Consider the following 72,089-nt stretch of genomic DNA (forward strand, 5'->3'; position numbering starts at 1 on the left):
CAGGAGACTTTGTCTAACAAAGCAAAAGTGTTTAAATTTACAGGAGGCTAAGTTTCCTGGAAAACCAATTAACTAATTACAATGGAAATGTTTCTACTAATATATTCACTTCAACATTTTGAGGGCCTGTGATTCCAATCATTGTTTCTTTATGTAACCCAGGCAAGAATTTCATATATCGTTCATGGAATTATAAGCACTAATGTATTAAAGCTTCACAATGCTTACAGTATAATGTGTTTTCATTTACACCGACTCTTTAATCCTTCTAACAACACTATTAGAGAAACAGCACTGCAATGTCTATTGGATAGATGAGGGATCTCAGGTATAGAGAGGGTAAGCCTCAAGGAGAGTTGATAGTTGGTGTTGAGATTTCAATCTAAAAATTTACCTTTGGAACCTGTGCTCAGGAAGATGTTAACTAATCAACTAATTAGTGTATAGACAAAACTACACTAGATCAACTCTAGGCAAAGTTATGCAGTAGAAGATGACTTCAGTATGCTCTTCTAGTACTCTTCCCTTACATTCAGAAGTGCTTTCTCCATCTATTTACTTCTCTGCTACCATTATTACCTCCTCTAGCAAGAAAGAATGCAGTATTATCATTTATATATTGACTAAATCCATTCACATTGTTACACCTTCTTATAAGTGATTCATATTCATTCATTCATTCATTTGTACCACACATATATATTGAGGTCTTGTTTGTATCAGAAACAACTTCTTTCCATTTTCTTCTTCTTTTCTTTATTCCTCTCTTCTCATCTTGTCTTCACTCTTCTTTTCATTTCCTCCCCTCCCTCCCTCCCTCCCTCCCTTCCCTTCCTCTCCCTTCTCCTCCCTTCTTCCCTTCCTTCCTTCCTCCTTTTTTCCATCCTTCCCTTCCTCTGTTCTCTAAATCCCCTTCTTCTAAAGGAAAAGTCTCCTAAAGCCTGGATTGGCCTCCAGGTAACTTCTGTCTGTAACAGTTCAGAGGGAGGGAGAGCCTCTGAGCCACTGCCTCGCTCACTCCTCCAGGGTCAGGTAGTCCTAATCTTCCGGCATGTAGACCTCTCTGAAATTGTGCAGTTGCTCTAGAGTGTAGAGGCTCTGATTCACAGACTTAGGCAGACAAGCAAGCGTTTCATGCAGAGTGCACCAGAAACAATGATCTCCAGTCATGAGCTAGCCAAGCATTTGTCCGAAAATCTCCAGGGAAAGGCAACGGGCATTTCTGTTTTATGTGATGCAGTCTTCTTCGGATTTTGTCTTTAGTTTTGCTTTTTTACATTCACAATCCCAAATGCAAAGTTCATTGATTCTGTTGTATTTTACCAAAACTTTTATGGCAATGATTCAGAGCATGAATAAATTCATTTGCAATAATTCTAGGTTTGTAACATTTGTGGTTTTAATGAACCTAGTCTAAATTGTTGGTTTAATACAGAACAAAATCGGTTAAACATCATGCTTTCTGCTGGCTCTGTTGTAAAGGGTTTTTAAGCATTCTAATGCTTAAAGGACTTCTGTCAAACTTTTGGTGACCACTAGATAAAAAAAATCCCACACTTATTTGTCTTTCTTTCTTTCCAGAGCTGGCAGTGAAACAGGAATTGGAGAATACAGTTGGCAAAGCCAAACACACACAAATACAACATAACAAAATTTCAAAAGAACAGTTCCATGGGGTTTTCATTGAAAGCATTATCTTATCTCCTTTCAACAATCTAGTGTTTTGTTTTTTAGATCTCATCCCACAGGTTAGAAAATATCAGGCTGAGAAAAATGAAGAAAAAATACAATATTTTATGCCTATTGTAGATTGCCAAATCTCATACAGGAAAAAAAGCTAAAATAATAAAAAATTAAAATTGGAAGTTTTTGAAATGTTGAGTTTTTTTATGTTTATCTTATGCATTTAAACCCTCACATATTTCAGAACTATTGTTTCCTTAATACCAAACGGACAAAACAGCATGGTATTATTATTGTTGTTGTTAATATTATGACCTTTATACTGAGCTACATTCCTAGCCTATTATTATTATCATTATTTAAATTTTGAGACAGGGTCTCACTAAGTTCCCAGGCTCAGCTCAAACTTGGACTCCACCTGCTTCAGCTTCCCAGAGTGCTGTATCACCACACCTGGCTATGATATCATCATTTAAAAAGTGCCCACAAGCTGTAATAATAATAGGACATAAAATAGAACACAAATGACCAAAAACAGTGAATACCTGAAAAGACATACAATAATAATCTTTAAGGAAATTCAAATGAAAATCTTGGTCTTCTCATGCTACATGGTAGAAAGGGCTTAAATAAAAACACTAACAGTATTCACTGCTGATGAATGGATGTATGGAGCAAAACCAACTCAGACACATCACTTGTGAGAATGCTAAATGGCACATACAGTTTGACAACCTGTTACAGAGTTAAACATGTACCCACTACTATATGAGTAGTATAGTACTATAATAGCACTCCTGCTGTTGGCTTATCAGCAGTTAAACATTACATTTGCACAAAGCTCACGCATGAGTGTTTATAGTGATTCTACTTCTTACTGCCCCAAACTGAAAATAACTCCATGCTTTCCAATGGGTAAAGAAGCAAACACACTGTGGTGTACCTATGCGAGGGATGGCGAATCTTTTCGTGCTTTCAATGACAACAAACAGCCCACCGAGACACGTGTGCCAAAGGTTCGTCACCACTGACGTGGAAAAATAAAAAGGAGCACACTATGGACATGTGTAAGAACATGAGTGAATCTTAGCAATGACAAGTTGAGTGAAACAAGTCAGTCTCTAAAGGATACTTACTGTTTGGGTCCATTTACATGATGTTCTTGAAATGACAAAGTTGTGATGAAAAATAGAGAGCTTGCCAGGAGTTGAGGTAGAGGAGGCTAGGAGACAGTAAGCAGGAAAGAAAGGTGGAAGGAGATTTTGGGAGTACAGGATGATGTATCCCTTTTGTGGTGATAGTCAGGTAAATCCATTCATGTAGTAAAACGCAGGAGATTGTACACCAAACAGTAAGTAGATTAAACTGTTAAGATTTCAATTCTGGCTCCTGATTTTCTAGTCACAGAAAGAAAATTTGTTGGTTAAACACTTTATAAAGTAGATAATGGAGAAAATCACTGACACTCTGAGGAAGTTTGACTACTCTTTATCTTGGTACCAGATAGACCTTGACAGAGAGCAAGAGATTTCTGATAAAGATCAGGTTGATATGAACAATAGTGACTTTCACTGAAATGTTTCTTTTCATGTGCCTTAATATAGATCCTAAAACATAGTTGAGTAAAATTAACTTGAAGTGATAACTTCTTTTTATCTTTTAAAGATCTTTCTCATTTTACTTAATCCAGAGGCAGATGTTAGCACAGCCTTCAAAGAATTTTCCTTAGTAAATATTTACATAATATATGATATATGTATATATCACTTAGTTCTCAAACAATATTGCTTTAAAGACTACTTCTAATTATTACAAAGAAAACAGTGTGAAGTAAGAGTGGAAGCAGTCAGAGGTGTGAGCAGTAAGACGTAAGGACAAAGTCATTTTAGGGTATCTTTGTCATCTTATTGTAACCTCTGATGTGTGTGTAAGTGTAAGACATCAATTTTAAGCAACATTTCAAGTCACATGTTTTAAGTAAGAGTATAGTTTTCTATACAAATGCTTAATGAAATTTAAAAATTAAAATTATTTCTCATCATGAAATTTACTAATTGGTAAACAAAATAATAAAATATATTTACCGCATTAAACACCTTTTCTTGTGTTTTGATTTCATTGGATGGTAATAAAAACCTCTCTGGTTAATACTTGACATTTATCAAGTCATGAATGTCATTTAATGACATAAAAAGTGTGTATTTGTTTGTTGGCATGCTTGGAAAAATTCAATACTTCACTGACTTTGGTAGAAGAAGTACTGCTTTAGAGTATAAATTGAAAAAAATTACATAGTCCATATTAAATTTCTTCAATTCTCAAAGAGATAATGGGGAAATCTCAAGAAGTATATCAGATATATCATAGTACAATAGCAAAGCACTAGCACACATAATCTAGGAATTGTACAAAAATAATTAAACATTTCAAACATTCAAGGTGTCTCATTATTTAAAATACCTTACATTGTTTAGGTGCTCTTCTTTGACTGCATACATTATATATATATATATATATATATATATATATAATCTTATTTTACTTACTGGATTTGAAATTACTTGAATATTCTTATTTTTCAAAACTTCTACCGGAATTCTGGTTCTAATAAATTGGAGGTCTACCTATTCAGTGCTATTTTGTTTAAGAGTTATTTTTGCTAACATGGTGTTCCTTTTCTTTTTAAAGTTTATCACTTTTTGGGGAGTCCAACCAAATGTACTATTTGGAAATATGCATTAAGTGATTTTTTTGTTTTACTGATAATTTTTTATAGTCAGCAAATTCTCTGTCAGGGAATTGGACACATAACTCTCTCAAATTATGAATGGAGTTTTTGATCACCAGAAAGGATAATGTAGTCCTGAGGCCTAATGTCAATATATACATATATATGTTTGGAATATATATATATGGAAAACATTTAATGTGAAACAATGTGGGCCAGAAGAAAATAAAACAATAGCTGCCTCAGTACTTCAGGACAGTGACAATTAGGGATGAATGCCAATTAAGTTGTCACATTTAATGAACATAACAAACATATCCCAGAAATATACAAAGCACATCTTAACTAAGCTAGGAATCAAATCATGTTTATAATTTTATCAGAGGCAAATCTGATCAACTAAGTTTTATCTTACTTTTGTCTTATAACAAACCATTAGAGTTTCTTTATTTTCTTATGGAGAAAATCTTAAATCCTAAGGATGGTACAAAATTCCCTGCTTGCTTTTCTGCCACTTGAAATATGGTTTTTCATGTATGCTTGATAAAATCTTCATAAGCTCCTCAGAACTTGTCACTTACATCATTTCTGTACAACTTCTTTCTTCTAAAGCAGAGTTTGATGCCTAGCATCTTATGTCCAACTGTAAAAATAACTTTGACTTTGTCTTCAATCATGTTTTTACTTGCCGGTTGCCCTATTATTTAATTTTGGAGAAAATCTTTGAATCTTCTGACCTTATTAGTCTGCCTGGTATGTAGTTGGTGTTTAAATATTTGTTGACTAAATTAAATGTGTGTCCTTAGTAATGATAGGAGGGGGTTGTGTTCAAGATGGGGAAGAGGAAAGGTAAACCAAAACCAGCCTTCTCTCCGAGGATTAATTTGTAAAGTCTCAATACACAACTGTGAGAAAGATACTGCAGATGAGACTATTGACTGAGATTTATGAACTGTGCCCAGATAGCAGCAGGATTTTAAGGGTATATGGCTGTAAGTGTTCCATAATAACTTAGGAGAGAAAACAAAAGAATCGCGAGTCTTTAAGATGTCTGCACCCTTCCATTTGAGTCTTAATTTGTTCATTACACTTTTTTAAAAGCAAGTTATTCTGGAAGAACTGGTATGAAATTTCTCCATGACCTTGGAAAAGTCATTTAACATGGCCAGGCCTCAAAATGCTTATTCATGAAATGAAAGGGATTCAGCATCCACATTAAAAGAATATTTTGTTCTTCACTAACATCTTCACTAACATCACAAAAACCATGCTTTACAGGCTTAACACATACAATCTGACTTTGTTCCCTGACTTAATTGATGGATTGCTCAATAATCTCCCTACTCAATTCCTTTTCTCTCATCAGGTTGCTACGATATTTAAAATTCCCATCAGGGCCTCCTTGAGTTCAGATTACCTCTTCTGGGCCCTCTTTAAAATGCAAACATATCATCTAGAGGATCGACACATAAACTCATTAATACATATTCAATATGTACTCGTGATCTTTAGAACTTAAATCTGGTCAGGTCACCACTGGATTTAAAATCGTTTGGCAGCTTCCCAGTGGGCTTTGGATAAAGGCAAACTACTTCACACAGGATCTTAGGGTCAGCGCACTGCTTGGCTGCCAGCCTGTGCCCTTCTGCTCTCTTAGCTCTGGCCACTCTGCCATCTTTCTGCCTCCTGCAACTTCGGCCTGGGGCAGGAACCTTACACTTGCACTTCTCATCCTCTGAAGTCATTTTCTCTCGCCTATCAACCTAGTGCCTAAGTATCTTTTACCTCTCACTTCACTGCTGCCTCCTCAGGCTGGTGTGCCCCTGACCTTCATGGCCAAGTCAAACTCTCCTATTCAGACTCCAACAGCACTGCGTCCTCTAATTCCTGGGCTTCAGATCACGTCTATGATTCTCAGCAGTTCAATGTCTCCTCCTGCACCTCCTGGAGGGTAGGAATATTTTCCATTTTCCTTACTGTTCTATCCCTGTCAGGATGCTAATGCCCTCCATAAGTATTTGTTGAATGAATAAATAAAGCTTTAAAGGAATGAATGAATGAGTGAATAGGTAAATATTTCATCAATCTAATCAATGCTGAGGAAAAGCACAGAACTTTGTGAAATGATATCTGAGAGAGGTTAACAGCCAGCCTTTCCAGTGGACTTTCCAGATCCTCACTCCTCCCTCAGTCTCTTTCTTCTCGCACCTCCTCTCCCGCTCCTCTCCTTAATCATGGTCTGAGCTACAACAGCTGTCTCCTGATTCGCTGAACTCCAGCCCTGTGCTGCTGCTCTAAGGCATGGGCCACAGACCTTGTTTGCCCTGGACCTTTACTCCAAACTTGTACAGGGGTGACTTTCCTCAGAAGCCACCTCTTCAATTAGACCCACCTGGATTGAGAAAGCTCAAACCTCTCTTGCCCTCCCTACCCCTTGACAATAACACATCTTATCTACCTTGCTTTGCTTGTCTGTTACAGCCATATTATCTTCCAACATGTAATATAACTTACTAATTTTATTTCTTATTTATTTTGTGTTTTGTTTCTTAGGATGAAAGCCAAAGTGATTGCTTTGTTCCTTGATGAACGTTCCTTGATGAACTCAAATACCTGCCCTGCGTGTTGCCTGATGACATGTGGTAGGTGTTCAAAAAATATTTGGTGAATGAAAGAGAGGAGGGACATGGGGAGGAACACTGTTTGGATAAAGAGTACCATGAAAAATGCCAGGCAATAAACAATCCAGATGGAAGGCAGCAGGAGGGAGGCAGAGTTTTAAAAACAAAGTCATCTACTCCTCCATTTTGCATTAGGCTCAACCCTGCTTTTTAGTTAATGAACATTTATGGAGAAAGATTCTAATCTACTCCAAAATAATTTATATAATAGATAGGCTTATGTGCATGGCCATGCTTATGACAAATGAGAGATTTCTGCCTTTGAGTTCTGCTATGTAAACATGACAGATGGTTATATAAACATAGTACTTAAGAACTGTATTTGGCAAATGAACAAGAAATATTCTTACAATGACATTTTGCACTTTTCCTTAGGAGAGCCAGGGAATTGTACAAAGACACGAGGTCCTTTCCCCTCAAGTCAGTAAAACAGTCAACCAGGTCAACCAAATTTCCAAACTGATAAAAATTTCTTGCTCTACTACAGTTGGAAAACATTGGATAATTTGATGTTTTGGGCAAATATTTTTAAGCTTTGTTAGTATTGATAAGATATTTGATATTAATTTAACTCTTGAAAATTTGGAGATTCATGAAGTGCAAAAAAAATTAAAAAAAAGAAGAAAATATATAGTGGAAGTATCCTGAAAGCATTTTTAGTAATATAGTACTAAAATACACCCCTTGTTTGTGTGTTCTATTTCACAAGACCCCGGTGGATGCCTGAAATCATAAGTGGTGCCTAACTCTAACTTGTGTTTTTTCTAATACATACATAGGCGATAGGTGATAGTGATAAAGTTTAATGCCTTTTTTGGTTTTTTTTTTTTTTTTTTTTTGGTACCAGGGATTGAACTCGGGTCCTTGTGCTTAGGAGGCAGGTAGTGGAAACAGTGAGCTAAATCCCCGGCCCAAGATTAATGCCTTTTGCATTACAACTAAGCAATTATCATGCACCATGGACTGTAGTTGTGACTTTTGCAGTTTGAGGTGTGACAACAAAACCAGTGTGAATTTATTTTTCCTTTTTTCACAATGTCATGGATAAATCCATTCAAAACATAGATTTTAGCAATCTCAGAATAGAATAATTTCTCATTTTTGTTAAGAATTTTCCTTTTCACATGAAGCATGCACCTAATGGTTTCTCCTTGTTGCTGTACCCAAATTGTCAACATCACTACTTTGGGGTCTTTGTTAAGTAAAATAAGGATTACTGGAATATAAGTGCGGTGATATCATGATGTTGGTCTTGTAACTGGAAGGACTTTGAAGTAAGTAATAGGTGGGTAGCGTATACAAGTGGATATGTGGGACAAAGGGATATTTCATACCCTAGGCTGGATCAAGTGGAATAGTGTGAGATTTCATCACACTATTCAGAATGGCATGCAATTTAAAACTTACTAATTATTTATTGCTAGAATTTTCCATGTAATATTTTCAGACAGAGTAACTGAAACTGCAGGAAGTCAAACAGTGGATGAGGGTGGACCATTGTTCACCACATCTACTAGGGAAATGCTAAATTAGCTACTTGGTGGAAATCATAATGGAATTGTATTTAAAACTTGATTGTATCATACTTAGAAGTAATGGTATAATTTTAAGGTCAAATTTGAGGTCATAATGAAGATAATACAAACTTTATTATCAAGTGCAGCTTCCAGGAATTTATTTAGCTAGTTATACATAACAGCTTTCCTTTTACATCCCCACCCATCTTTCCCTATTGTTAGTCTTTTTAAGAAGATAGAAAAGAAAATAGAACAAATATTATGCTGTCCACCATCTGATCATCTCGATGAAATGATTTAGGCTACCTAAATGCTCTCTTCATTTGGTAGTTACAAAAAATGATGTGTGTTTCATTAAAATGTTTTACAACTTTGATTGGCATTCATAGCTCTTAATTTGTAAGCAGATTTTTAATTGATATCCAATGGTCTAGATTTTAAGTGTTTGGGCAATGACTTTTGTTACATAAAATTGTCTATTTAAAACATTAAAGGAAAAAAAAAAAGAAAGAACCAAATAAAAATGTGGGCAGGTAGAGATCATGACATTTGGCTTGAATTGGAATGACACAGACCTTGTTATTTAAAAAGCTAGAAATTCTGGGAAAACTTTATTCTTTCCATGAATTTTAAGAAGTATATAAACTTAACCCACTGAACACAGCTCTGAAATGGTTTTAATTCCCTTATTATCAATGAAGGTAGACCAGAGAATGAAGAGAGAATTTTACCTTGGGGAAAGGCACCACTGTGCATTTTTAGTACCTGTATAGCCCATTTCTGCTTCTATGCTTGAAAATTAACAGCATCTTATCAGGACTATTGCTTGTACTTGTGGCACTGTCTGCTTAGGATTAGGTCATTAAATATTGATGGAGATAATTGTTCCTGCACTTGAACATCAGAAAGATGGAACTGAAGTAGTTTAACTGACATTTGCCTTTATGCTTGGTAAATAGAAAGCTGGGTTTCAGAGTATAGAAGGATAAGTATTACCAGGTACTTAGCTCCATAGCCAAAGCATCATTGATCAGAAAGTATGGTTTGTAAAAATGTTATAGTAAAAGTTAAATGAAACAATTCAGCTAAGCATTGCTAGAATGGAATGTGATAGAGTTCTGCATTATGAACACACAAGCATGATTTCTTGCCATTTGTTGAATTATTTTTTATTTTACAGTGACATTCACACATGTTATGGGAAGAACAGCTGTCGAAGTTAGTGTACTTTATACTCTAGAAGATTTCTTGTAATTTTACCCAATAATGCTAGAAGCAGACTTGCTGATTGAATAAAAGTCTTGAGGACTTATTCTTTTCCATTACAGTTTGGCTTGTGTGTGTCTGTCTTCATGAGTAGATCCTGAGTTTTCTTGAAAGATTATGTGCTGTTCATCACCCCAACCTCAGTGCCTAGAATAGCACTTGATGTATCCTAGATAATAAGTGGAATTTATGTTTGCAGTGTCTTTCTTGCTTTTGACATGATTACCCAGTTGTAGAGATATTGCCTCTGGTGGAACTGAGCACTGTCAGATGAAAACGACTGTGCAGGGGACTCAGGAGGGAGATTAGGTCATTGGTGGGAACACAGACCATGGTGGCAGTGGATTTGTGTTTGGTTGTAACACCTACCACTTAGGGTCATGCCATTTTGAGCCAATTACTCAGAATTTCTAACCCTTGGGTTTTTCATTAGTAGAGTGGGGATAATATTCCCTACCTCATAGAAATGTTTTGCAAATCAATAATGTGGTTAAAAGATTTATCCATAATAGCCAGAACACCAATTGTTCTCAATCACAATTACTTTTTTATATCTTATAGAAAAATTATTTGAATGTTTTCACAAATTAGTCTAATGGGTTCATCTTCTAATTAGAATATATCATAGAACAGTGATATCCAGAATATGACAGAAAAGAAAGAAAAATGATAAACATGTCTTGGAATCACAATATGGGGAGATAATTTTGATGACTTTTAATACATTTTCTTCTAGTATTACTTTTACTTACTTTTATGTCTTTAATATTCTAAAGCTATGTTACAGTATTGACTTGCTAGGTAAACTGAGCAAATGTGAAATTAAACCACAAAATATTTTTTGGTTTAGTGAATGTTGTTATTATGAGTGAATTGTATCTCCCCAAATTCATATCTTGAAGCCTAACCCCCCATATCTTCAAATACTGTATTCAGAGATGGGGCTGGTAAAGAAGGAATTTAAGTTAGATGAAGTTGTTAAGTGGGCCTTAATCTCATCTGATGGGCATTCTCATAAGAAGAAGAGGTTAGCAGACCAGAAGAGAACCAAAGATGTGTGCATATCCCAAAAAGGATCACGGGAACACATGGTGAGAATGTGGCCATTTGCAAGCCAAAGAGAGAGTCCTTAGAAGAAATTAACCCTGATATTCATCTTAAGCTTGGTAAATAGAGCCCATGCCTTGGACTTCTAGCCACTAGAACTGAGAAAATAAATTTTTGTTGTTTAAGCTAATTAGTCTGTAATGTATGACAGCCCTAGAAAACTAAGATAGTTTGAACACTAAACCAAATCCACTTCTATTTTAATTTTATAGAAAGGGAATCAAAAAAGTAATTTTGAAATATTTACTTGATAAAATAATTCAAGACCAGGTTGGAACAATGACATGAAAAATATGAGAAATAGAATCTTAAATAAATGTACTAGAACTTAACAATTCTGGTAAGATTTGTTTTTCTGAAACTCTCATTGAGGAAGACTCTTTGCTTTATTCCAATAATAAAACTGATGCTCAAAACATTTTCGGTTCTACCTTCACAGTCAGCTTATTAGGAACTTCTAGAAGTTGGTGTGACTGTATTATAACTATTCTACTGTTTTTTCATTAAGCTTGGTTTCTTACACATTTTTCACTACTATTGCCACAAGTTTTGTTGTTTCTAAGCATAGAACCCACTTTCAAGAAATGATGACTTTATACCTTAAACTTTGGAAGCTGTTCCAGAGAAAACTTTGAGAAGCTTTTTAGTGCTTAGGATAGATGTCAATCCCAAGGACACCTTGATGTTTGACCTCCTGTGATCGGAAGCCCTTGTAACCACTGGCAGAATCTTCTGCAAAGTCTCCTGGGTGCTGCTCTCTTTTCCTTGGATGCATGCTCAGTGCATCTCTGCTGCTGTATTTCTCAAGGTTCTCCAACTTTGGCATCATTTGGTTTTTGCTTTTCAAATGTCTTAAAATATTTCCTTTGGTTGACCCTGGTTGGATGTGCTTTACTGTAGCTGACTGTCAGCTAAACTCCCACATGCAGACAATTGCTAAGCCTCCTTCTGCCCATTCTCTTTATGGTTCTCACATCCACATGCCGATCTCTTTGCATTTCACTTCCTTAGAGTTGGCTCTGTTGTTTCTGCTAGCTAACTTGCTTCTAGTTTCTGCAGTATCAGTGCAAGGGAAGAGAGATAAGTGGCCTGGTAGTAAGGACTCAGTGAGGACTTAGGGCTTGGCTCTTTGTGTCCGTTTCCCTGTTGCTTGTTATTGCTTATGATTCATTTGACGGCTCACTTCTCAGTGCCTCAACTTTCTACTGCTTACAATGGAAGTTTCAATGGTATCAACATTATTAGTCATTGTGAGATTCAATGAGGTGACACGTATGAATCTCTGAATGGAGAGCCTGACACACATAGACTACCAAGAAAAGTAAACTGTTGCAATCATAGAGCATCTGTTTCCAGGGAGTAGTAATGTGCCTCAGCCATGACTGACTTCCTCGCAAAAATATATGTATAGTTCAAATCTAGACACCTCTGAAAAACCAAGTTGTCGTTTAATTTGAGAAGTAACATTAAGGTCGATTTCATGTCCTTTAATCTTTGAGTGAAGCCAAAATGAGCAGCAGCAGCTGGTTTTTACCTAGGATAATGGCGCTGAAAATTATCACTGAACATTTCTCTTCCACTCTTTTTTTAAAAACTGGATTCTCTGAAGTCTTTACATGAACAGAAAGTTATTCAATATTTCTTTTGATCCCATTTTGATAATGGAAACATTCAGAGGCTGGGAGGAAGTTGCAGAAAGTAACTGAATGAATTTCAATAATTTAACTTGGTTCAGCTAAAAATGATTTAAGGTTGTGCGTTGGTCAGCATTCCCATTGCTGGCACTCACACCTTGAAGAAGGAAAGGTTTCATTTAGCTCACAGTTTCGGGGGATCCAGTACATTGTCAGCTGGCTCAAGGCAGAAATATGATAGTAGGGTAAAGCAGAGCAAAGATGTTTAGCTCACGTTGCCCAGGGAGCAGAGTAAGGAAATAGCACCAGAGAGGAAGGGGCTCAGGACTACATGTAGAACACAAGGTCACTCCCCCCATGAGCCATCCAGACCCCTCTAGGAGCACACGCTACTCATCTGCTAGGGATTTCTTTAACCAAACAAGTTGACATACCAGGTTTAACAGCCATGCATTAGTAGCTACACTTCCATTCATACTCTAACTCTTGGCTTTCCCAAGAACAAGAAAATATAAATCCAAAAGAAACACATTCATTAAGCCAGAAAGTACATCTGGCATCTGTGAGGTAGAGAATTACAAGTTCGTTTCCACTGGACCATTTGTAAAATGCCTTCTTCCTACTCTTCCCAGGAAGCAGCCACCATTTCTTGACACAGAGGAACACAAATGCTGTGGATAAAGCCTGTGAAAATGCTCAACATGTTTCTTTCACCAGCTCTTCCTAGTGGCATGCATCTGAGTCTCTCATTTTTAGTTACATGAGTTATTGACCAAGTTAAGAATGTTAAGTAATACATATTAAAGTCAAATATTAGAAGCTAGATGTCATTCTCTTCTAAAATATATTATAATTCCTCTCTTTTCATCTATACCAAATTTCTAGTGTCAAAGCCAGCAAACCTCTGCAGAATCAGAAGAGCTGCAATTTTACTTTGAACTTTCTTCTGTGTAGATAGAGATTCATTCACAACCAGATAAAGATATCTTTGTATCCTACTTATTGTAATAATAGACCGGATGGATTCTTGGTAAAACCTGAATATTTTTAAATGCTCTAGCTCTAAATTGCATGTTTTAAGCATATTGCTTTGAAATCCTGAAAAAATGCATACTGAATTTTGATGTGTTCTAAAACAGTCATGAAAATTAACATCTTCCCTCAGCCCAGGGCCAAATAGATTTTTTTTCAGGGCCAAATTAGAATCTGCCTACAATCTTCAGATAAAAAAGGGTAGCAAGCAGGAAACTTTTTAAAATCAGAAAAGGCAAAGAACATTACATGGCCATCTTTTTTGCTAATCTACATAGCCAGGGAAGGGAATAATCTTTTAATTTAGCCTTAACTCTCCAGAGTATATGGATGTTAATAGATCTTTTCCAGGACATAAACAGACATAAAAGTATTTCATATTCTATGTGCAACAAATTTTTTTAATGTAGAAATATAAGTTACTGGAAGTGAAACTTGCAGTATATGTTATCTAGGTACTTTTCAAAGATTTTGATCTCAGGGTTCACGTTGGAGTAATTTCTTATGTGAAATTGGGAGGCAAGAAGCTAGATCCATGAAGTGCTGAATACAGATTACCGTTTCTACTTGCTCTGAAATTCCATCGGTGAAATTAACAGCATAACACATAATGGAAATTAGATTGAGCACAATAATAAAGACACACTCCTTGTGGCACCTGGAAAGCAAAGCCAGCATAGAGCAGTCCAGGGAGAGAAAGCCTGAGAGCATAAATAAGTGAACTTGGAGTCACAATGGCACACAAATGTGGATATAGGTAGATAAGCTGGGGACCAATTCACCCTTCAAGAGACACTTAGGAGAACCTCTGCATACACCTGGGGCTGTGCTGGATGCCAGGGTCAGATGTGAATATGCCAATCTCTGTCATCAAAGAGCCCAAGGTCTGGTAGAAAGACCCTAACTGACTGGAGGAAACATGGTCTAGAAGAAGTGATAATAAAAATAACATCTTCAAAGGTTTTTTGAGCATTTAAGATGGCATCATCTTAGTTTAAAACCCATTAGCATTTCCAACTATACAACAGTGCAGGAAGTTAGGAGCATTTCTTCTTTCCATTTTGAAGTTAAGATCATGGAGACTAGCACAGGTAGGTAACATAACCTCCCTAAGGTCACGAAGCCACAAAGCTAGTCAGTGGTTCCACAACCAGGAAAAGTGACATGGAATGGAAACAGAGGCATCATCTTCACTTCTGCAATCCTACACACACCCTCTAAATACACTTTGGTGCTGCACCCATTTTCTGTATCTCTAACCACACCAGGGCCATATTTTTTGTCTTTCCTCATTCTTTCTTCCTGTCCATTTATGAAGAAGATGCTCAAAATCTACCTGATTCATGAGTCATTCTCTGAAAATTGTTACTGGAAAGAATCCTTCCCCACTTTAAACCCTCATTACTTTTATTCTTATTTGTTTATTCACTACATATTTTATAGAATATATTGTTGTTGCTTTTCTTGATTGTAGCAAATTAAAAAGTGCTTCTTCTCAGAGCTACACATGCAAGGCACACAGTAAATGCTTCTTGATAAGTAAATGGATAAATGGAAGCAAGGACATTCTTGTCATTCATGTGTCATTATTCCCTTGTAGCAATGTCTGATGGGGCATTGCTTCTGGTGGTTTCATTATTATTTCAGTTCTAATCAGAGATACCAGATGAAGTCTGCTGTATGGTCTCCTGTTGATTGAAACTCCTGGGACAGAACTGGCTTCCAACATAAAGTTCTGTGGGTCTTTAGCTAGATTACTTCTTGGTTTCTTCAGATCAGCTCATTTCACAGTTTTATATCTTTTTTAGTCTGGTGAATAGTATCTTACATGGAGAGGTGGGAAGGAATCAGCCAGCCAGCCAGCCAGGATGCTTCCCTTACAAAAATATTTTCTGATCTTTTATAAAGCTGCCAAAAGGAGAGTCATTCTTTTGCAGCATTCTTGTCAGATTACAGTTCTAATGTTCGGGAAGTAGGCTACATCTACAGCTAGAGAACCTTTGAGCAGGTGTAAGACTTCTCTCTTTTCCAGGGTCCCCAATAAACCTGTATGATGGACATTTTAACTCATAAATAAGAAGGGCTGAAACACTGCAGTATTTTCAGTTTCCTCAGAATTATTTTCCAGAGCATCTACCACTTAGTACATCGAGCTCTAACAGGCCTGGTAAAATACCCCAATTGTTCTTTGTAACACTTCCTTTATTTACTGTGCTGACAAAGTCAAATGACTCCACAAAGAAATCATGTTGGCTGTAATCCACTGCTCTCACTATCTTTGTACTTTCTAAGCTGCTTCAAATCTTTGAGGAGTGAGTCCTAGGGGAAACTAGAGTTCAGAATTCTTAATCTATTAAAGGAAGTTGCACAAAAAATATGAAATTATAATTATGTTATTTTTGGGATGGAGCTGGCTAAATGTGAGATTCTTTCTCTGGGAGTACCCACATTATGGATGTAATGTTCTGTAATAGAATCTCATCATTTTTTTAAATAGAAGGCCAATACTCTAGTTGTGCCAACTCTGAGGGAGTTCCTGTGAAGACGGATGCTCGTGATACAGTTTATCATCATAAACTTAGTACACATCCTTCATTCACAATGCATCTCTCAAGTAAAGCATAAAAAGTTTGAGAATCCTTATTCATTAACCTTTTTTATGTTAATGTGGCTGATGGGCATGCCCATTGGATTAAATGAGAAGAAAAGGGAGGTTTCTATGTTCCTGGTTCTATAAGATATGAAGATCTCTATGGGTTGTCCTAATCCATCCTCCCTACAGTAGGTAACTTATGCTTGCTAGTTATTGAGAGGAGAAACATATCCTTTATATCACCCCTTTTAAAATCTCTTTTAACAGGTAGATTCAACAACATTTTCCTCCTTTTCTGATTTTGGACTGCTGTTGTATTTGGAGGAGCTAAATATGAGGAATTAAATAAATTCAAGTGACTTCTAAAGGAGACCATAGAACTTGAGCACTGCCTAATCCCCTGGACTGCAGTGAAGATGGCCGATCGAAAGCAACTTGCTAACTTGATAAACAAATACTACCCAGAAAAACTGGCCCAGAAAATGACTCTTGAACTTTTTGGCAAGTTGAATGTGAGGGATCTGTGTGAGAGAGTAAAAGCAGAGACCAACTGGACAGCAGAGACCATGGAACAAGAGGTGGCTGAGGCTGGGGAGGCACTAGAGGGGGAGGCGGAGCTGAGTGCGGGAACAGAACACAAAATTAGAATAAAGGAAAAATTTCACATTTTGAATAAGAACACTTTGCTCAGAGAACCTTCGCATTTCCACCATAGACTTTCTGAAGAACACCAAAAGCTGTTGGTACATTTGATTGATGTGGAAGTCAAAACTGGTCAGCAAATACAGACAGTGGTGCTTCAGGGAGCTGCTGGAGTTGGGAAAATAGCATTGGTGAGAAAGGCAATGTTAGACTGGGCTGAGGGAAATCTCTATCAGCACAAGTTTACCTACATTTTTATCTCAGTGGGAAAGAAATTAGCCAGGTGAAGGAGAAAAGCTTTGCTTAGTTGATATCAAAGGACTGGCCTAACACTGAAATCCCCACTGAAAGGATCCTCTCCCAGCCAAGTAATCTCCTTTTCATTATTGATAGTTTTGATGAACTAAAGTTTTCCTTTGAGGACCCTGAATTTGCACTCTGTGATGACTGGACACAAGTACACCCCATGTCCTTCCTCATAAGTAGTTTTCTGAGGAAAGTGATGCTACCTGAGTCATCCTTGCTGGTGATGGTAAGAAGCACTGCTGCTAACAGACTAAAGTGTTTGTTGAATCAGCATTTGTTGAAGAGTCTGCTTTATGTAGACCTACAAGGAATGTCCACGGATGCAAGAAAAGAGTATATTTATCAGTTTTTTGAAGATAGGACCTGGTCCATAAACACATTCAATTTAATATGAAGCAATGAGATGCTTTTTTAATATGTGCCATGTCCCCCTGCTGTGCCGCCTCATCTGTGCTTGTCTGAAGCAGCAAATGGAGAAGAACGATGATGTAATGAAGACATGCCAAACAGCCACGGCTGTGTTCACATGCTATATCTCTAGCTTATTTGCACCAGTGTGGGGGGCCTTGCCCCCCCCCCCCCCCCCCGCTAGAACTCTTGAGTGCCTTTTACGGGCATGTCTGGGCCTGCTGCAAGTCTACCCGGCAACAAGGAAGTAGCCCCAGTACCCTCCCCTTGCTCCTTCCCTCTAGCCCTACGGTATATATGCTGTAGCAGCTTCCTCAATAAATGATACTTGATCAGAAACCTGTCTTGTCTCCATCTCTCTTGTCCCCTGTCCTTTGCCATTCTCACTCCCCCTCTAGGGTCTCCGTGGACTTACCCGTGGGATGGGACAAGTGGCGCCCAACGTGGGGGCCCGAGAACGGGGGATCCAGTGAAGAACGCTGCTCGGGGGCCCAATAAAATAGAAAAAAGAGGATTGCGTTTGACGTGAACCTGCCGTCTTTCCTGCACCTCGGTGAGTTGAGCAGCGATTATGGGACAGGAGATTAGCCAACATGAGTTGTTTGTAGAAGGTCTTAAAGAAACTTTACAGACACGAGGGGTAAAGGTTACAGTCAAACAGTTGTTAAAATTTTTTGATTATATTAGAGATCTCTGCCCTTGGTTTCCCGCCGAGGGTACCATTGACGAGAGGAGATGGAAAAGAGTAGGGGAGGTCCTTAAAGATTATTATGCTATTTGTGGACCAGGAAAGGTCCTGGTTACTGCATTTTCTTATTGGAATCTTATTAATGAAATTATCTCCCAAAAAACCAAAGATCCGCTGGTGGCTCAAGCCATTCAGGTCGGGGAGACAGCTCTCCGATCAGAGGAAGGGTCGATCACTCTCCCTCGGAGTGAGGAGTTTGTAAACACCCCCCGAGATGCCAAGATGGCGCCGAGGCCCGAGCCCCTGCCAGTCGGGACTTCCTCAAAGAATGAGGGAGAAGACTTGATGTCTTTTGATAGTGACGATGACTCAGACAAAAAAACCACAAAATGCAACTGATGAGGGTTTACAGGCGGGCTCTGCCTCTTCCAAGCCTTTTAAAGAAAAGCTTTGGCGCTCCTCAGCTTCCGCCTCCGCTCTTTCAGCCCCTGCCTCTGACCCCGCCCTGCCTGTAAAGGAGGAACGGGACTTGTACCCTTCCCTCCGCCACCTCAGACATCCCCCCTTGCCACAGAATGATCCAGGGGAGGCTGACTGAGCCAATCTTGAGGAGGAGGCAACCAGATATCGTAATCCTGACTGGCCACCCGTAGTTCAATGTCTGCCTCTTTATGTTCCAGTACCCAACACTCCCAATGCGCCTGCTTTGGCATGCCCTGCTGTTGATCCCCAAAAGGAACTCCGGGACAAGATAGAATTTCTAAAAGAACAAATAAGGTTAAAAAAGGAACACCAAGAACTTATTACCCAGCTTGAAGGCTTAAGAACAGGCAAAACCCATGAAAATGTCCGTAGAGAGGACAAATTTAAGCCACGACCCCCCATTAGAGGGGCGGCCCCTAGGGTGCCATCCGGATCAGGAGTACCCCTAGAACTTGAAAATGTGGAAGCCTTTCCCGTAACTGAAACTACTGACACGCAGGGACAGGCATGGAGACACCACAGTGGTTTCGATTTTAAGGTCATTAAAGAACTTAAAACGGCCGCTGCTCAATATGGGGCCACTGCACTTTACACAATGGCCATTTTAGAATTGGTGGCAGAAAATTGGCTCACCCCAATTGATTGGCAGACTCTGGCCCGCGCCACCCTTACAGGAGGTGATTATTTACTATGGAAATCTGAATATGTGGAAAATTGCCAAGATACTGCTAGACGCAATGCTCAGGCGGGTAATGGTTGGATACTCGATATGCTTCTGGGGGATGGGGCCTATGCCGCCAACGATCAACAGATGCAATTTGATGCGGGGTTGTATGCCCAGATTCAGACCACAGCCACTAGAGCCTGGAGAAAGCTCCCTTCTAAAGGAGATGTGAGTGCTTCTCTCACCAATATCTGACAGGGGCCTGATGAGCCCTTCGCGGATTTTGTTCACCGCCTGCTCACAGCAGCAGGTCTGATTTTTGGGAGCGCAAAAACCGGGACAGATTTTGTTAAACAGCTTGCTTTTGAAAATGCTAATGCTGCTTGCCAGGCCGCCATCCGCCCTTATAAAAAAAAACCTGATCTCTCAGGTTACATTCACCTTTGCTCAAAAATTGGGACCGCCTACCAACAGGGGCTTGCTATGGCTGCCGCCATGCAGGGTTACAGGGTCAAACAGTTTTTGTCGCGCCGCCCGGGTAACAAGTGTTTCCAGTGCGGGCAACGGGTCACTTTGCCAAGGAATGTCAGGCCCCTAGGGCGTCGGCCCCTACGGCCACACCTCCGGGGCCTTGCCCTTGATACAATAAAGGGAAACATTGGGCGAATAAATGCAAGTCCAGGATGGACGCTCAAGGCCGGCCCCTCCCACTTGCCCATAACCCGGACCAGGGAAATGGGAAAGGGGGTCAGCCCCGGGCCCCCGGACCCAAACAAATTTATGGGGCACTCAATTTTGCTCCAGCAAACAACAATCCATTTCAGACCTCTTCAGAACAACAATGGGAAGTGCCGGACTGGACCTCAGTTCCACCACCCACACAGTATTGACTCCAGAAATGGGGGTACAGGCCCTCCCGACAGAGGTCTTTGGACCCCTGCCTAAGGAGACCTTTGGGCTTGTAATAGACAGAAGCAGCAGCACTATGGATGGGCTGCTAATCTACCCGGGGGTGATTGATAGTGATTACTCCAGAGAGATTAAAGTTATGGTTTCTTCCCCCAAAGCCATTAACACCATTCAATCAGGCCAAAGATTTGCTCAATTATTACTCCTTCCCCTTCTCCCTACCTCTAATAAGGCTCTTAACAACGTCAGAGGCAGCCAGGGATTCGGCTCATCCGATGTCTACTGGTCGGAAATACTCTCAGCCCAGAAGCCTCTCATGACCTTATGGTTAGATGGGAGACAGTTTTCTGGATTGGTAGACACCGGTGCTGATGTAACTATCATCAAAGGAGAAGATTGGCCTCAGGCGTGGCCATTAAAAGACACCCTCACCCACCTCAAGGGTATAGGTCAGAGTCAAAACCCTAAACAAAGTGCCAAAGATCTGACCTGGAAAGACCAAGATGGCAATCAGGGCACCATTCAACCTTATATCATCTCAGGGTTACCCATTAATCTATGGGGGAGAGACCTATTATCACAAATGGGGATGATTATCTCTAGCCCTAATGAAGTCGTCGCTATGCAGATGTTTAAAAATGGGTACATTCCAGGAAAAGGGCTAGGTAAAAATTCTGCAGGTATTATACAGCCCATTGAGCCAGTCCTTCGACACCCCCCCCCCAGCAGGGTTAGGCCCTTTTCCATAGGGGTCATTGACACTCCTGCGGACCATGCTGAAAAGATCACCTGGCTCTCAGATGATCTGGTATGGGTCGATCAATGGCCCCTTTCCAAAGATAAGTTATTAGCGGCTCAGCAGCTGGTGCAGGAACAGCTTCACTCTGGCCATATCATCCCCAGCAATTCCCCATGGAATACTCCCATCTTTGTCATTAAAAAAAAGTCAGGAAAATGGAGGCTTTTACAAGATCTTAGAGCAGTCAATAAGACCATGGTACTTATGGGAGCTTTACAACCTGGTCTTCCCTCACCAGTAGCCATCCCCCTTGGATATTATAAAGTTGTCATTGATTTAAAGGACTGTTTTTTCACCATTCCCTTACACCCTGCTGATCAAAAACGCTTTGCATTTAGCCTTCCGGCGACCAATTTCTGTGCTCCAATACAACGCTTTCAATGGCTAGTACTGCCCCAAGGCATGGCCAATAGTCCCACCCTATGCCAGTCATTTGTGGCCGCAGCCCTCCAATCCACCCGAGACAACTGGCCTCAGATGTACATTGTCCATTATATGGATGATGTCCTAGTGGCGGGACAACAAGGAAGTGAGGTTTTAGCCTGTTATGTTGATCTCCGACAGGCCCTTGAGTCTCGTGGCCTCCAAATTGCCCCTGATAAAGTTCAGCTAAAAGACCCCTATACTTACCTCGGATTTCAGATGAAGGGACATAACATTTCCTCTCAAAAGCTTACCTTACGGGTGGACAATCTTAAAACCCTAAACGACTTCCAAAAATTGCTCGGAGATATAAATTGGCTCATGCCATATTTAAAACTTACTAAACATGACCTAAAACCTCTCTCTCTCCCACTGCTGTTTTCTGGCAAACCGCACCCCTTATGTGGGTTCATCTCCCGGTTTCCCCTAAACGGGTCTTCTATCCCTACAATATTGCAGTTACAGACCTGATTATCCTAGGCAGAGACCATGGAAAAATGTATTTTGGAAAAGAACCTGATATTATTATCCAACCCTACCCTAAAGATTGAATCGATTGGCTTATGCAGACTACCAACTCCTGTAGATTTATATTTGCCACCCTACAATCTGGGGAGGCTACTAAACATGTAATTGCCCACCTTCTAGTTGCCTTCTCAGTACTTGGATGTTGACAACAAATTAAAACAGACAATGGTCCAGGCTATACCAGCTCTGGTTTCTCAAAGTTTTGCAAACAATTAGATATAACACACATAACGGGAATCCCATATAATCCACAAGGACAAGACATTATAGAACGAGCCAACCTCACACTCAAAATTACATTAGATAAAATAAAAAAGGGGGAATGGTACCCTATCAAGGGGTCACCCAGAAACCTAATATCACATGCACTATTTATTCTTAACTTTTTAAATTTGGATGCTAAGGGATTATCCGCAGCTAACTGTTTCTGGCAACCAGAGACACAAAAACAATTTGCCTCTGTGATGTGGAGAGACCCCCTGGACCACTCATGGCATGGGCCTGACCCCGTACTCATCTGGGGCCGAGGGTCAGTGTGTGTTTACTCCAAGGAAATGAAGTCGGCCAGGTGGCTTCCAGAACGCTTAGTAAAACAAGTTGATAAGCGTGTTGATGATGCCGATGACCTAACATTGTCCAATTTCAACCAGTTAACAATGGCGCCTACAATTATAATCTAATAATCATAAAGAGAATAGTATAATTCAATTTGGCCAGTTGTATTTGAGTGCACCCTAATTTTATACACTGTCTTGTATGTTTGTCTATTGTCTGTTGTTTGTGTTCGTACAGTTGAGCTCAATATGTTCCTTCCTTTTCAAAGGATATTCGCCTATTGTTAAATTGACTTACAGATAAATATTATTAAATTAAAGACATGCCTTCCTTCACAGGTTGCTAATTCATCAAAGTGCCACTGAGATTTATTTTATGAAAGTAATGTGTATTGTCACCTACATGCAATAATCAAATTGCAATTGACAGTTGCAAAATAAAAAGATATATATTCTTAATTGTTTGTCAAAATGAATATAGATGGGGACTCCCTTTGATGAATATAGAAGTGGCCACCCAGAAAATGATTATTCTGGTCTTAATTCATTAAAGGGACCCCCTAGTAAATTTTATATTATAATCTTATGGGGGACACATCACAACAAATATTATCTAAATATGTTATAAATTGATTACATTGGTTATTTTTGATATTTAAGCACTGAATATGTTGTTACAAAATATTTACATTGGTTAAGTTTTAAATGTTATTGTAATATGTCCACATTGGTTATCTTCAAAAGCTTAATCAGGTTAGCCTAACTCTCTTATCTGCAGCCCAGCCTTGCTTACATTGCAGGACGAAATTTTGCTTACAAGTTAAAAAGATGACATCCCTGAATCTGTTGCATGGTCTGTTGCTGTTCCTGGCACCGACAACAAAAAGCGGATTTCAACCAGTTAATAAAAAACAACTGCTCATTGCCCTGTATGGTAACCCCTGTGACTGTGCTGGGGGTTCTGGCGGGGCTGCACCCACAAGTTACACTCGTAGTACTGATTGCGGCAACAAGATTGCCTACTTGGTTTATGAGGCCGTGCTAGCAGAAGGATATAACCAAAAATGGGATTGCGTCCCTAAGCCTAAAGTCATACCAACAGTCAATGGCGAACCAGGGCCATGCCCTGCCAATTGTGCCAAGACCACAGAGATGCATTCTACCTATTACACTGAAGCCCAACAATGTACACATTCCAATGGAAAAATATATCTAACTGCTGTTCTACAAAGAACTTACAGGGGCTCCATTGGAGGTGACTGGGACTTTTCCAGCCCCACTGGATATCCTAAATTTGGCCAAGCCTCCTGCAACGGCAGTCCCGGCAAAGATGCCTGCTGGCCGCCACAGGCCCCGATTCATGTATCTGATGGTGGCGGGCCTTCAGATCAGCTCAGGGAAGAGCGAGTACAAAAACAGCTCGAGACGATCATCCAAGAGATGTACCCCTCCCTAAATTATCATCCGCTGGCCCTTCCCAAACCTCGAGGCCCAGACCCTGACGTCCAAACCCTGAGTGTCTTAGAGGCCACTTATCAATTGATCAATACATCCAACCCAGCCTTTGCTGCGGATTGTTGGCTATGCTTGACCCTTGGCACACCCCTGCCCCTCACCTTGCCAGTTGTTGACCAAACTGACTATACCAACAGTTCTAGTTACAATTGCAGTTTTTCTCTGCCCTTCAGGGTCCAACCAGTACAGTTCAATGCTTCAGCTTGTTATCTAAGTTCGGGCCACAACGATAGCTTCCATATACCTGTCGGAGTCCAAAATTTCTCTCTCTGCTCTGTAATGCTTAATGGCTCTACCGCCATTTGCCTTGCCCCGGGTCACGTGCTCGTCTGTGGAGGGAGCTTGGCGTTCACCTCCCTCCCCACTGATTGGACTGGGCTGTGCGTGGTGGCGACTGTCCTCCCGGGCATCGCCCTCATTCCTGGAGATGAGCCGGTGCCCTTGCCCACCTTTGACTATATCGCTGGGCGACATAACAGGGCCGTTTCACTGGTCCCCCTGCTCTTGGGGCTGGGGGTGTCCAGTGCCCTTGCCACTGGCTCTGCTGGCATCAGAGTGGCATTACACTCTTATGCCAAATTATCCAACCAGTTGATTAATGATGTTCAAGCTCTCTCCAACACTCTTACAGATATACAAGATCAGATCGATTCTTTGGCTGAGGTGGTCCTTCAAAATAGAAGGGGCCTGGACCTCCTCACGGCAGAACAAGGAGGGATTTGCATAGCCCTAAATGAACATTGTTGTTTCTATGCCAATAAATCTGGGATCGTCAGGGAAAAAATTCACGAACTTCAGGAAGATCTAAACAGACGACAAGAATTTGCTCAAAATCCCCTCTGGACTGGCCTCAATGGTTTCCTCCCTTATCTTCTCCCTTTGCTGGGACCCTTATTGGGCCTACTCCTGTTCATTTCTTTGGGGCCCATAATATACAACAAAATCATGGCCTTCCTTAGAGCCCAGATAGAGGCAATAAAAACAGCACCCATACAGGTCTACTATCATAGATTGGCAATGGCTGACCAGGACAAGTGCTGGACCATTGATTAGGTCCTTGCCGTGGTGAAGTGTTCTCGCCCCACCTGGTGAGTGGGCTGGCAAACCAATGACAGGCAACTGAGCAAGCGTGCCATGCAATGAGTGAGCCCTCGTGCGCTGCCTAAGACAGGTGCCAGAGCCTTGATTCTCTGGTTAACCGATGACGGGTAAGGTGCATGGTGCAGACACGTATGTTGCTCTGACCCAAGACAGGCTCAGCCCCTGCAGGCTTGGCTCTCCTGACGCCTTTCTAAAATTATAATTTTAAAGGGAGGACCTGTGGGGGGCCTTGCCCCCCCCCGCTAGAACTCCTGAGTGCCTTTTACAGGCATGTCTGGGCCTGCTTCAAGTCTACCCGGCAACAAGGAAGTAGCCCCAATAGCCTCCCCTTGCTCCTTCCCTCTAGCCCTACGGTATATATGCTGTAGCAGCTTCCGCAATAAACGAGACTTGATCAGAAACCTGTCTTGTCTCCATCTCTCTTGTCCCCTGTCCTTTGCCATTCTCACTCCCCCTCTAGGGTCTCCGTTGACTTACCCACAGGACAGGACACACCAGTAGATGAATACTTTCCTAATCTACCCAATGAAGCCCCACTGAGAAGCCTATGATACTTAGGTGCCAAAGGAGTGTGGACTATGATACATGTGCTTTCCAGGAACGATCTCCAAAAACATGTGTCCACCACTTGTGATACCTCAGTTTTTCTAGACATTAATATTCTTCAAAAGGATACAGAGTATGAAAACTGTTATGGATTCACCCATCTACATATTCAGGAGTTTTGGTGAGCTATGTTCTATCTCCTGAAAAGTGATTTGGAACACAAAGAGCATTCCTCCCAGTCTTTAGAAGATTTGAACCTGTTACTTAAAAGTAGAAGTGATCAAGACCCTTATTTGACAGAGCTAAAATACTCTTTGTTTGGCCTTCTAAATGAAGATCTAGTAAAACAACTGGAAGGAACTTTGAAATGTAAAATGTCCCTGAAGATAAAATGGGAGGTACATCAGTGGGTAAAAGTACTAGCAAAGACAGTGATAAAAACAGCATGGTACTGGCAAAGAAACAGACCCAAGGATCAGTGGAATAGATTAGAAGATGCAGAAACAATTCCAGACATACTCAGTCACCTCATCTTTGACAAAGGAGCCAACCACCCTCATTGGAGGAAAGATAGCCTGTTCAATAAATAGTGTTGGAAAAACTGGATTTCAACCTGCCAAAGATTAAAACTAGACCCATACCTATCACTGTGCACTAAACTGAGATTGAAGTGGATTAAAGATCTAAATATTAAGAAAGAAACACTAAACTTGCTGGAAGATAAGTTAGGTAGAACTTTCAATGACATTGGTATAGGAAAAGATTTTATGAACAAATCTTCGGTAGCATGGGAGCTAACACAAAGAATCAACAAGTGAGATCTCATCATATTAAAAAGCTTCTGCATTGCAAGAGAAACCTCCAACAGAGCTAAGAGACAACCTACAATGTGGGAAGAAATTTTTAGCCACTGTACCTCAGAAAAAGGTCTACTATCAAGAATATATAAAGAAGTGAAAAAAATCAGACCCCCCAAATTCAAAGACCCAATTCAAAAATGGGCATATGAGATGAACAGACATTTCTCAGACAAAGAAGTAAAAACAGCAAGTAAATATATGATAAAATGTTCAACATCACTGTTCATTCAAGAGATGTAGATGAAAACAACACTGAGATTCCACCTCACCCCAGAAAGAATGGCTGCTATCAAGAAATCAACCAATAACAAATGCTGGCGGGGGTGTGGAGAGAAAGGAACCCTTCTCCATTGTTGGTGGGAGTGCAGACTGGTGCAACCACTATGGAAATCAGTGTGGAGATACTTCAAAGAACTAGGACTAGAGGTCCCATTTGACCCAGCTATTCCCCTGCTGGGTATCTTCCCCAAAGAATTAAAAGAATCACACCACAGCAATATATGTGCACCTATGTTTATAGCAGCAGTTTGTAATAGCTAAAGTTTGGAAACAGCCCGACTGCTCATTAACTGGAAACTGGATAAAGAAGATGTGGTTTTTTTATAAAATGGAGTACTACTCAGTCATAATGAATGAGAAACTAGAGACATTTATAACTAAATGGATGTATATTGAGGCCATAGTCTTAAGTGAAATAAACAGGACACACATGTGTAAATACCAAATAGTTTCTCTAGTGTGAGAAACTGAAAGTGTAAATTAGGATGAAAATGATTAAAATGAATAATTGATAATTTGAAATAGGAAAAGGTCCAAAGGTGTAGGGGTGGCGGGAGGGGAAGAGGAAAGGGAAGGGAAAGGAAAAATTATGAGAAAGAAAAAAAAAGGAAATAAAGTCTATGTAAATAGGGAAGGGTGCACAGGTAATGGGGAAAAAATAAGAACGAAGATACATCATGTTCAGGTACAAGCACCCAATGATAAATGTAAATGTATTGTATACTTAAAATGTACCAATTAATATATAAAAAAAGAATACTTTCATACCCTAATGCTTCCCCCACAATTCAGCCCAGAAGTTGAATACCTATTCCTGAAGGCTGCATTTGGCCTGTGTATTGGCTTTAAAATATCAAAAAAGGGTTTGTGAAATAGTTCAATGGTAGAGCACTTGCATGGCATACACAAAACTCTGTGTTCAATCCCTAGCACCACAATAAATAAATATCTTCCCAACACATAAAAAAAAAAGTACTAGTGAACCGTGACACCTCCATGGCTCGTATTATGGACTTGCTTCACTATCTGTATGAGACTCAAGATGAAGCATTTGTAGCCCAGGCAATGGGAAATTTCTCAAAGGTTGTCATTAATATGTCAAAGGAAATCAATTTGCCTGTATCTTCATTCAGCCTTAAGCACTGCCGATGTTTGCAGACCCTTAAACTCACTGTAACTATGGTAAACTCGAGCCCCGCAGCTGAAAATGGGCAAATAGATGGTTATCACATTACTCATTGCTGGAAAAATCTCTCTGTGCTTGATACAGATGAGCACTTGACGCATCTCAACTTGAGCCATAGCAACCTTGATGAGTTAATAACGAAGATTTTTGTCAAGAGCTAAGGCATCTAAACTGTAAACTATAAAAACTCCTGTTGAGGTGTGTTTCTTTCCCTCATGGCTATCAAGATATCTTTAGTTTCTTGACTTGCCAGCAGAATCTGATGTATCTTGATCTGAAAGGGAGTAAGATAGAGGATAATGGAATAAAATCATTATGTGAAGCCTTGAAATACCCAGAATGTAAACTACAAAACCTGAGGTTGGAGTCTTGCAACCTAACTGCAATTTATTGTGCAGACATATCTAAGGCTCTCATCAAAAGCCAGAACCTGGTATTTTTGAGCTTATCAACCAATAATCTACTGGATGAAGGAGTGAAGTTGTGTGAGGCCTTAGGACACCCAAAGTGTTACCTAGAGAGACCGTCATTAGAAAGCTGTGGCCTCACAAGCTAGTTGTGGGGATCTTTGCTTGGCTCTTATCAGCAATAAGAGACTGACTCATTTATGCTTGTCAAACCACAAAGGGGGGGATTGTGGAATAAAGCTTTTAAGTGCTGCCTTGAAACATTCAGAGTGTACTCTACAGAGCCTTGTGCTGAGGTGTTGCCATTTCACTCTCATTAGCAGTGAATATCTCTGAACTTCTCTTCTACACAACAATAGTTTGATATATCTGGATCTGGGATCAAATTGTCTTCAAGATCAGGGAGCAAATCTTCTGTGTAATGTCTTTCAGCAACCAAGCTGTAATCTTCAGGACTTGGAGTTGATAGGCTGTGTTCTCACTACTGCATGTTGTCCAGATCTGGCTTCTGCTGTTTTGAACAGCCTAAACCTGTTAAGCCTAGACCTTGGGTAGTATGACTTGTAGGATGAAGGAGTGAAAATTTTGTGTGAAACTTTGAGAAATCCAAACTGTAAAACTCACAGGCTTGGGCTGGAATGCTGTGGTTTGACTTCCCTGTGTTGTAAAGATCTCTCCTCTGCTCTTCTCAGCAAACAAAGGCTGGTAAAAATGAACCTAACACAGAATACCTTGGGCCATGAAGGAATTAGAACTTTATGTGAAGTCTTGAGGTGTCCAGAATGTCAGCTACAAGTTCTAGGGTTGTGGAAAGATACATTTGATAAGGAAGCCCAGAGGCTGCTGGAAGTGGTGAAAGTTAGCAATCCAAACTTGGCCATTGATGATTCTTATAATAATAAAGAATGGTGGTCCTGGTGGTGGTATTTACAATTTGAAGAACTTATATTAAAAAAAATCTCTTTTAACAATAGGCTTTACTGTGTATATATAAGGTATGCAACATAGTATTATGGGATGCCTACAGATATTAAAATCGTTACTGTAGTGACACATATTAACATATCCATCATACCAGAATATTTTCTGAAGATATTCTATTTGACTTAACTGGTAGTTCTTTATCTGACAATGCTTGGATTAATGCTAAAACACTAGATAATATCTTGAGGGAACAGAAAGAGGAACACACATTTTCTTTTCTCCTCTCTGTCACTCTTTCTGTCTTTTTCATAAGTGGCAGATGATTCAGTGAAGAGTGCATAGGGAAAATAACTTTTACCATTGTATATTATGCATATCCACTATATGACAAACAGCATGTAAACAGCCAAAGAGAAAAAAAAGTAAGTTATTGAGCCTGCCCAAAGTTTAATGAGATAAACAGAAGGAAAAGAGAATGCATGGGAAATTATATCAATGTGAAAAGTAGAGAGAAGATTAATCAGAAATCAGAATGAAAAAGTGAACATGTAGAAGGTAAGGAAGTTTTTACAGAATACTATAAAATTTAGAAAAGTTATCCTTTAATAAGTTAGAACAATTCCTACTATGGAAAATTAAATTTTTTGCCTTTTGAAAAATAAGTTTGCTGGTCTAATACATCATAGTAGGACATGTGTTGTTTGTTAACTTTTGTATTTGTTTTTATCGGATAATGAATGATACACATCTCCCTTGCAATTTGGAGTGTAAGGTTTCATGTATGTAGGATGTAACAGTGCAATAAAAATATTAACTCTTCTACATAGGGATCATCCTGGCAATGTTGGTCTCATTAGCTCAAAATAATAGATCCCAATTCTAGAAAGAGTGAAAAAGCAAACAAGGAAATAAAGATGAGCAAAATATCATCAATTTGTGATCTTTTTAACCATTAATGATAATCTGGATAGCTACAATAAACACCATAACATTTATATCAAATGATAGATAATCAGTAGTGAAAGTAAATCAGTTTTACAAGTTTTTTAATAAGGAAAAGAAAGATATTGAAAAGAAATATTTTCTGAAATATTCAAATCAAAGTTCTTTCAATTACAATGCAACAGAAAAGAGTTTTATAATTCATCTCTTACAAATAGTATGACATAATAAATTTGGAAGTTCAGTGTTGAGGAGAAGACTTTTGGGCCCCTGGACCACCAAACCCAGTGCTGAGGAGGTGAGCCACACAGGCGCCAGCAGTATACTGCCCCCCCCCGCCCCATTGAAATGAGAATATAAACATGTCTCAAAACCACACTTCCAGATCACCTAAAGCACCTGAAGCAACCCCAAGGGGAAATGAGATGGAACAATCGAATACTCAACAAACTGGATTCCCTGAACTGGCAAAAAAAGGGGATCTGGAAAAAATGAAATCAGAAATAATTTCTCAGATAACAGCAGAGATTGTGCCTGTAGTGCAAGACATGATTAATAAATCTAGAGTGGACACAGATAAAAAAATAGAGGAGGTGAGGAACATGATGGAATCCCAACACAAGAAACAAGTGGAATTCATAAAACAGATGCAAATGGATTTCCAGGATATTAAGAACTCCATTGAAAGTCTATGCAGAAGAATGAGCCAATGTGAGGACAGAATTTCAGATATAGAAGATAAGATTGCAATTAGTGACCAGGAAAAGAAAAATTGCTTAGAAATAGTAAGGCACCATGAGAAATCAATCCAGCAGCTGCTAGATGATGCAAAGAAGAATAACGTATGACTAATTGGAGTCAATGAAGAAACAGGAGAGAGTGCAGATGACATAAAAATCCTGTTCACAGAAGTGATGGCAGAAAACTTCCCCAGCAAGGGAAAAGAACTCAACATACAGATAAGTGAGACATATAGGACTCCAACTAGCTTTGATGAAAAAAAATCTACACATAGGTATATAATAGTTAAGATTCCAGACACCCAACAGAAGAACAAAATTCTACAAGCAGTGAGAGAAAAGAAACAAATCAGATACAAAGGAAATCCCATCAGAATCACAGCAGACTTTTCAACACAAACCTTCAAGGCAAGAAGAACTTGGAGTGACCTATTTCAAGCCCTAAAGGAAAACAGCCTCCAACCCAGATTGATATACCCTGCAAAACTATCTATCAAAATTAATGGAGAAATAAGATACTTCTATGACAAAGAAAATTTTAGGAATTTCATGAATACCAAACAAACACTCCAAAAAATTTTAGACAATATCCTAGGAAGAGACAACAAGGATCACAACCCCAGGAAGCCCTGCAGAATGAATCCATTGGGCCCAGTAAGAAAATAAATGTAAAGGGGGAGAAGTCAACAAAAAGAAAAAGTCATGACAATGATAAGGCAATACCTATCAGTTATAACCATCAATGTTAATGGTCTCAATTCACCAATCAAAAGAAATAGATTGGCAGAATGGGTCAAGAAGCAAGATCCAACAATATGCTGCATAAAAGGAACATAATTCAAAAAGAAACTCATAGACTGAAAGTTAAAGGGTGGAAAATAATACTCCATGTGACAGGAACCCCCCAACAAGCAGAAGTAGCTATTCTCTTTGCAGATCAAGTGGACTTCAAACCAACATTGATTAAGACAAACAAAGAATGACACTACATCCTTGTAAAGGGAATAATCCAATAGGAAGAGATAACAATCGTAAATATATATTCACCAAACACTAGTGCACAGAACTATAGAAAACAAATGCTAATGGACATGAAAAATCATATAAGGACTAATGGAATACTAATTGGGGACCTGAATACTCCACTGTCCCAAATAGATAGATCAACTAGACAAAAAATAAGCAACAACATACTACAACTCAATCAAACTCTTGAACAAATGAACTTAACAAATGTTTACAGAGTGTTCCAACCCAAAAAAGCAGAATATACATTGTTTTCGGTTGCACACAGGTCTTTCTTCAAAACAGACCACATACTCACTCATAGAACATGTTCAAGTAAGTGCAGAAGAATTGAAGTTATCCCCTGTATATTATCAGACCATAGTGTGATGAAGTTGGAGATCAATAGCAAAAGGAACCACAAGAATGTCATAAACAGATGGAAATTGAACAACACACTTCTGAATAACCAATGAGTCACAGAGGAAATTAAAGAAGAAATCAGACAGTTCCTACAATTATATGACAATGCCAATACAACATATCAGGATATATGGGACATGATGAAAGCAGTCTTAGGAGGGATATTCATAGCAATGAATACACACATTAGGAAAACAGAGCGAATCCAATTAAACAACCTGATGCTGAACCTCAAGCTTCTAGAAAAAGAAGAGCAGGACAAACCCAATGCTCATACAAGGGAGGAAATCATAAAGATAAGAGCAGAAATCAATACAATGGAGACTAAAAGAATAATTCAAAAAAGCAATGAAGTCAAGAGTTGGTTCTTCAAAATAAAAAACAAAATTGACAAACCCTTAGCTAACCTCAACAGAAAAAGGAAACAAAAGGAGCAAATCCATGCAATTAGGAATGAAAAGGATGAAATTACAATGGACTCAGCAGATATCCAGAGGATCATCAATACCTACTTCAAGAACCTATATGCCAATAAGATGGAAAACACAGAAGAAATGGACACATTCCTAGATACCTATGAATTACCAAAGTTGAATGAAGAAGACCTAAAAAACTTTAAACAATCCAATATCCATCAATGAAATTGAAAATGTAATTAAAAACTTACCAACTAAGAAAAACTCAGGTCCTGATGACTTCACTGCTGAATTCTACAGGACATTTAGAGAGGATCTACTGCCACTACTGTTTAAACTCTTAATGGAATTGAAAGGGAAGCAATACTCATGAATTCTTTTCTGGAAGCAAGCATGAGCTTGATCCCCAAAGCAGAGAAAGATCCAACTGAAAAAAAGAACTATAGGCCAATCTCTGTAATGAACATAGATGCAAAAATCCTTAATAACATAGTGGCAAATAGAATGCAGAAGATCATCAAGAAGATCATACACCCTAACCATGTTGGATTCATCTCAGGGATGCAGGGATGGTTCAACATATGCAAATCAATCAATGTAATACACTATATCAATAGAGCCAAGGACAAAAATCATGTGATCATCTTAGTAGATGCAGAAAAAGCATTCATCAAAATCCAACATGCATTTATGATAAAAACCCTACAAAAACTTGAAATACACCGTCTCTACCTAAATCTGATAAAAGCCATCTATGAAAAACCAATAGCCCATATCATACTAATGGTCAAAAACTGAAACCCTTCACACTAAAATCAAGAAAAAGACAAGGACGTCCACTATCCCTCTTTTTCAATATAGTTTTGCAAACATTAGCCACAGCAATTAGACAAAAGAAAGAAAAAGAATAAAGATAGGAAATGAAGAAGTCAAGTTGTCGTTATTTGCAGATGACATGATACTCTATATAGAAGACGCCAAGAACTCCACCAAAAGCCTGCTAGACTTAATAACCAAATTCAGTAGAGTACCTGGATACAAGGTCAACACACAAAAATCAATAGCTTTCCTCTACATGAATGACAGACTCACTGAGAGAGAAATAGAGCAAATAATTCCTTTCACAATAGCATCCAAAAAACTGAAATACCTAGGAATCAACCTAACAAAGGAAATCAAAGACCTCTTCACTGAGAATTATAGTACTCTGAAAAGAGAGTTTGAAGATGATATCAGAAAATGGAAAGACATTCCTTGCTACTGGGTAGGAAGAATCAACATACTGAAAATGGCCATACTTGCAAAACTGCTGTATAGATTCAATGCAATCCCAAATGAAATTCCCTCAGCATACTTCATGGACCTTGAGAAAACAATCCAAAAATTCATTTGGAGCAAGAAGAGACCCAGAATAGCAAAAGCAATTCTGGGCAACAGAGACATGGCAGGGGGTATCACAACTCACATCTTGAAACTATACTACAAAGCTATTGTGATGAAAACAGCATGGTACTGGCAAAGAAACAGACCTGAGGACCAGTGGAACAGATTAGAAGATGCAGAAACAACTCCAGACACATTCAGCCACCTCATCTTTGACAAAGGAGACAAACACCCTTACTGAAGGAAAGATACCCTCTTTAATAAATGGTGCAGCAAAAATTGGGTTCCGACTTGCTGAAGATTAAAACTAGACCTATATCTCTCACCATGCACTAAAGTAAAATTGAAATGGATTAAAGATCTAAATATTAAAACCAAAATGCTGAACTGGCTAGAACAGAGGTTAGGTAGAACTCTTCAAGACATTGGGGTAGGAAAACTTTTTATGAACAAAACCTCAGTTGCCTGTGAACTAGCACAATAAACAAGTGGGATCTCTTCTTACTAAAAAGCTTCTGCACAGCTGGAGAAACCATTAACAGTGTGAAGAGGCAACCTACAATGTGGGAAGAAATTTTCACCTGCTGTTCCTCAGACAACTGTCTATTATCTAGAATCTATAATGAACTTAAAAATATCAGACCTCCTAAATTTAAAGACCCAATCCAAAAATGGGCATGTGAAATAAACAGACAGTTCTCCGACAAAGAGGTAGACATAGCAAATAAACATATAAAAAATGTTCAATATCACTGGTCATTCGAGAGATGCAAATAAAAACAATGCTGAGATTCCACCTCACTCCAGAAAGAATGGCTGCTATCATGAAATCAACCAATAACAAATGCTGGTGGGGCCATGGGGAAAAAGGAACCCTGCTCCACTGCTGGTGGGAGTGTAGACTGGTGCAAGCACTGTGGAAATCAGTATGAAGATACCTCAAAAACTAGGACTGAAAGTCCCATTTGACCCAGCTATTCCCCTGCTGGGTATCTTCCCCAAAGAATTAAAAGAATCATACCACAGTGATATATGTGCACTCATATTCATAGCAGCACAGTTTATAATAGCTAAAATTTGGAAGCAGCCCAATTGCCCATCAACTGGAGACTGGATAAAAAAATGTGTTATTTTAATAAAATGGAGTACTACTCAGCCATAAAAACTGAGAAACTAGACACATTTATAGCTAAATGGATGTGCATTGAGGTGATACACTTAAGTGAAATAAATAGGACACACATGTGTAAATACTGAATAATTTCTCTAGTTTGAGAAACCGGAAGTGTAAATAAGGACTAAAAGTTATAATAGATAATGTGAAATAGGAAGAAAAGTGGCAAATGGAATGGGAATTAGGAGGGGTAGTGGAAAGGAAAGAAGGGGATGGAATTAATATGAGAAAAAGAAAAAAATGGAAACAATGTTTTTATAAATAGGGAGGGATGAAGGGGTTGAAGGGAGGGCAGGGGAATGGGAAAAAATTAAGAACCCAGAGAGATTATGTAAAGGTGCAAATTTCCCATGATGAATGTCATTACAATGTATGCCTAAAATGTACCAATAAAATTAATTTAAAATTATAAAAAAAAAAACATACCAAGATCATAAATTTAGAGGCCGGGGATCAATCCGGTTCTCAGTGGTTCTGGCGCCTGCAAGGTCCTGAGTTCGATCCCTGGTACCAAAAAAAAAAAAATTTGGGTGATAAATGTTATTAATTACCAAGATACTGTATAAGTCCAATTCTTTGGAAATTACACAGTTTTCTCAAAACATTTAACAAGTAACACAACACAACTACCACATAGGTCCTTCTGAGCGTGTTCAGAGTAGGGTACTATGCAGCTTTACAAGCCAGTGTCCTATTCATTCCTTCCTGTCTTCCACATACATTCGCTCTTGTTGTGTGCTTGGAAAGAGGGACAGGAATGTTACAAAGTTGCAGATTGTAGGCAATTTGGGAAGATGACATCCTAAGTTTTAAGAGTGCTCAGTTTTTCTGAAAAAAAATATGGTGTGTAGATAAGGTTTGGAGAATGGAAGCCTCACTCTGAGATCTTCTACACTTACTAGCTGTGTTCTAATTAGAGCAGATTCCCATCAGTAAAATGAGATAGTAATTTACTTAATCCTCATTGAGTCGAGAGGATTACATGAAATAACACATGTAAATCACTAGCACATTGCCTGGCACAATCAAACTGCTCCAAAAAATGTTACTGTCAACCTATGATTTAAATCTGAAAAAGAATTCCTTTTCCTTTTTGCTCAGAAAAGCACTAAGTCATGGAAAGTCATAGGTAGAAATACTGTGATCTAATCTCAGGTTTTGGTGCCAAGTGATTACTTGCTTGGTTCTTTTCCCTCTATTACTTTATACCCTTTCTGAAATGGTTTTATTTAGATGAATTCTTAAAAGGATAATGATTATAATTATTAGTATGAAAAAATCCAGCAGTTCTTTGTAGACTTCCATTTCTTTGTGTGTTTTGCTGTGTTGTCTCTGAGCTTTTTACACTTTCATAGAAACATTTATAATAAAACAGTACATATGTTACTGGAAGATGAATAATAATTATAGGGGATGTTATTTAATTTTCTCAGTCACTTCTTGCCACATTCTGGGCCCATCAACTTTAGACCTTTGATTAAAACTTATTCTATTAAACAAAATTTCTTTTACAAACTTTTAAAAAGGAGATGTTAAACATAAAAGCTTTGTTAGTTTTGTTATCAGGACAGAGTATATATTTTTTACTGCTAATTTATACACCCCATTGGAACCCATTACCATAGCAGGTTTTCCCAGTGAAATAGTGCTCCAGAGAGAAGTTTGGCTTCGAGTTTTTTCTTTCTCATTTACTTTGTTCTTTGGTAGCTCATTTCCCCTGAAGAAGATTATAATTACAATGCACATATAAAAGCATAAACAAAGAAAACCAATCCCGTTACCAAATAATATTATGACCTTGGCATAATCACCAATTTCTCTCTCAGTTTAGACATCTGTAAAAGGGAATAATAACTTCTCCTTAAAGCTCTAGTTTGTAGATAGAATATTATGATGTGCCAGAGATAGCCAATTTTTAATGATTGAGGAATCTCAGGAGCTGGTTGCTAAAACCTTGGCAGATTAAAATTGGCCATGTGGTTGGTATTTACACTATGGCAATTCACAGTTGCTACACATCCTTCTAGCAAACTCCAAGCCCATATGAACACTTCAATATTCCTAATTTTTAGGACTAGGATTATGATCTTCATTCAGCAGTCTACATAGGAGTGGTTTTCTTGGTTACCTCCCCAAAGTCGTGTACCAGTTTATACCTTTCATAACAATAAATATGTCACAATGTGTTCTGTTAAGAAACCTGCCTAGCTGGGCATGGTAGCACATGCTTGTAATCCCAATACTCTGGGTGGCTGAGGCAGGAAGGTCTCAAGTTCTAGTCTAGTTGAGGCAATTTAGCAACTTACTGTCTCAAAATGAAAAGATTTTATGAAAAGGCCTGGGGATGTAACAGAGGGCAAAGGCTCTGGATTCAGTCCTCAATAACACAAAAGCTCACACACACACACACACACACACACACACACACACACACTTTCCTGTGCTTAGAAAAATTAAAGGTAAGAAATATGCAGTTTTCTGAGGGAAAGAAATGTTTTCATTAGTTAATAGCTAAGATGCTTTAATGTAGTACAAATGAAGAACTGCTCCTGGTTGTAGGTCTTTGTGAGTTTCTTGTTTTGTTTTTTTCTTTTTAGTCATATATGCAAACGATTTCATGAATTAATCCAATCTAACAATAAGAATATTTTCTAAGCCTTGCATACCATCTTGTCTTTCTTTTCATTCATTTGTTGGTTTCTATTTCTTGTATTTTTTCTATGCAAAGAAATTTGCTTACCTGGATGTAAAGTGGTAGAAAAATCACACAGAACTTTGCAATTTGTTTTTAATGACAGGGTCCATTGTTTGTGGACAGAATGCCCATATATTAAACACCTTCATAGCCTGGGATGCCACTTCATCTGGACACAGGAAAAGCAGGATTCTAGGGAGAAGGAAGCATTTTCTCAAAATCTCTTATGTAGGTGATTAGAGGCAGTAGTGTGAATTCACATTTCAGCTGTGAACCCAGAAATGGGCCACGTCCTTCATGAGGAGTGAAGAGGGCATCTGCTATAGACACATAGCAGGTGTTGGGAATAGCATATTTGGATAAAAATCAGGGAAGCGATACAGATGAAAAATAAGGAATATCAAAAAAGTGTTGAAGGAATACACTTACATGTTTATTGTTAATATGGACTGACAAACACAAATTTTCATCAAAGCAATTGTAGTTTTGATGCAATATTCAGAGAAGTTACTGCTGAGATTCACTTGTTTTCCTTTATTTTTCTAACATCCTTTTGGTGGGTACCTTTTTATCTCATAAAATATACCTAATTGGAAAATAAATAAATGCACAGTAATTTATACTGCAATGGAAAAATTTAAGAAAAGAGAAACATGCAAAACAAAGTAGATTATTTTATTCCATTGATAAGTTGCTGTTAAAATTTGTGTAAGACTCTTTTAGACTTTTTTACAAAACAATACTCAAATATAGTGGACCCTTGACTTATGAACACATTTCACTTGTAAAGGCTGGTTGAAACTCAAATTGATTGGAAGTCAAAACATTTTTTCCATAAGAAATAATGGAAATACCTGTAATGCATTCTTATTTTTTTTGTTTAAATTCTTTTATTGGTACATTTTAGGTATACAATTTGTTTACATTTATCATTGGGTGCTTGTACCTGTACATGATGTATCTTTGTTCTTATTTTTTCCCCATTACCTGTACTTGTTCACCCCTCCACCCTTCCCTATTTACATAGATTTCGTTTTCATTTTTTTTCTTTTCTCATATTTTTTCCTTTCCATTCTTTCCTTTCCCCATCTCCTCCCACCACCCCTACCCCTTTGGACCTTTTCCTATTTCAAAGTATCAATTATTAGCTATTAATCCTTTTAGTCCTTATTTACAGTCTCAGTTTCTCACACTAGAGAAACTATTTGGTATTTACACATGTGTGTCCTATTTATTTCACTTAAGAGTATGGCCTCAATATGAATCCAGTTAGCTATAAAAGACTGTAGTTTCTGGTTCTTTATGGCTGAGTAGTACTCCATTTTATAAGAAAACCACATCTTCTTTATCCAGTTCCCAGGTGATGGGCACTTGGGCTGTTTCCAAGCTTTAGCTATTACAAACTATGCCACAATAAACATGGGTGCACATATATCTCTGTGGTATGATTCTTTTAATTCTTTTGGGTAAATACCCAGCAGGGGAATACCTGGGTCAAATGGGACCTCCAGCCCTAGTTCTCTGAGGTATCTCCACACTGATTTCCACAGTAGTCACACCAGTCTGCTCTCCCACCAACAATGGAGAAGGGTTCCTTTCTCTCCACACTCCCGCCAGCATTTGTTATTGGTTGATTTCTTGATAGCAGCCATTCTTTCTGGGGTGAGGTGGAATCTCAGTGTTGTTTTCATCTGGATCTCTCGAATGACCAGTGATGTTGAACATTTTTTCATATGTTTATTTGCTGCTTTTACTTGGTTGTCTGAGGAACGTCTATTCATTTCATATGCCCATTTTTGAACTGAGTCTTGAAATTTTTGGGGGGGTCTGATTTTTTTCACTTCTTTATATATAGTAGATAGTAGTCCTTTGTCTTAGTTACAGCTGCTAAAATTTTTTCCCACATTGTAGGTTGCCTGTTAGCTCTGTTGGTAGTTTCTCTTGCAGTGCAGAAGCTTTTTAATAAGATGGAATCCCAGTTGTTGATTCTTAGTGCTAATTCCTGTGCTATTGAGGTTTTGTTCATAAAGTCTTTTCCTATGCCAATATCTTTAAGAGTTCTACCTAACTTATCTTCCAGCAAGTTTAGAGTTTCTGTATTCACATTTAGCTCTTTAATCTACTTCGATCTTAGTTTAGTGCATGGTGATAGATATGGGTCTAGTTTTAATCTCTGGAAGGTTGAAATCCAGTTTTTCCAACACCATTTATTAAATAGGCTATCTTTACTCCAATGAGGGTGGTTGACTCCTTTGGCAAAAGTGAAGTGAGTAAGTATGTCTGAAATTGTTTCTGCATCTTCTAATCTATTCCCTTGATACTCGAGTCTGTTTCTTTGCCAGTACCATGCTGTTTTTATCACAGTAGCTTTGTAGTATAGTTTCAAGTTGAATATTGTGATACCCCCAGCCATGTCTCTGTTGCCCAGAATTGCTTTTGCTATTCTTGGTCTCCTCTAGTTCCAAATGAATTTTTGGATTGTTTTCCCTAGTTCTGTGAAGTATATTGTTGGAATTTCAATTGGCATTGCATTAAATCTATATAGTAGTTTTGGAAGTATGGCCATTTTCACTATATTGTTTCTTCCTACCCAGGAACAAGGGATGTCTTTCCATTTTCTTATATACTCTTTGATCTCCTTTTTCAGGGTCCTGTAGTTTTCAGTGTAGAGGTCTTTTGCTTCCTTTGTTAGATTGATTCCTAGATATTTCATTTTTTTGGATGCTATTGTAAAAGGAATTGTTTCCCTATTTCTCTCTCAGTGAGTCTGTTATTTGTGTATAAGAAGGCTATTGTTTTTTGAGTGTTGACCTTATATCCAGCTACTATACTGAATCTGTCAATTAAGTCTAGAAGTCTTTTGGTAGAGTTTTTGGGTCTTCTATGTAAAGTATCATATCGTCAGCATATAACGACAGTTTAAATTCTTCTTTTCCTATCTTTATTCCTTTTTATTACTTTCTCTCTTCTAATTGCTGTGGCCTATGTTTCTGGAAATATATTGAACAGAAGTGGTGATAGTGGGCATCCTTGTTTCATTCCTGATTTTAGTGTGAAAGTTTTCAGTTTTTGACCATTTACTATGATGTTGGTTGTTGCTTATTCATAGATAGCCTTAATCAGATTGAGATAAAGACCTTCTATTCCAATTTTCTGTAGGGTTTTTATCATGAATGGGTTTTGGATTTTGTCAAATGCCTTTTCTGTATCTATTGAGGTGATCATATGGTTTTTGTCCTTGACTCTGTTAATTACATTTAGTGATTTACGAATGTTGAACCTTCCTTGCATTCCTGGGATAAATCTGACTTGGTTAGGGTGTATGATCTTCTTGATGACCCTCTATATTCTGTTTGCCATTATCTTGTTGAGGATTTTTGGATCTACGTTCATTAGGGAGATTGGCCTGTAGTTCTCTTTTTGGGTTGGTTCTTTCCCTGGTTTTGGAATCAAAGTACCACTTGCTTCCAGGAATGAATTTGAAAGCTTTGCTTCCCTTTCATTTTCCTTGATGAGTTTAAAGAGTAATGGCAATAATTCTTCTTTAAATGTCTTGTAGAATTCAGCAGTGAAGCCATCAGGACCTGGGCTTTTCTTTGTGGGTAAATTTTTTATTACCTTTTCAATTTCACTCATTGTAATTGGGGAGTTTAGAATTTGTATATCTTCTTAATTTAACTTTGTTAATTCATATGTATCTAGAAACCGGTCCATTTCTTCTGTGTTTTCCATTTTATTAGAGTACAGGTTCTCAAAGTAGGTACTGATGATCCTTTGGCTTTCTCCTGGGTCTGTTGTGACTTCACTTTTTTTGTCCTTAATTGCATGGATTTTGGCCTTTTCTTTCCTTTTTTTGATAAGGTTGGCTAAAGGTTTATCAATTTTATTTATTTGTTCTTTCAAAAAAACCAACTCTTTGATTCATTAGTTTTTTGTATCATTCTCTTAGTCTCCATTGCATTGATTTCTGCTCTGATCTTTATAATTTCATCTCTTGTGTGAGCTTTGGGTCTGTTATTCTCTTCTTTTTCTAGGAGTTTGAGGTTCTGCATTAGGTGATTCAACTGAGTTCTCTCTTTTTCTAATATGAACATTCACTGCTATATATTTGCCTCATAGAACTGCTTTCATTGTGTCCCATAGATTCCTTTATGTTGTACTGGCATTATCTTTTACTTGTAGGAACTGTTTAATTTCTTTCTTAATTCCCTCTGTGACCCATTGTTTGTTCAGGAGGGTGTTATTCAATTTCCAGGTGTTTGTGGGAGTTTTGCAGTTTCTCATGTTATTGATATCCAATTTTATTGCACTATGGTCTGATAATATATAGGGGGCAATTTCAATTATTTTACATTTACTTAAACATGTCCTATGAGCTAGAACGTGGTCTATTTTGGAGAATGACCCATGTGCAGCTGAAAAGAATGTTTATCCTGGGATGGAACACGCTGTAAACATCTATTAAGTCCATTTGTTCAATAGCTTGGTTCAGTTCTTGAAGTTCATTGTTAATTTTTTGTCTAAATGATCTGTCTATTTGTGATAGTGGGGTATTGAGGTCACCCACTACAATTATATTAGTGCTTATTTGATTTTTTTGTGTCCATTAATATTTGTTTTTTATAGTTGGGGGCATTTGTATTTGATGCATATATATTTAGGATTTTCATCTCTCCCTCTTGGATTGTTCCCTTCACAAGGATGTAGTTACCATCTTTGTCTCTCTTAATTAATTTTGGTTTGAAATCTACTTTGTCTGCAAATAAGATTGCTATGTCTGCTTTTTTCTGGGTTCCTGTGGTGTGGAGAACTGCTTTCCATCCTTTTACTTTCAGTCTATGAATTTCTTTTTAAGTTAGGTGTGTTTCTTGTATACAGCATATTGCTGGATTTTGCATCTTAATCCATTCTGCTTCTTTTGATTGGTGAACTGAGGCCATTAACATTGAGAGTGACAATTGATAGATATTGACTCATTCTTGTCATGATGTTTTACAGTTGTTGGTTCTTATTTCTTTTCCCCCTTTCCCTTTAGTTTCCTACCTTGCCTGGTGGTTTCCCTCTGTTGAGCCTCATGGAGTTGTGACCTTCATTGCCTTTTTCTAGGATATTGCTTAGAATTGTTTGGAGTGCTGGCTTGGTGTTCATGAAATTTCTCAGGTGTTTTTTGTCATGAAAGTATCTAATTTCCCCATCAATTTTGGAAGATAATTTTGCAGGATACAACAGTCTAAGTTGGAAGTTATTTTCCTTTAGAGGTCAAAATATTTCACTCCAGGCTCTTCTTGATTTGAGGGTTTGTGTTGAGATGTCTGCTGTGATTCTATGGGCTTTCCTTGATAGGTAATTTGTTTCTTTTCTCTGTCTGTAGGATTTTATTCTTCTGTTGGGTTTCTGGGATCTTGACTATTATATGTCTAGGTGTAGATTTTTTTGATCATGGCTAGTTGGAGATGCATATGCCTCACTTATCTGTATGTCCAATTCTCCACCTCTGTCTGGGAAGTTTTCTACTTTTACTTCTGTGAACAGATTTTTCATGTCAGTTGTACTTTCTCCTGTTTTTTCTTGGACTAATATCAGTCTTATGTTATTCTTCTTTGCCTCATCTAGCAGCTGCTGAATTGATTTTTCACGGTCCATTACTATTTTTAAGAAATCTCTGTTTTCATGGTCCTTTACTGCAATCCTGTCTCCTATAGCTGATATTCTATCTTCAGATTCTCTTAATCCGTTCAGCATGCTTTCAAAGGAGTTTTTAATCTCCTGAATATCTGTTTGAATCTGTTGCATGGATTTTATTTCTTTCTTATGTTGGGTGATCATGGTTTCCATTTCTTTCTTATGCTGGGCATTCATGGCTTCCAGCATGTTTCTGAGCTCATCTATTTTTTTTTATCAGTTTCTGTTCTAGAGCCTCTAATGATGTCTCTCACTCTACTCACCATCTCTGTAGTTATCTGGGAGATTATTTCTGTTTTGAATTTTTCTAGAGCCTCATTCATCTGTTTTGTTACTTCCTGTGCTATCAGTTTTGGGTGTCCAAGTGATTGATTATCATACTTTTCCACCTCTTTTCCCCCAGAATTTGCCTTTCGTGAAGTGGAAGTCTGAGTTTGTGACTTGCTTAAATGTTTTCTCATTTTTGTTTTGGTACTGTCCTTGGTTTAGTTCCTGGGTTGATACTTTGAAGTGGTTTATTGTAAGTATCTTTGTTGATGTATTTAGAACACTTATGAAATGATTGCTTCTCAGAGGTGTCTTCCAGATATAGCTGGTCTTTAGGTTTTGAGTCTCTAATAGCTCTGAGGCTCTCTGATTCTCATTATGCTAGAAAAGACAACTGATTAGATTGATCAGAGCACCTTAGCCCAAGTGATATAATCAGCAACACCATAGCATCAAATACATCTTAGGGAATGACAATTTTTGGTGGTTATTAATCTATCACCTTTAAAAATGAAGTGCTTCCTTCAGGGTATGTCTCTGCTGTCACAACAGACAACATGCGCAGCAGTGTGCAGTTACAAGTCAATGAGTCTCAGTAAGCTAGTCTTAGACCTGTGCAATTCAGGCAGATTTCTGGCTCTAAGTCCCAAGTTGAGCTCCCTGTCCTCCTGCAGGGTTGCACTCTGCAAGGTTCTACTCCAGGTTTCAGCTGCCTTTCCCCTGAAGATAGTCCAGGTTCCAATGGAAGCTGATGTTCCCTGCAACGTACCTGTCATGGTGGTCTGGTGTGCCTTTATTGCAGAGATTCCCTTCACTTTTCCAGTGGGGTTGTTTTCATCAGGGAGCCTGAGAGAGGCCCTCTGTCTGTTGTACAAATCTGCTGCTCAGGAAAATGGCTTTTATTTCCCCCTGTGCCTCTGCAGTGTGGAACCAAGTAGCAGCACAGCCTAAAAGCCAGAGGCGGATGGGGGGGCAGGGCCTGTTGTTTGAGGCGCCGGCTTGGCCCACCTGTCGGCTGGTGGGCATGCCTGGGGGGTTCTTCTTCACCCTGTCTTGGTGGCAAGCTAGTGGAGCAAGCAGGAGGAAGCAGGTCCCGGTCAGCCTGCAACCACTTGGCCCCATTCAGCCCTGCTCAGTCCCACTTGGCCAAGCTGTTGGCTGGTGGGTTTGCTCAGTGAGGGGAGGGGGGTCCTCTTTACCCTGTTTTGGTGGCAAGCTGGTGGAGCAAGCTTGGGGAAGCAGGTTCCGGTCAGCCTGCCAGAGCTCAGCCCCACTTGGCCCCGCTTGGTCCCATAATGCATTCTGAACCTCCCAAAACACCCTTTAACTAAACTTTTCATAATAAAAGTGTTGTATAACATGCATAATTTATCAGAAACAACAATAATTTTCCTAGTATACTCACCAATAAGATATAAAATGTGCCTAACTTACTGAAACAATTCCACACTGTACTCACCATTCTAGTTGGCATCTTTGGCTTGCAGGACAGGAGGATGAAATGGAAGGTGGTTATTGCTTTGAAGGAGAGTCCCCTTCCATAAGATCATAAAGAATATGCCTCTCTGGGGCTAGGGATTTAGCACAGTGGCACTATGCCTGCCTCGCAAACTCAAGGTCCTGAGTTCGATCCCCAGTACTGGGGAAAAAAAGAGAATATGCCTCTCTGGTGTCCTTTCATCACAGTTGAAAACTTGATGAGAGCAAAGGCCATGTATTTATCTGTGCCATTGTTTTGAAGTGGTGTATGTGATTTTTAGCAGCCCTTTTATCAGCACTGGCTGTTTCATCATGCCTAGGTATGCTATGAACCCCATTTTTCACTTTAAAATTGTGAATCCACCCTTTACTGTCCCAAATGTTTCACCATTATAACTCATTGATGGATTATCCTTTATGAGATCTGCATTTATAACCCTGGCTTATTCAGCAGTTATTGATTCAGGTTATAACTTGCCATCTGCCTTTCATTTATCCACACTAATAACAGACTTTCTGCCTCATCTAACACTGTTGATCCTGACTTACTAATTTGGGTAACACCTTTAGCAACACTAGTTTTCTTATGCAAATCTTTCCTCTACAAGATTGTTGAGATGATGTATTTCAACATGCATACGTATAAATGAGACTGGTCACATGAATGCCACTCTCATATTTCTCCAAAATTACCTTCTTCTTTTTGATTGTAATTACTTTCTTTACCTTTCTTTTACATTTACTTATGTTTACATACACTTTTCTGGCATCACAAGGCTGTTTTACAACCACACAAGGGCTGACATTTGGGTCACAATTCAAGACTTTGGTTGTAAGTTAAAAGTAAAATTCTGGTTGTAAGCCAAATTTTTCATGTGTGACATGGTTATAACTCAAGGGTCTACTATACATATAAACTTGTATGAACATAATCACATGTACATGTATGATTATTCATTTGCCTGTTTATGTATTTATTTTTAAAGTATCCTCTTATCTTAAAAACTTGATTTCTCACTTAATAAAGCTTAGTTATTGTTCCATGTCAGAATATGTAGAATATTTCAGTAATTTAATATTTATATATAATTATTGCTGCTTGCATGTATCATCATTTTATAATTAATCTGTTGATGAAAAATTGGGACTTTGTAATTTTCCAACATTAAGAGCAATGGCCATACATATGTATATCTTTCACATTTCTATAAATATTATGTATCTATGCATATTTCCAAGAAATCAATACTCAGAAGTGGTAGTTTATTACCATTTTAAAATATCAAAATTAACAGTGTAGCATAAAATTATAATTATTATGCTTATTTTATTGCTGAGTAAAGAGTAAAAAGATAGAAAAGACTATTTAATGTCACATAGCTACTAAGTAGCTCAAGGCCAACAACCCCTGCTATACACAGGAGCATCTGAAAGTTTGATGAATATTTAAGCTGAAAAACAAAAACTTATTACATTAAAAGACACATTGTCAAGAACAATGGAACAAGTACGTTCAAAACAAGAATCTATTTTGAGTATTTTGAAGGAGACTAATGCAATGTATGTTTTATTATAACACATTTAAAAATTTTAAATGTTCACTGTGTTTTATGGTCACCTCATTGAGCAATAATTTACAGCAATTTCTATCAAATAATATTACAGTGTATCATCATCCCCTCTTCTCAAAAGTCAAGATGACTATGAAAAGTAAACCTTTTGAATCCGTTCAGGACACCAAGTCAGCCACACAGAGCAACTAAAAACACAAAAGAGACTTCCAGACCCACTTTAGAATGTAGCAAGAAGGATGAGTTAAGTGTGTTCAAATCAAGGAGGAATATTTTGAAGAAATAAAAGTCAAATCTTTTACTGTAATATTTTTAAAAATTCATTAATTTTATTGGTACATTTTAGATATACAATATGTTGACACTCATTATTGGGAATGTGTACCTTTACATAATATACCTTGGTTCTTATTTTTTCCCCATTCCTCTGCCCTCCTTTCAACCCCTCTACCCCTCCCTATTTACAAAAACCTTATTTCCATTTTTTCCTTTTCTCATATTTATTCCTTTCCCTATTTTCCTTTCCCCTATGCCTCCCAATTCCTCTTCCCCTTTAGACCTTTTTTTCCTATTTCACATTATCTATTATACCTTTTGATCTTTATTTACACTTCCATTTTTCACACTAGAGAATCTATTTGGTATTTACACATGTGTGTCCTATTTATTTCACTTTAGAGTACGGCCGCAATGTGCATCCATTTAGCTATAAATGTCTCTAGTTTCTCATTTTTTGTGGCTGAGTAGTAATCCATTTTATTAAAAAACATTTTTTTAATCCAGTCTCCAGTTGATGGGCAATTGGGCTGCTTCCAATTTTAGCTATTACAAACTGTGCTGCTATGAACATGGGTGCACATATATCACTGTGGTATGATTCTTTTAATTCTTTGGGGAAGATGCCCAGCAGGGGAATAGCTGGGTCAAATGGGACTTCTAGTCCTAGTTCTTTGAGGTATCTCCATACTGTTTTCCACAGTGGTTGCACCAGTCTACACTCCCACCAACAGTGGACAAAGGTTTTACAGCCCCAACAGCATTTGTTATTGGTTGATTTCATGATAGCAACCATTCTTTCTGGGGTGTGATGAAATTTCAGGATTGTTTTAAATTGCATCTCTCAAGTGAACAGTGATGTTGAACATTTTTTCATATGTTTATTTGCTGTTTCTACATCTTTGTCTGAGAAATGTCTGTTCATTTCAGATGCCCATTTTTGGATTGGGTCTTTAAATTTAGGAGGTCTGATTTTTAAAAAATTCTTCATATATTTTAAATAGTAGACCTTTGTCTGAGGAATAGCTGGTAAAAATGTTTTCCCACATCGTGGGTTGTCTCTTCATGCTGTTAGTGGTTTCTCTTGATGCGCAGAAGCTTTTTAATAAGATAAGATCCCACTTGTTGATTCTTTGTGCTAGTTCACCTATGACTGAGGTTCTGTTCATGAAATCTTTTCCTAGGCCAATGTCTTCAAGAGTTCTACCTAACCTCTCTTCCAGCTGGTTTAGTGTTTCTGTTTTAATATTTAGATCTTTAATCCATTTTGATTTTAGTTTATTTCATGGTGAGAGAAATAGCAATTCTCAGCAACAAAGACAAGGTAGGGAGTATCACAAGTCCCAACTTGAAACTATACTACAAAGCTACTGTGATTAAAAACAGCATGGTACTGGCAAAGAAACAGACCCAAGGATCAGTGAAACAGATTAGAAAATGTAGAAACAACTCCAGACACACTCAGCCAGCTCATTTTTGACAAAGGAGTCAAATATCCTCACTTCAGGAAAGATGACCTCTTTAATAAATGGTACTGGAAAAATTGGGTTTCAACTTGCTGAAGATTAATATGGTAATTTTTTTAAATTTAAGCACTCACCATATTGTTTGACCATACCATGTATATTAAAGCATCCATCCTTCCGCCCCTTTATGTTTTGCCCAGAGTAGTTCCTCTTTAAGTAACTGCTTGAAACCATGAATATTACCAGACCATGCAATACACTGTGGTTTTTCATGTACTTATGTGCACAAATTTATTGCCTTTCTCATCTAAACTAAGCATTGATCATGCACTGTGGCCATCACTTTTGGAGTTTGAGGGGACAGCAAAACTAACATGGATTTCTTTTTTTCCCCTCCATGAATTCACAGAAGATTTGTTCTTACCATACATCTTCGCATCCTTTGGATCTAATATTTTTTTTCCACATTATGCCAAGAACTTTCCCCGCTTCACTTAAAGGCAGCACTCTGGCTCCTTTTTGGCATATCTGAATTGCTGGCACTTTGGGCCTTATATTGAGCAAAATAAGTGTTACCTGAACACAAGCTAGTTGGAACTATGACAGTAGATCTGGTCATTGAGATGGCTATGGAGGTGTGTACATGGCATGGATGTGTTGGACAAAGGGATGATTCACACCCTGGACTGAATGAAGGAGAGACACTTCACCATGCCTCTCAGATTGGCACACAATTGAAAAAGCATTGCATTGTCGATTTCCAGAATTTCCATGTAATATATGAGACCATCATGGGTCACACAGGTTTCTGAAATCACAGGAAGTGAAACCCCGAATAAGGAGGAACTACTATATTCTCATACTTTTAACACTTATGAAGTTGCAGTCCATCTTTCTATTGATCTCATTTGCATCAATGTTCTTAGCCTGACAGTAGTATGATGTAGATGCTCCTGCTGACATATGTGCACATTTAGTTGTTATTATTAATTCCATGATTAGACACCTATAAACCTTCAACAAAGTAGACTTTTATAGACAGGAATATGTATCCTGCTTATTGTCTAAAACCCTCATATCAATGTCTTAATTTAAACAACAACAAAAAAATTCAGCACCAAACATTGTCAAATAAGTGCCAAAAATGTGAGAAAACTCCATAGAGATGATTGATTGTAGAGGGCACTATAAAGAAATATTGTAGCTGGGTGTGGTGGTGCACACCTGTAATTCTGCACTGGGAGGTTGTGGCAGGTGGATCACAAATTTGAACCCAGCCTGGGAAACTTAGTGACTATCTCAAAGTAAAAATTAAGGAAGGGGAAGGAGATGTAGCTCAGAGTGAAGGTGTTGGCTCCAGCCCAAGTAGCGCACCCCTCATGCATACAGAAGATGAAGAAAAAGAAGGGGGAAGAGAAAGAGAAGAGCTGTTGTTTTGCACCCCTGACAATCTTGATGGAATATTGAATAATAATTGGGGAAAATACCACAGATATCAACCATAGATATTAACTCTGGGTAAAGACTGCTTAAGAAGATCTCTGATGTTAAAAAATCTTATTTCATTCAAGTTTCCATAACCAATTCCCATAGATGGGATAGATTATAAAGATCAGTTTATTTTTCACAATTCTAGAAGCTACGAAGTCCAGAATCAAGGCATGAGTAGACTTCATGTAGTCTACTGTTCAATTCTGAGTCTGCACATGGGCAATATTTTATTCACACTAGATTTAAATGTGAAAGATTTTTTCTAGTAAATAAAAATACAAATAACAAGTGACAAGAAAATGTGGTACATAATATAACCCACAATGCTTTTTTCACTTTCTTTTAGAGAAATATAATGTAAAGATCCTTTCAAACCCATAGATTTTTCATTCAATAAAAAATTTTAGTCCCTAACTTATACGCTATATGACTGTAAATGGTCAGAACAGTGGAGTATTTGATAAATTATAGTTATTAAAAGTATTTAATAGAAGTTGCAAATTTTCCTCCAAAAAGGGCACACCAATTTACTATGCAAATTTAACAATTTTATTACAGTAATTTATAACCTAAAGCATAATTTAGTATAATTCTTTATCAAAGAAAACAAGATTTTGTTTTCAAAGTTACCGTTTGTGACCAAATGTCTTCTTTGCAGATAAAAGAGATTCTTAAATTTGCGAAAAGTTTAAAACAACAAAAATACTTCCCACATAGTTTCATCATCACTTAATTCTACCAGATGTTTTCTGAAATTGATTGCTAAAATTTCTGGGTTCCAAATAAGAATGCAGATGATTTTCCCACCAATGTCTCTCTGACCTGTAGCTTATAATAATTATTCAATAGAATTATATGAAAGATGGGAAAACACTGAAGGAAGTTTCTTAGATGCATATATTTTAAAAAGTGGTGAAATCAGTGTACATAACCAAATTCAGGCTCATTTTTGATATAACAAATCAATCAACTTTTCCACACAATTCATTTTTTGAGACCTTGGTCCTTTATTGATTCAGCTTGCTTGTCAATGCAAACTTGACATTACACTTTGACTGTAAGATATTGAAATTGTTCCTCTCTACTCAATTTCTCATTTCTGGTATAGGTGTGAAACTGCAGTAAGCAGAAATTGGAGATATAAAATATGTTTCTACAGAAAAGACAACTTTCTCTTATTTTCTCATGAATCATCTCTTACTTGAGATCAAATTCTCATAATGCTTTTAAAAGCTTGATCTCAGGATTTCCTAATTTTCATATTAGAACCTAGGAATAATTCTGTAGTCACAACAAGATGTTGAAAGAAGAATTGTAAGTTCTCTTACCTTTCTACACATATATTTTTGGTTTCCAACAATTAATGCAATGTATCAAACACGGCTTCTGTTTGTGATACAAAAAGGAATCATTGAATATATTTTGGTTTTATTTCCACAAAAACTGGTGGGCTTAACTTTCCTTTCCTATATTTGTTTATCTTTTGGAAGCACCAGAAAGGCTGGTTTTAGGGTCTCTCTAGTAGGTGTGTGTTCAGGCCTTTTGGTAGGCCATGCATCCTCATCTGGAGTATCCAAAACAACCAGAAAGGCCTGGGCCCCACTGCAGAGCTGATGATCTTTTACTCCAAGATCCTTGAGAAAATTAATAGAAAATTATTCATTCCCATTCATTTCCCAAATTTTTCCTTGAGCTTCTCAAGACTAAAAGAGCAGAATCTACAGGCACAGGTGCATTTCTGAAGAAGTGGAGCAAGTCAGAAGGAAATTGCCATTTAGTTAGGTACAGAGCTGTTTCTGAATAATTTGAGTTTTTTGTGTATTTCATCAGAGAAGGTACTTAAGCAATTAATTTGTAAAACATGGGCCTATGTCACCTTGAATTCTGTTGGTAACAAAAACATGGAAAAGCGTAGAGTCCTGTAGTCACCTCTAGATAATCACCAATGATTGATAATATGCTCACGTGAGAATGTGTATTTCACATTAGGCATGGAACTGTTTCCTTATGCCTTTTTATACAGTCATCTCTTTAAACTTCTATTCTTGGACTTTGTTGATATTTTAAGGAATAAGCAAGTCAAAAACTGAATTGTTGAGAAATTATTGCAATGGGACTTTTAGTTTTTTCTGGGGTCAATCTGGGAGAGAATTTTAATTTATCTTCCTGATAGTAATCAATAATTGGATCACCCATGAATGCTCACATCTGGTCCAGGAAATTAAACACCTACACAGAAAACAGCATGGCACTGCCTACCTGAATACTGGTGCTGTGGTTGAATGGTTTAAGCTTCGAATGTATCAGGCCTCTTGCCAGCATATCTAGTACAGTAGTTGTTAAGATCCGAAAACAATTGTAATTGGAAGTTGAGTCAAGCATTTAGAGGCAGAAACACTAATTAAAACTAATTGACAAGTGTTATAACACTCACCAGGGTAGCTCTTTACATAGGAAAATGATAGTTATGTAAATACAGTGATTAATTGTATTCACTTAGCTATTATTTTTCTTTTGGCACAAATGGCCTCAGTGCTTGGCCATTGAATAAAACTTCAAATTTGTGGTAAGTTTCCAAGCAAACATTTCTTCTTCTCAAGCCAACTTTGCTTCTGTAATTTATGTATGTGTGTTGTATCATTTGTGTTTAACAGATTTCTGTTGGATATAGATGTAGGTTGTAGCTATCTTTGATATTTGTCTTACAAGCTACTTTCAATCCATTGACATGTTAAACAATTGTTCCAGGATGGTAAACATAAATGCAATTATTTCATATACTTTTTGTGACATAAAAATATATTTGGTTAGAAATTCAAAAGGAAGTCTTCAAATCTGTCAATCTAGCATCTATCACAAATACTGCAATTCTCTTAAGAAAAGGAATGCAATTATGCTGAATGCATTGTTTATTTCTAATTACATTTTAACATATTAAAATGTAACTACAAGATCATACAAGAGAGGTTTTACTAAAAATAAAACCGAAGAGCACACATCTGATTACCTCTCATAGCACAAGAAACGGTGAGGGAAGTTTTGCTCATGTCCGCCAGGAGCCAGACAATCTGTGTGGCATCGGAGGGGACAGCACCCAGCCTCAGGAAAGTTGGAAAGTCTGGGCTCAACCCATGATTCTACCACTGATTTTCTGAGTCACCAAGGAAAGCCATTTGAGTCTTCAATTTTTCAATTTTTTAAAAAAATTCTTTTATTGGTACATTTTAGATATACAACACAATTACATTTCTCACTGGGAACTTGTACCTTTACATGATGCATTTGGTTATTATTTTTTCCCCATTCCTAGCCCTCCCTTCACCCCCTCCACCCTTCACTATTTATAAAGGCTTTATTTCCATTTTTTCCATTTCTCATCATTTTTACTTTCCCTTCTTTCCTTTTGCCTCCCCCTCCCACTACCCCTACCCCTTTGGACCTTTTCTTCCTATTTTGCATTATTGATTATTCATTCTAATCATTGGTACATTTTAGGTATACAATATAATGACATTCATCATTGGAAATTTGCACCTTTACATAATCTCTCTTGGTTCTTATTTTTCACCCTTCCCCAGCCCTCCATTCAACCCCTCCACTCCTCCCTACTTACAAAGACTTTGTTTCCATTTTTTCATTTTCTCATATTAATTCCATTCCCTTCTATCCTTTCCCCTACCCCTCCCACTTCCTTCCCCTTTGGCCCTTTTCTTCCTATTTCGTATTATCTATTATACATTTTAGTCCTTATTTACACTTTCAGTTTCTCACACCAGAGAAACCATTTGGTATTTATACATGCTTGTCCTATTTATTTCACTTAAGAGTACCGCCTCAATGTGCATCCACTTAGCTATAAATGTCTCTAATTTCTCATTTTTTATGGCTGAGTAGTGATCTATTTTATAAAAAACCCCACATTTTCTTTATTCAGTCTCCAGTTGATGAGTATTTGGGCTGTTTCCAAGTTTTAGCTATCACAAACTGTGCTGCTATGAACAGGGCAGCACATATATCACTGTGGTATGATTCTTTTAATTCTTTGGGGAAGATCCCCAGCAGTGGAATAGCTGGGTCAAATGGGACTTCCAGTCCTAGTTCTTTGAGGTATCTCCATACTGATTTCCACAGTGCTTGCACCAGTCTACACTCCCACCAGCAGTGGAGCAGGGTTCCTTTTTCCCCATAGCCCCGCCAGGATTTGTTATTGGTTGATTTCATGATAGCAGCCATTCTTTCTGGTGTGAGGTGGAATCTCAGCATTGTTTTCATTTGCATCTCTAGAATGACCAGTGATGTTGAACATTTTTTCATGTATTTATTTGCTGTTTTTACTTGTCTGAGAACTGTCGGTTTATTTCAGATGCCCATTTTTGGATTGGGTCTTTAAATTTGGGAGGTCTGATCTTTTTAAGTTCTTTATAGATTCAAGATAGTAGACCTTTGTCTGAGGAAAAGCAGGTGAATATTTTTTCCCACATTGTGGGTTGTCGCTTCACACTGTTGGTGGTTTCTCTTGCTGTGCAGAAGCTTTTTAATGAGAAGAGACCCACTTGTTAATTGTTTGTGCTAGTTCACGGGCAACTGAGGTTTTGTTCATAAAATCTTTTCCTACACCGATATCTTCAAGAGTTCTACCTAAACTCTGTTCCAACTGGTTCAGCATTTCTATTTTAATATTTAGATCTTTAATATATTTCAATTTTAGTTTAGTGCATGGCAAGAGATATAGGTCTAGTTTTAATCTTTATCAAGTTGAAACCCAATTTTTCCATCACCATTTATTAAAGAGGCTATCTTTCCTCCATTGAGGGTGTTTGGCTCCTTTATTGAAGATGAGATGGCTGAGTGTGTCTGGCGTTGTTTCTGCATCTTCTAACCTGTTCCACTGGTCCTCAGGTCTGTTTCTTTGCCAGTACCATGCTGTTTTTATCACAGTAGCTTCGTAGTACAGTTTCAAGTTGGGGATTGTGATACCCCCTGCCATGTCTCTGTTGCCTAGAATTGCTTTTGCAATCCTGGGTCTCTTCTTGTTCCAAATGAATTTTTGGATTGTTTTCTCAAGATCCATGAAGTATGCTGCTGGGATCTCAATTGGAATTGCACCAAATCTATATAGCAGTTTTGGATGTATGGACATTTTCACTATATTAATCCTTCCTACCCAGGAGCAAGAGATGTCTTTCCATTTTCTGATATCATATTCAATCTCTCTTTTCAGAGTGCTATAGTTTTCAGAGAAGAGGTCTTTGATTTCTTTCATTAGGTTGATTCCTAGGTATTTCAGTTTTTTGGATGCTATTGTGAAAGGAATTATTTGCCCTATTTCTCTCTCAGGGAGTCCGTCATTTGTGTAGGGAAAGCTATTGATTTTTGTGTGTTGACCTTGTAGCCAGCTACTTGACTGAATTTGGTTATTAAGCCTAGAAGACTTTTGGTGGAGTTCTTGGGGTTTTCTATATAGAGTATCGTGTCATCTGCAAATAATGACAGTTTGACTTCTTCATTTCCTATCTTCACTCCTTTTATTTCTTTCTCTTGTCTAATTGCCGTGGATAATGTTTCCAGAACTATATTGAACAAGAGTGGTGATAGTGGACATCCTTGTCTTGTTCCTAATTTTAGTGTGAAGGATTTCAGTTTTTGACCATTTAGTATGATATTGGCTGTTGATTTTTCATAGATGGCTTTTATCAGTCTGAGGCAGAGACTTATCTATTCCAATTTTTTGTAGGTTTTTTTTAATCATAAATGCATGTTGGATTTTGTCAAATGCTTTTTCTGCATCTATGGAGATAATTATATGGTTTTTGTCCTTTGCTCTATTGATATAGTGTATTACATTGATTGATTTGCATATGTTGAACCATCCCTGTATTCCTGGGATGAATCCCACTTGATCAGGGTGTATGATCTTCTTGATGTTCTTCTGCATTCCCTTTGCCATTATCTTATTAAGGGTTTTTGCATCTATGTTCATTAGTGAGATTGGCCTATAGTTCTCTTTTTCAGTTGTGTCTTTCTCTGCTTTGGGGATCAAGGTGATGCTTGCTTCCAGGAATGAATTTGGGAGTAATGCTTCCCTTTCAATTTCATTGAAGAGTTTAAACAGTAGTGGCAGCAGTTCCTCTCTAAATATCTTGTAGAATTCAGCAGTGAAGCCATCAGGTCCTGGGCTTTTCTTAGTTGATAAGTTTTTAATTATGTTTTCAATTTCATTGGTTGATGTTAGGTTGTTCAGAATTTTTAGGTCTTCTTCGTTCAACTTTGGTAATTCATATTGTATCTAGGAATCTGTCAATTTCTTCTGTGTTTTCCATCTTATTGGCATATAGGTTCTGGAAGTAGGTATTGATGATCCTCTGGATTTCTGCTGAGTCTGTTGTAATTTCACCCTTTTCATTCCTAATTACATGGATTTGGGCCTTGTCTTTCCATTTTCTGATAAGGTTGGCTAAGGGTTTGTCAATTTTGTTGATTCTTTCGAAGAACCAACTCTTGGCTTCATTGATTTTTTTGTATTGTTCTCTTAGTCTCCATTGCATTGATTTCTCCTCTGATCTTTATAATTTCCTCCCTTGTATGAGCTTTGGAGTTGTCCTGTTCTTCTTTTTGTAGAAGCTTGAGGTTCAGCATCAGGTTGTTTAATTGGGCTCATTCTGTTTTCCTAATATGGGTATTCACTGCTATGAATTTCCCTCATAAGACTGCTTTCATTGTGTCCCATAGCTTCTGATATATTTTATCATTGTCATTTAATTGAAGGAATTGTGTGATTTTTTTTCTTTAATTTCCTCTGTGATCCAATGGTTATTCAGAAGTGTGTTGTTCAATTTCCACGTGTTTATGAAATTTTTCCAGTTTCTTTTGCTATGGATCTCCAATTTCATCACACTATGGTCTTATAATATACAGGTGATAACTTCAATTCCTTTGCACTTACTTAAACATGTTCTATGCATGAGTATGTGGTTTATTTTGGAGAATGACCCATGTGCAGCTGAGAAGAATGTGTATTCTGATTTTGTGGGGTGGAACACTCTGTAAACATCTGTTAAGTTCATTTGTTCAGGAGTTTGACTGAGTTCTAGTATTTCATTACTTATTTTTTGTCTAGTTGATCTATCTATTTGTGACAGTGTGGTGTTGAGGTCCCCCACTACAATTGTATTAGTGCATATATGACTTTTCATGTCTGTTAGTATTTGTTTTATATAGTTGTGTGCACTAGTGTTTGGTGCATAGATATTTATGATTGTCATCTCTTCCTGTTAGATTATTCCCTCTACAAGGATGTAGTGTCCTTCTTCATCCTCTTAATCAGTGCTGGTTTGAAATCCACTTGATCTGGAAAGAGGCTACTCCTGATTTTTTTTCAGGTTCCCGTCTCATGAAGTATTGTTTTCCACCCTTTAACTTTCAGTCTATGAGTTTCCTTTTGAATTAAATGTGTTTCTTGTATGCAGCATATTGTTGGATTTTGCTTCTTGACCCATTCTGCCAGTCTATTTCTTTTGATTGGTGAATTGAGACCATTAACGTTGATGGTTATAACTGAAACATATTGGCTTATCATTGCCATGACTTTTTCTTTTTGTTGGGTTCTCCTCCTTTACATTTAATTTCTTGTCATGCCAGATGGGTTCATTCTGCTTTGGTTCCCGGGGTTTTGATTCTCAATGTCTATTCCTAAGATATTGTGTAAAATATTTTGGAGTGCTGGTTTGGTATTCACGAAGTTCTCAAGATTCTCTTTGTCATGAAAGTATCTTATTTCTCCATCAATTTTGAAAGATAGTTTTGCAGGGTACATCAATCTGGGTTGGAAGGTGTTTTGTTTTAGGGCTTGGAATATGTCACTCCAAGCCCTTCTTGCCTTGATGATTTGTGTTGAGAAGTCTGCTGTGATTCTGATGGGCTTTCCTTTGTATATGATTTGTTTCTTTTCTCTAACTGCTTGGAGAACTTTGTTCTTTTGTTGAGCTTCTGGAATCTTAACAATTATATGCCTATCTGTAGATTTTTTTTTGATCAAGGCTATTTGGACTCCTATATGCCTCATTTATCTGTATGTCATGTTCTTTTCCCCTGCTTGGGAAGTTTTCTGCCATCACTTCTGTGAAGAGTTTTTTTATGTCATCTGCTCTCTCTCCTGTTTCTTCTTTGACTCCAATCAGTCTTATGTTATTCTTCTTTGCATCACCTAGCAGCTGCTGGATTGATTTATCATGTTCCCTTTTAATTCTGAAACAATTTTTCTTTTCCTGGTCATTAATTGCAATCTTATCTTTTGTATCTGAAATTCTGTCCTCACATTGGCTCAATTCTGTGGTGTAGACTTTCAGTGGAGTTTTTCATCTCCTGGAAATCTATTTGCATCTATTTTATGATTTCCATTTATTTCCTATGTTGGGATTCCATCATGTTCCTGAGCTCCTCTCTAGATTTATTAATCATGTCTTGCACTAGGAGTACAATCTCTCCTGTTATCTGAAAAATTATTTCTGATTTCATTTTTTCCAGATTCCCTTCTGTTGCCAGTTCAGTGGGTCCAGGTGGTTGAGTATCAGAGTGTTCCATCTCCTTTCCCTTTGGGATTGCTGTAGGTGATCTGGAAGTCTGGTTTTGAAACTTATTTATGTGTCTTCTCATTTTGATTGTGGGGAGTGGGAGTGCTCTTGGCACCCACCTGGCTCACCTCCTTTGAGCTGGGAGAGGTGGGACAGGGGCTGGGAGCAGCAGTAGGGTTGGAGGCCCAGAAGCCCCTTCCTCTGGGTCAGGAGTGGCGGGACAGATGGTAGCCCAAAAGCCCTTTCCCTTGAGTCTTTTGATGTTAGTTTTCTTGTCTAAGATCAGAGGAATGAGGCAATAGTTTTCCAAGGTCCCTTTTTCCTTTCAAACAGTTTGTCAGTCTTTAAGTATTTACTTTGAATTACTTCCAAGGTGAGTTCACTGGAGAGAAGCTTACTGCATTTTCATGAAGAGTGGGAAAGGGGTTCTGATGCTCTTAGGGATTGGTCTGATGGGGGCTCTCATTCCACCTCTTTTGTAACACTACAGGCTTCTCCTTTTCCTCAGAGACAGAGGTGAGGTGAGACCATCTGATATTCTTGGATTGATTTACTCTTTCCAGTACTTCTGCTTCGATTACATAAATATTATAAATTACACTTCTATGTTACTTGGGAGTGACTCCAAGACCTTTATACTGAGCTACATCCTCAGCCTTTTAAATTTTTCTTTCTTTCTTTCTTTCTTTCTTTCTTTCTTTCTTTCTTTCTTTCTTTCTTTCTTTCCTTTCTTTCTTTTCTCTCTCTCTCTCTCTCTCCTCTCTCTCTCCTCTCTCTCTCTCTCTCTCTTTCTGTTTTTTTGAGATAGGGTATTGCTAAATTGCCCATGCTGGGCTTGAATTTGAGACCATCCTGCCTCAGCTCCTGAGAGTACTGCATTTGGCTTTTAAATTTTCTTTATTTATATAATTTCAAGGAAGGGAACACAATAAATGTGAAGATGTTTGTGACCCCCCTACATATAAGGTCATACTCTAGGTAAATAGTTTTTAAAAATATGTATTTGAGTTCTGTAGTCAAAGTCATCATAACCTCTTATACCCTCACCAAAAAATGGATTTAATAGCAACAAAGATGTTATTATTATATTAGTTTCTTATTTCTGCTGTAACAAATTTCCACCACCTGGTTGAAAATAATACAAGAGAAAACAAGGTCCTGGCAGTTCTTCAAGGTTGATGTGTCAAATCACTCTCAGCAGGAAAGTGTTTCATCTGACATCTCTAGGAAGACTTTTTTCCTGATGTCTCTGGAGCTTTGGGTAGTGGCTGCCCCCCCCCGGGATTTCTAGGGTCGTGGGACATGACTTCAGCCCCTCTCTGTCCTTGTACAGGGTTATCCCATGTGTGTGTGTCTCTGTACCCAACTCTCTTTCCTTCTAACAGTACCTGTCATTGGATCTAGGGCTCAACTTGCTAGCGATTGTTAAATAGGACTCATGTTAGCCAAGAAAAGACTTTGAGAGCTATATTAAGTAATAATTTAATTAGTCAACTACATGTATGAAATTTGTGGGATGATACACAAATTTGAGAATGTGCCAAGCATAGTCAGTTAACTCTGAGCCAGCAAAACTGTGGTTGAATGTGTTAAAAACAAAAATAAAACAAGAGGGAATTTCTATTTCTTTCAATTGTATATTATTTCCTTTATGACTTTCCACCTTTTAAAGAAGAGTATCTTCTTTTAATTTCTCTGATATTTCCCAGCATATTTATTCTTACACACAATTTTTACCTTTGAGATGAAACTAAAAGGTGGTTGGTTTAAAGGTGATGTATTAGATGTAATTATCACCAGTAGAACTTCATCTGATCTAGTTACCATCATTTGTAACTAGTATTGTTATAGTAGGACAGTATTGTGACTCATGTATTGACAAGTTAAAAATATTCTTCTATTGTCATTTATCCTCTGGGTCTGTCACTTCTTCTTTTTTAATTCTTTTATTGGTACATTTTAGGTATACAATACATTTACATTTATCATTGGGTATTTGTACCTGTGCATGATGTATTTTGGTTCTTATTTTTTTCCTCATTATCTGTACACCCTTCAACCCCTCCACCCTTCCCTATTTACATAGATTTCATTTCCATTTTCTTTTTCTTTTTAAAATTCTTTTATCAGTACATTTCATGTATACCACACATTTACATTTCTCATTGGAAACTTGTAAATTTACATGATGCATCTTGGTTCTTATTTTTTCCCCATTCCTAGCCCTCCCTTCACCCCCTCCATCCTTCTTGATTTACAAAGATTTTGTTTCCATTTTTTTCATTTCACATAATTTTTCCTTTCCCTTCTTTCCTTTCCTCTGACCCTCCAACCACCCATACACCTTTCAACCTTTTCGTATTTCAAATTATCAATTATTCATTTTAATCATTTTAATCCTTATTTACACTTTCAGTTTCTCGCACTAGAGAAACTATTGGGTATTTATATGTGTGTCCTATTTATTTCACTTAAGAGTATGGCCTCAATATGCATCCATTTAGCTATGAAAGACTCTAGTTTCTCATTCTTTATGGCTGAGTAGTACTACATTTTATATAAAATCACATCTTCTTTATCCAGTTTCCAGTTGATGGGCACTTGGGCTGTTTCTAAGCTTTAGCTATTACAAACTGTGCCACTATAAACATGGGTGAACATATATCGCTGTGGTAGGATTCTTTTCATTCTTTGGGGAAGATACCCAGTAGGGGAACAGCTGGGTCAAATGGGACCTCTAGTCCTAGTTCTTTGAGGTATCTCCACATTGATTTCCATAGTGGTTGCACCAGCCTGCACTCCCACCAACAATGGAGAAGGGTTCCTTTCTACCCACACCCCTGTCAGCATTTGCTATTGGTTGATTTCTTGATAGCAGCCATTCTTTCTGGGGTGAGCTGGGATCTCAGTGTTGTTTCCATCTGCATCTCTCAAATGACCAATGATGTTGAACATGTTTTCATATATTTATTTGCTGCTTTTACTTTTTTCTGAAAAATGTCTGTTCATTTCAGATGCCCATTTTTGAATTGGGTCTTTGAATTTGGGGGGGGGGTCTGAATTTTTCAGTTCTTTATATATTGGAGATAGTAGCCCTTTGTCTGAGTTACAGCTACTAAAATTTTTTTCCCACTTTGTAGGTTGTCTGTTAGCTCTGTTGGTGGTTTCTCTTGCAGTGCAGAACCTTTTTAATAAGATGGAATCCCAGATGTTGATTCTTTGTGCTAGTTCCCATGCTATTGAGGTTTTGTTCATAAAGTCTTTTCCTATGCCAATGTCTTCAAGAATTCTACCTATCTTCCAGCAAGTTTAGTGTTTCTGTCTTAATATTTAGGTCTTTAATCCACTTTGATCTTAGTTTAGTGGATGGTGATAGGTATGGGTCTAGTTTTAATCTATGGCATATTGAAATCCAGTTTTTCCGACAGCATTATTAAATAGGCTATCTTTCCTCCAATGAGGGTGGTTGACTCCTTTGTCAAAGATGAGGTGGCTGAGTATGTTTGAAGTTGTTTCTGCATCTTCTAATCTATTCCATTGATCCTTGGGTCTGTTTCTTTGCCAGTACCATGCTGTTTTTATCACAGTAGCTTTGTAGTATAGTTCCAAGTTGGGGATTGTGATATCCAGCCATGTCTCTGTTTCCTAGAATTGCTTTTGCTCTCCTGGGTCTCCTCTGGTTCCAAATAAATTTTTGGATTTTTTTCCCTAGTTCTGTGAAGTATATCGTTGGAATTTCAATTGGCATTGCATTAAATATAAATAGTAGTTTTGGAAGTATGGCCATTTTCACTATATTGTTTCTTCCTACCCAGGAACAAGGGATGTCTTTCCATTTTCCTATATCCTCCCTCATCTCCTTTTTCAGAGTGCTCTTTTCAGTGTAAAGGTCTTTTGCTTCCTTTGTTAGGTTGATTCCTAGATATTTTCATTTTTTGGATGCTATTGTAAAAGAATTGTTTCCCCTCTCAGTGAGTCTGCTATTTGCATATAAGAAGGCTACTGTTTTTTGAGTGTTGGCCTTATATCCAGCTACTATACTGAATCTGTCAATTGAATGTAGAAGTCTTTTGGTGGAGTTTTTTGGGTCTTCTATGTAAAAAGTATCATATCATCAGCAAATAATGACAGTTTAAATTCTTCCTTTCTTATCTTTATTCCTTTTATTTCTTTCTCTCTTCTAATTGTTGTGGCTAATGTTTCCAGAACTATATTGAACAGGAGTGGTGATAGTGGGTATCCTTGTCTTGTTCCTGATTTTAGCTTGAAAGTTTTCAGTTTTTGACCATTTCTTATGATGTTGGCTGTTGGTTTTTTATAGGTAGCCTTAATCAGATTGAGATAAAGACCTTCTATTCCAATTTTCTGTAGGGTTTTTATCATGAATGGGTTTTGGATTTTGTCAAATGCCTTTTCTGTATCTATTGAGGTAATCATATGGTTTTTGTCCTTGACTCTGTTAATTACATTTAGTGATTTATGAATATTGAACCTTCCTTGCATTCCTGGGATAAATCCAACTTGGTCAGGGTGTATGATCTTCTTGATGACCCTCTGTGTTCTGTTTGCGAGTATCTTGTTGAGGATTTTTGCATCTATGTTCTTTAGGGAGATTGGCCTATACTCCGGATTTGGGGTTGGGTCTTTCCCTGGTTTTGGAATCAAAGTAATACTTGCTTCCAGGAATGAATTTGGAAGCCTTCCCTTTCAATTTCCTTGATGAGTTTAAAGAGTAAAGGTGATAGTTCTTCTTTAAATATCTTGTAGAATTCAGCAGTGAAGCCATCAGGACCTGGGCTTTTCTTTGTTGGTAAATTTTTTATTACATTTTCAATTTCACTCACTGTAATTGGGGTGTTTAGTTTCTATATCTTCTTCATTTAACTTTGACAATTCATATGTATCTAGGCATCTGTCCATTTCTTCTGTGTTTTTCATGTTATTAGAGTACAGTTTCTTGAAGTAGGCGTTGATGATCCTCTGAATTTCTGCTGGGTCTTTTGTGACTTCACCTTTTTCTTTATTAATTGCATGGATTTGAGCCTTTTCTTTCCTTTTTTTGGTAAGGTTGGCTAACGGTTTATCCATTTTATTTATTCTTTTGAAAAGCTAACTCTTTCATTCAGTAAATTTTTGTATCATTTTCTTAGTCTCCATTGCATTGATTTCTGCTCTGATCATTATAATTTCCTTTCTTGTAGGAGCCTTGGGTTTGTTATGTTCTTCATTTTCTAGGAGCTTGAGGTTCTGCATTAGGTTATTTATCTGAGTTCTCTCTGTTTTCCTAATATGGACATTCACTGCTATGAATTTCCCGCATAGAACTGCTTTCATTTTGTCCCATAGATTCCTTTATGCTGTACTGACATTATCATTTACTTGTAGAAACTATTTAATTTCTCCTTTAAATTCCTCTGTGACCCATTGGTTGTTCAGGAGGGTGTTATTTAATTTCATTGTGTATGTGGGAGTTTTGAAGTTTCTTATGTTATTTACCTCCAATTTTATTGCACTATAGTCTGACAATATACAGGGGGTAACTTCCATTCTTTTATGTATTTTTAGACAGGTTCTATGAGCTAGCATGTGGTCTGTTTTGGAAAATGACCCATGTGCAGACGAAAAGAATATGTATTATGATTTTGTGGGCTGGAAAACTCTGTAAACATCTGTTAAGTCCATTTGTATAGCAGTTTGGTTCAGTTCTAGAATTTTATTGTTAATTTTTTGTCTAGATGATCTGTCTATTTGTCATAGTGGGGTACTGAAGGCCTCCTACAATTATATTAGTACTTATTTGATTTTTCATGTCCATTAATATTTGTTTTGTGTATTTGGGGGCATTCGTATTTGGTGCATATATATTTAGAATTGTCATCTCTTCCTCTTGGATTGTTCCCTTCACAAGTATGTAGTGACCATCTTTGTCTCTCTTAGTTAGTTTTGGTTTGAAATCTACTTTGTCTGCAAATAAGATTGCTATGTCTGCTTTTTTCTGGGTTCCTGTGGTGTGGAGAACTGCTTTCCATCCTTTTACTTTCAGTCTATGTATTTCTTTTTGTGTTAGGTGTGTTTCTTGTATATAACATATTGCTAGATTTTGCTTCTTAATCCATTCTGTCAGCCTATTTCTTTTGATTGCTGAATTGAGGCCATTAACATTGACAGTTATAATTGATAGATATTGACTCATCCTTGTGATGATGTTTTGCTGTTGTTGGCTCTTTTATTTCTTATTTTTCCCCCTTTCCCTTTAGTGTCTTACCTTGCCTGGTGCCTTCCCTCTCTTGGGCCTCATGGAGTTGTGACCTTCATTGTCTTTTTCTAGGATATTTCTTAGAATTGTTTGGAGTGCTGGCTTGGTGTTCATGAAATTTCTCAGGTGTTCTTTGTCGTGGAAGTATCTAATTTCCCCATCAATTTTGAAAGGTAATTTTGCAGGATACAACAGTCTAAGTTGGAAGTTATTTTCTTGTAGAGGTCAAAATACTTCACTCCAGGCTCTCCTTGATTTGAGGGTTTTTGTTGAGAAGTCTGCTGTGATTCTGATGGGCTTTCCTTGATAGGTAATTTGTTTCTTTTCTCTAACTGTCTGTAGGATTTTGTTCTTCTGTTGGGTTTCTGGGATCTTGACTATTATATGTCTAGGTTTAGATTTTTTTGATCATGGCTAGTTGGAGTTGTATATGCCTCACTTATCTGTATGTCCAATTCTCCACCTCTGTCTGGGAAGTTTTCTACTTTTACTTTTGTGAACAGTATTTTTCATGTCAATTGTACTTTCTCCTGTTTTTTTCTTGGACTAATATCAGTCTTATGTTATTCTTCTTTGCCTCATCTAGCAGCTGCTGAATTGATTTTTCACGGTCCATTACTATTTTTAAGAAATCTCTGTTTTCATGGTCCTTTACTGCAATCCTGTCTCCTATAGCTGATATTCTATCTTCAGATTCTCTTAATCTGTTCAGCATGCTTTCAATGGAGTTTTTAATCTCCTGAATATCTGTTTGAATCTGTTGTATGGATTTCATTTCTTTCTTATGTTGGGTGACCATGGTTTCCATTTCTTTCTTATGCTGATCATTCATGGCTTCCAGCATGTTTCTGAGCTCATCTATTTTTTTTTTTTTATCAGTTTCTGTTCTAGAGCCTCTAATCATGTCTCTCACTCTGCTCACCATCTCTGTAGTTATCTGGGAGATTATTTCTGCTTTGAATTTTTCTAGAACCTCATTCATCTGTGTTTTTACTTCCTGTGCTATCAGTTCAGGGTGTTCAGGTGATTGATTATCATGCTTTTTCACCTGGTTTCCCCCAGAGTTTTCCTTTTGTTGGGTAGAAGTCTGAGATTGTGCCTTACTCAAATGTCTTCTCATTTTTGTTTTTGATACTGTCCTTAGTTTAGTTCCTGGGTTGGTACTTTCAAGTTGTTTACTGTAAGTATCTTTGTTGATGTATTTAGAACAGTTATGGAATGATTGCTTCTCAAAGGTATCTCCCAGATATAGCTGGTCTTTAGATTTTGAGTCTCTAATGGCTTTGAGGTTGTCTCATTTTCATTATACTGGGAAGGATAACTGATTAGATTGATCACAGCACCTTAGCCCAAGTGATACAATCAGCAACACCATAGCATCAAGTACCTCTTAGAAAAATGACAATTTGTGGTAGTTATTAATCTATTACCTTTAACTGTGTGAATTACATCAAAATCGAGAACCAACCCAACATATGTTTATAGTGAATAAACTCTTCCATATAGCATCTTTACCCTTTGGGATGAGGAGTTAGACGGCACTGGGGAGGAAGGAACAGGTAAATAGAAGGATAGGGGAAGGTTATCATTGAGATCAGAGGGCACAGGCAAGAGGAAGAAAGAGAAAAGAAAGATAAAGAAGAAATACGAATTAGAGGGAGAACAGGAACACAAAGGGAGATAAAGAACAATGTGGGATGGCAAGGGAGTGAGGCAGAGAGAGAGAGAAAGCAAAGAGAAAAGAAAGAAAAAAGAGAAAAATAAAAAATAGTAGCAAAGAAGAAAACAATTAAAAGAAGAGCAAAAAAATAGTGGTAATTTTGAAAATAACAAATAAACGATAAAAATGAAGGGCCTGCTTCAGGGTACATCTGTGCTGTCACAATAGACTACGTGAGCAGCAGTGTGCCATTATAAATGAATGAGTCTCAGTAATCCAGTCACAGACCTGTGAGATTCAGGCAGATTTCTGGCTGCAAGTCCCAAGTTGAGCTTCCTGAACTCCTGCAAGGTTGATCTCTGCAAGCTTCTACTGCAGGTTCCAGCTGCCTTTCCCCTGAAGATAGTTCAGGCTCTGATGGGAGGTGATGATCCCTCCAACTTACCAAGCACAGTGGTCTGGTGTGCCTTTATTGCACAGATTATCTTTACTTTTTCAGTGGGCTTCAGTTTTCATCAGGGAGCCTGAGAGTGGCCCTCTTTCTGTTGTTCACTTCTGCAGCTCAGTATAATGGCCTTTATGTCCCCCTGTGCCTCTGTAATGTGGATCTAAGTAGTGGCTCTGTCTCCAGCTAGGTCTCTGGCTAGGTCTCCTGGTCGCAAGTGGGTGGAGTGAGCCAGCCTGAGCAGGGCACACTCAGCCCTTGCCTCCTCTGCCTGCTAGCACAGCTAAATTGGAGGCTGGTGGGCATCGGTTCTTCACTTCTTTAATGAGCTGAAAACAGGATAGTAGCTAAAATCTCAAACTCCAAATGTTATCATATGCATTCCATTGAATGGAAAGATGGGTCTAAGTAGAGGCAGGACAGAGTGTGTTTAGTAAAACATGGAGCCCTGAAGTGTTCTTATCCAATTTATAGGTCTGTTTTGAGAGATTAAACTTTCTAAATAATGAAGAGAAGTGTGAAGTTTGGTGCAAGAATCTACATAATTTAGGCGTAATTTCTCTAAACTGGATAGTACCAGTGATAATTACATAGAATTTTACTTTGAAAAAGTAAGAATGATTTAAAGAAAGTCTACAGTATAAAATTGGTAGTACTTTTTGGCTCAGGGAAGGGAGAGATCTAAGGGAAACATGTAAGTTTCCGTGTTGTTTAGTTTAATAAGTGGTCATGATTTCAACAGTGTAGGGAACATAAGACATGACTAAATGAGATTTTGGAAAAATAGATGGTTGACTTTGTGTCTGTAATTTGAGATGTCTGTGGTTCCTCAAAGGATAGACATCCAGACTCAAAAAATTTCCTTAGTGACTTCTTTTTCAAGAGGATTTTCAGTGGTCTGGAACATCGAAATTAGTTGAAAATAACAAAGACAAATGTGACAAATCAGAGGAATCAATACAATTATTGAATGTGCAAAAGAAAAACAGAAAAAAAAGGCAATGCCTATTTCAATGCTAAAGAAGCTAAAGTAGCACCACCGTCCTGCATGGCCAGTTGCCCATGTCAGTCACAACACAGCTGAGAAGAAGCAGAAAGGATGCAGCACAAGGCCCAGCGTGTGCAGTGTTCTTGCTTCCTAACAGCCCGCTGTCTCCTGAGGGTCCATCCAGTTGCAATGCACTTGACCCACTCCTAGGAGACAAAAAGGAAAAATGAGGGAAGCCACAGGTGAAACCAGTTAACAAAATGCAATGCCCCAAGCTCTCACACAGTTATTGGAAGTGCAGTACAAATGTTTTCTAAGCTTTCTAACAGCAGTCACGAGGCAGCAAACACCTCTGAACATCTAAGGTTCAGAGGGCACGGAGTCTACACCTTGTTAGTTTTGGTAACTTCTGCACCTAGAATGTCTGACACATGGCAGTTGCTCAACAGTATTTGTTGAATGAATGCTTGAAGTTATAGATTCATCAATGGTTTTTATTGACAATTATTATTTGCCTTTGGGCAAAGATTCAGTTGTCCAGGGAGTGTCAATCTTATTTTTATTTTTTGGAGACAAAGTATCTCTATTTTCTGAAGTTGTGTTTAATAGTTAATATTGTCCTATTTCTAGATACTCTAGAAAGGATTTGTTTATGAGGCTCTGCTTCATGAATGGCCTGGTATTTGCCTGTCATAGACAGAGTTTTTTATATCAAGTATAGCATTATTGGAGATAAGAACAAAAATAATTAAAGTTGCTGCCTCTAACCTTTAAGATATTATGAACAAGGTTTTTCTTGTTTATTAATATGTTTGACATGTCATAAATACATTCATTGTGGGGAACTGATACATATAACTACCTCATCTTGATTCTTTTTACTTCCCTTTTCCCTTCCCTCTCTGCTATACCCTTCCATCTTTAGATTCCCATCCTATCTACCTCCATTTCCTGGCATCAATCTTTTGTTTTGATCTTTGAAGTATTCATACTTTTGTTTTCTCATATTGGAGAAACCATGAAATATTTAAGCTTCTGTGTCTGATTTACTCCCCTTCCCTTACCATTATTGTCTCAAGATGCATCCATTCTTCTACAAGTGACTCAGATTTGTCCTTCTTCATGCCTAAGTAGTACTCCATTGTATATAAATACCACATTTTCTTTATTCATTTTTCTGTTGATGGACATATAGGCTGCTTCCAAGACCTTAGCTATTATGAGTTGTGCTGTACAAACACAAGTATATTATGTCACTATAATATGATGTCTTCACTGCTTTGATGACATACCCAGAAGTAGTATAGTTGGGTGTGTACAAGTTTTAATTCTCCTGATCTAGGGTAAAGCTTTTTCCATTACATAATTTTTCTATTTCTGATGAGCATGCTGCTACTATTGGCTAGGGCGTATTTAGATTCAATGTCCACTTAGAATAATAAAATAAATTACAGTTACATGTACAACATTGTAGTACCTTGATTTGTGAAGAGGGAGAAGATAATTGTATAATTTGTAATATATGCTACAATTAAAAAAAGGAATAAAAAAGGTGATAAACTGCTGTCAAAAACACGAGATATTTACCAGATATGAATATCCTGGATTCCGAGGTCATTCTTTTAGCATCTTTTCTACATCTTCCAATACAGTGACAATATCTTTTTGTGAATGTTTTCCCCCAGGAAGTGTGTTCCTGTACTTCAGGGGAATAGAGATTTTAATGATAACCCAAGCAAGAATTTCCTCTTTGATTCATCCTTGCCAAGCTTTCTACTTGGAGGCCCTGATTTTCTACTGCAATTCTTCCTTTCTATCTTTCATGATTCAACTTCACACTCTACCTTTGTGGCTTGTTGTGCATCTGAAGGAACAGAGTAGGAAGGAAAGCCAGATTTGATCACCAGGTGCTTTCTGAGGACTTCAGGGACCCTCCTGTGAGCCTTTAATATAAGCATTTGCTCAAAGGAGAAAATAAGCACACTTCATTCTTTAGGGAAGTCCCACTGTTGTTTAAACTTTAGATTAGCTTTTTTCATTAATTGGGTTTCACTGTCCCTTACTGGGAGTAGCAGCTCAGCTATGCAAAAGTCTTTTCTGCCACTTTCTCTGTTCTGTAGCATGATGGATCAAGAGTCTGAGTTATCTTGAGACTCTTCAGCCCAGGAGGTGTAGTGAAGATGATAGAGCCAGGGTGTGAACACTCTTCTGTACATAAAAATCTTTCTCCATAGTATAATGCAAGCAACAAGTTGAAATTTTTCAGATATATTAGCAGTTTTATAATTCTGATTCCTTAGGGACATCCCTTCCAATGATATGTAGAGTTACTGTGCTGCAAGGGTGCTATAATTTGGATATGGTTTCTGCCCCAAAGGTTTAAGTGCAGGAAGCTTGTTCCTCAGTGAGTTGGTGGAGAAGTAAGGGAAGTTTTAAGAGATGGGGTCAAGAGGGAGATAATGGATTAATGCTGTCTTTCCAGCCAGTTTGCCTGCTGTTATGAGATTACAAGAGTAGGTGTGTATAAAGCATGGCCACCCTGTGCACATGGTCTTTTCCTTTTGTCTGGTATGTTGTACCACATCCCAGGAACCCTGGTAAGATGCTGATACTATAATTTTCGTACCTTCCAACCATCAGAATCATGAGCCCAAATAATTTCTTTACTTTATAAAATACAGTGGCACCTCAGTTCACTAACTGAATTCATTCCACAATTTTGGAAAAGATAGCCATGTTTGTGCTTATGCGGGGAAAGGTGATCCTAGTTGTGTCTGTCACCCAATGCAGAGTTCGCAAACAAAAACAAAATTTTGCCAAGTGCTTTTGTTTGCAAACCAAACTGTTCAGAAACAAAAGCATTTGTGCATTATGGTACCACTATACCTGCCCTTGGACATTTTGTTATAGCAACACAAAACTGACTAAGACAATGGGAATCATGCATAATCTCTAGAACATAAAGTCATCTTTATTTAGAATTTATTATCCACTAAGAATTTTGAGCATATATCACCAAAGTCAGTTTTTTGAAAATTTATATAGTTTTGAAAAACATTTTACTGAGTCAAATAGACCTTCTGAATCCATATTATGAAGAATTTTCCATAATGTAGAAATAACATTCTTTCTGGCTAGGATTCTAGGCCATGGATTGGGCTGCCCTAGAGTAAAAAGAAGATATGATATAACTGAAATAGCACTCCTTATGGTCTCTAGGAATTGTTAGAAATCGAAAGGAGAGATTACAAAAAAAATGCTAAAAGATCAAAGTTCTGGATCTTAAACATGCTGCATTGCTTCTACAATCAGAGTTGGGCTCCAAGGGAAGGAGGAGTTTTGGAAACTGAGCTACTGGGAACTTTAAAATATAGGAATAGCGAGGTGCTTCACAGATATTCTTTGTTTAATGGCCTGCCCGTTTAACAACTGTTTGGACTTAGGACCCTGCTTGTACTTTCGACCCACACTTGGACTTTCAACGAAGGAACATGAGCAGCAGTACAGCTTTATGGTGGCTTCTTCTAAAGTACAGTGCTGTAATTTTTGCTGGTTGTACTGTGGAGTACAGTACTGTGGTTTTATGTTCTGTTATACATTACAGTATGCAAATAAAAGCAAGACCATCAAGCTGGAATTTCCTTTGACCAGTTTTTTTGTTCTGAATATTGTAACATATGTACTATATACAATTTCT

General features: G+C 37.8%; 1 pseudogene; it reads left to right on the plus strand.

The window, feature by feature from the left end:
- The first annotated feature begins 2,531 nt into the window (after positions 1–2,531).
- Positions 2,532–29,547, plus strand: LOC101700614 (NACHT, LRR and PYD domains-containing protein 14-like; annotated as a pseudogene).
- Positions 29,548–72,089: the final 42,542 nt, after the last annotated feature.

The sequence above is a fragment of the Heterocephalus glaber genome, unplaced genomic scaffold (assembly GCF_053883595.1).
Source record: "Heterocephalus glaber isolate CG9 unplaced genomic scaffold, H.glaber_assembly_v1.0 deba00001465, whole genome shotgun sequence".
Lineage (NCBI taxonomy): Eukaryota > Metazoa > Chordata > Mammalia > Rodentia > Bathyergidae > Heterocephalus > Heterocephalus glaber.